We start from the raw sequence: 68,535 nt of genomic DNA, 5'->3' as shown, positions 1-68,535 counted from the left end.
AATTTATCTTTTATGAATACAACATTAGAGCATTTTCAATGCTTAGTTTTAATTTCATTTCATTTTAGGTCCTATATAATATCAAATAAGCATTTGTGGGACCATATATTATAAAAATTGATTTGAAATTCAACATTAAAATTTGTCATTCCAATGCTTGGTTTCATTTCAATTTAACAATGCTACATAAAAAGGTTACAATGTTCATTTAACGAGTTTAATGAATATACAAATGGCAGCATTTTACTAGTCTTTCTTTAAAGGATAAACCACAAAAAATGCACCCGAATAATTTTGTCGCTGACAAAAATGCACTTGAATTTTGTTATCGACAAAAATGCCTTCAAATAATTTAAAACGCAACAAAAAATGGCCAACATTAAATATATATTTTCAAAAAATATTTTAAAAATTGAATTTTAATGCAGTGCTTTACAAGCATGATTAGAAAAATGAGATATTTTTATCTTTAAAATTTAATAATTTTTTACTAAATATATTTTTTTGTGATTTTTTTCCCACAACCAATAATATCAATATCATTTCAAAGATTATATTTAATGCGAATTTTAATTTTAAATCAGTTCAATTACTGTAAAAATCAAAACTGACATCCAAAAAATATCTCATTAAAATTACTCTTAGTTTCTTTGTTTGTTGAAGATTTTTATCAACATTCACAAAAATATTTATAGGTATAAATAATTATTTTTTTATTAATAAACTTATAAATCTATATCATATAATCAGGTACACTACGACCTACGCTACTATTCACTATAGTTGGGGCATGCATTACACAAAATACTCAAAATAATTCCACAAAAACTTGTTAGAAAAAGCCCTATTTTGGAGTGTTATTATAGAATTTATTGATTGATCATCGTAAAATGTTTGTGCGATTATTTATGAGGGTTGAAGAGAATAGGCAACACAGGTGGGGATAGTCAAATATGTGGGACCTTTATTATTTCAATATCCATTTTTTAATTTATCTATCACATGTTTTAAGGATATATTTAAAATTGTCAATTATTACTTTTATAAAAAATAAAATTGTAATTAATAATTTTAAAACATTTATTAATTAAAAGATTAGTTAACATATACCTCATAAGAGCGGAACTAGAATAAACTTTAGAGAAAAACAAAGATTAATTTTATAATATAACATAAACTAAACTAAATATTTTAAAGAGACTAAACTAAAATTTTTATGTAATTTACAAAAAAATTGAGATTTAAGGAGCCATTGCTCCTCTTTTTTATACTAGGCTCTGCCTCTGCTGACGAATATATGATAATATTACTGTTAATAAAAAATTTTAAATTTTTTTTAATAAATAAAAAATAAATATATTAAAATTTTAAAATTTTATATTTTTAATAAAAAAATTTAAATTTATAATTTTAATATATGTCTTTATCACATAAGTTAGCTAAACCTTTAGTTAAAATAATTTTTTTTAGGGTCCCTTCCCTACAGAAAAGAGCACTTTCAAGCAGCAGAAGAAGCATTAATGTGTTAGAAGTGACTCTACTTTGGGAGTTATAAATGGTCCAACATAAATGCAATCAAGCATACCATATTATATATACATAACGTACACACATCCATATATGTGCATGTATATACATACATAATCTATATATAATAAGAAAGTTTTCAAATGTATTTAGAATAATGGTATTTCAATAATCTTAAATTCATAACCGTTAATTTTAATTAATATATATTATATATTTTTATAATTAAAATTAACAGTAAAAATTATTAAAATATCAATATATTTAATATATTTAAATTTTTTTTATACAATATATCTATATAATAATTTAATAATTATATAAAATTTATATGCGTATAATAAACATAATTATTAGAATTGAATTGACTAGTCAAATCAATCCAATTGATCATAAATTAACTGAATCGATCGATTAACTAAAAATCGGCTATTAGATCGGTTTGATTTTTAAAAAAAATAAAAAATAAAAAATTAATAAAAAATAAAAAATAAATTGAATTAATGTATGTTTTAATGTTTAATTAATTTAAAATAATAAAATATAAAAAATCTCTTTTTAAAAAAATATAATTTTTTATTATATTTCATTTAATTTTAATTGAATATCAATAAATTTTTAAATTTTTTATTTTATGAGTTCAAAAACCGGTTTGGTGTATAGATAGAACCATGGGAAAGAGGTAGTGAAGAGTGAAGAGAGATATATGTTAACGGAGATTTTTGTTGCAAATAAAGAGCAAAGCCAAAAAGAGAAGAGAGACAGAGAGGCTAATGTCACAATGTCACATGGCAATGCCAAAATGGAAAGGGCAAAGGCACATGCGCATCATCTCATGCCATCTGTGGACCTCCTTCCCTTCAACATATATTTAACTTTATAAATTAATTAATTAATTAAATAATTTCATACTGCATTGCTGCGCGACAGAAGATGGTTGCTTTGCATGAGCTGGCATGGCAGCTCTTCTTTTTTTTTTTTCTCTTTTAATTTCGTTTTGTTTGTTAGTGTTATGAATAAATTTATAATTTTTCTTTTTTAGTTTTTACTTTGTTTTGGTGGTCCTTTTTATTTTTTAACTTTTTGCTCGTATTAAATTATGCAACGATCACATTATTCTAATTGTGAATACAGAGAATTCTGTGCTTGCTTCTTTCATGCTTTGAGATGAAAAGTGGCCCCTCCTTTCAACTCTTTATTCATATCTTTACATTTATTTACGGAAGAAATTCAGAATTAATCAATAATTACTTCATACTTAATAAGAACAACTCAGTTTTTTTTTTTTTTTACTCTTTTACTCAGGGACGGAGCTAAAATTTGTTAATCGGTTATAATAAGCACATCATGACATAAAAAAAGAAAGTATATTTATGATATTAACTAAATATTTAACAATATTACAAACTTTTATTAACTAAATATTTAGCTCGTGTTGAATGTAACTAGTAAACTTAGATCTACGATTTAAAAGGACTGCTCTTAGAGCCGCTTTAAAGTAATACTATTACAATAGTGATTTATGGAATGCAATTTGTTCAATGATATGGATCAAATAAAATGTAAGTAATTAAAGTGAAAAAACATTATTTTAATAAATCACTCACTAAATTAGTATTTCTTTCTACAAAAATTTTAAAGGTTAACAAATCTACTTATAAAAAAATAAAATTGATTTTATATTTATAAAAGATAGACTTTTACTGATAAAACTATCAAAACCTTAAAAAGTTATTTAAAATTTTTAAAATATTCTCTAATCTAAAGTAATCTTAAATTCAAATTTTACTCCATAATTTCACCACTTTAATCCCAAATTTCAATCATCCAAATTCTTTCTCATCACCACTCGTCCCCAACTACCATTATCATCGCCGCCATCACCACCACGCCATTGCCATCACAAACTCTTTCTCTTTACCCCCACAATCATACTATTTCATCATGCCAACAAGTTCATCCTCTTTTTCATATGGGCACAAATCACAAATCTCCTTTATCTCATCTGGAAGCAAATTAAAAACCTCTTCTCTAACAGCTTTGTGAATGCGATACTGTAGCCTACCTAATTTTTCTTTCTCACGAAAACAACCATTACCGAAAGTTCATCGTGAAAGAAGACGACGAAATAGAAATAGTGAGAAAAAAATAAATTGAGATAGAGAAAAGAGAAGAGGGACACAATTGATGGAATCACAGCCATCGCTGCCACTGTTGAAAGATTCGAAAGAGAGAAAGAAAGAAACACCAAATAGAGAAAGATGGAGAGAAAGAGACAAAGTGTGATGGTGAGGAGTAAGGATAGAGATGACGGAGGGAGTCACTACCGTCGCTGCTGAGGTAAAGAGAGAGAACACTATGCAGTGAAAAGGAGAAAACACAAAGGGATGAGCTATTGCCAAGAGTGAGATGAGCCACCACCATTTGAATGTTGCTGTTTTTTTTTCTTCTCTCTGCTTTGGTTTTTAAGTAGGGCTTTAGAAAATTTTTTAGTTTTGAAATATGAAAATAATATAATCATGGAAGATTTTGAGGAGTTAAATTTCTGGTAATGGTGATGATGGATTTAGAGAGAGAAAGAGAAATGTTGGTTCTAAGAATTTTGAAACTACCTGATGGTTATCAGTGGCTAAGAGAAGGGGGTTGAATCTTAGTCTCATTTTGATTGTGTTTTCAACCTTGAGTTCAGTTAAGATACTTTGAGTAGAAAACAGGAGATACTATGGTTTTGTCTCTTAACGTGGTAGGAGCCAGAACAGAGTTACATGCAAGGTGTGTTATGAAGAAGTGTTGCTGAATACTTGAATCATGAGATACTTTAATTTTGTCTCTTATAATGCAGAACCAAAAACAGAGAAGAGAAAGGATAATGACCACAGATATATCCTGGTTCAGCTACTTAGTGCAATGTAGCCTATATTCAGTCTTCATCACAACAGTGACAGAATTTCACTATCTTTCAACAGAATTATATTCACCAATTCTCTATAGGATTCTAACCAATCCTATCTAGGACAAATTTAGTTTTTAACCCAAACTAGACTTGACTAGGAACTCACCCTAACTTTTCAACTGCAAAGTACTAATCCAACTTGTAAGAGAATCCCCTCAATATCATGACAACAAAACAGATAAACTTACAAAAAATTTCTGGAATAAATATGACTTTTTCTTCAATTCTAACTCTACATTTTTTCACTCAATGGCTTTTACTTATAAATCTCATTATTTTGCTTTTTACCATTGAAACACACAAAGACTAAACCGAGAAAAAGAAATACTCAATGAAAACCATGAAGGAGAAGAATAAACAGCTCAGTGAGCTATGGAAACCCAAACGATTGTACTCTCACTCCTTACTCAAATCCTTAGCTATTCATCCCTTTAATAGAGAAATAAAGTTTTCAGGGTTTGAAACCTTACTTCAGCACTTGTTGGTCTTCTTTTCCCAAAAATTAGACATAGTAGTAGCGTGACAGAGGAGAGAGATGATAGAAGCAATGACTGAATCAAACATGCAATCATACCTTCAATCTTCTCTTTTAACCTTTTTCATCTTGCCTCTTGAATCTGAATCGTGTATTCGTGCTTTGATTCCAAGTCAGATTCTTGAGCGTTGATTCACAGCATAGCTTCATCATTTTTTATTTCTTTAGTTTTCCACTTCTATGCTTGTAAAGAGGGGATTTTTTCATCGAGCTTCACTAAAGCACAATTTTGGAAATGCTTTTTGTGATTTATCCTTCTGATTTGATTTTGCCTTTTTGCTATAGCCTCTTTGACCTTCTCTTCTTTCTTGAAATTGGAAATTTCTTTTTTTTTATCTTTGATTTTGCCTTAGCTTCAAAATTTTGTTTTTCTTTCTTCTTATTTCAGAGAGTTCACGTGATGTGATATGAAAAAAAAAAGAGAGAAAAGAGAGAGATTTGGTTTCAATGGTGTGATGTGAATTGATTCAAATGGAATGAAATTCAATTTTAGTTATCGCCAAGTTGAGTGAATGAATTTGATATTGTCCTTGTATATTCTATCTATTTTTATATTGTCCTTGTATATTCTTTCACATGGTTTGTAGAAACCGCTGGTTCGTAGAGAATATGATAGATGCGTCTCCATTCTCTTCGTTAGACAACGCAACATCCTATGCAAGACAGGTGTGGTTTAAAGATTCCCGTATACAATCATGGCTGGATGCCTTTTCTAGACACAAACACCTCACTCAAGCCATCGGTCATGCACCGACTTCAATGATGAAGGTTTGATTGCTGCTAACCATACAAATTTTAAAGTTCTTTTCATATTTTTGGAAGAAACCCAACAGATATTTCAGTTGATTATGTTAAAATTTTAGAAATTGCTTCAATGGGACCGAAGGTACATCGCTAAAATTTGGATTTGAATTTACAACGAGTACAGACACGTGGGAGTCATAGAAAATACTTGATGAGGTGAAGGATAAATATTCATGTGTTTATTCTTGTATTTATCTATGTCTAACGTATATAACTATTCTTTATTAGCAATAAGGATCATATAATAGTCCATACATATATATAAGTAAATCACTTTTCAGGATAATGTGTACATAGGCCATTTACGAAGTTGTTTGTTTTCATCTCTTAAGAATTGTGACTTCAGGCTTTTAAAATTGTGATAGGTGGTAATGGGTTTTAGCTAAATTATTTGGTAGTGATTTTAAGTTGAATAAAAAAATAAAATAAATATGTAACTAAACAATTCTTGTACCCTAAATTTAGTTATTATACCTCTTGGTCTCTAACTTTGTTGTTGTTATATACAATGTGGTCCTGAATTGCTAATATTCAGTGCATAGAGAGTTTTTACATGAAATTAGTATGAACAAGAATTTTGAAGTACTAATATTAGTCATGGTTAATAGAATATGGTTTTATGGTTGGTTTGATAATGTGTGTTTAGAGGGTGGTGTGGTGTCACTGTTTAGATAAATCATGTGGTGATATTGAGTATCGACATAACTAGACATTTATTGGTGTTCTCTTTCTTTAGTGCCATAATCTTCTTACATTCTAATCTACTTGCTATCTCAAAAAAATGTAATTCTTCTACTAACGAGTCACCTGCTTTCTAATTCTTAGGTCTTGAACCATTTGAATAATTTGTGCATTTCATATATTATAAAGGATTACATTGTCTCAGGTTATTTACAAAAATTATTTCTACATTATTTTTGGTATTTTGTGCAGGCACGCTATGAAAATACTCTTGTCGTTGAGCTTGATATTGCAGCACGAGAGGAATTCAAACTCATAGAACATGGACTTGAACGACTATGGGGACATAAGAAAGACAACTTTTTAGCTGTTGATGTAATAAGATTATGTTCATCCACTAATTCTTCATATTCTGCGCTTATTTGGCTATGATGTACCTCTCAGGGTTGTCTCGATCCCAGACTCAAGAGGCATCCGAAGAAATAGAGGAGGTGGTTCCGGATTCAATAGAGGAAGAGGATGTTGTCTCCTCCGATGGCTCTGAAGAGGCTGATTCTCAAGGACGAAAGGCCTCGATGCTGTCATATGACCTCAATAAAACGTCAGAAGAGAATGAATATCCTTATAGTGAAATGTCCCCTGATAAGAAGAATGCGTGGCACCTGGCTATGTGGGCGACACGATACTTGAAACCTTGAGGATAGTGCAATAGTTTAATTGAAGTCCTACTCGATTCAGATTTATAGGATAGCCAAGGCTTGTTTGTTGAATTTGTCGTAAATTTATAGCTGTTCATATTGTTATTATGGAATGTTAGTATGCTACATTGCAAGCCCTTGGTCTACCGTTTTACCCATTTCTGTAATTGGTTGAAAGATCATCGCAAGATGTGGATTAATATAAATTTAGTTGGCACAATGAGTGAGACTTCTTTTTTATGATTTCTACTCTGTCACCCATTGATATTTTTCAAACAAACTAAAAAATAACAATCTATTTGTATTTTCTTAATGACGCCTAAAACAAGTACTAAGAAATATACTTAATAGTATTTTAATGCTTGATATTCCTGCTACAATAAACATTCCTGTTACTGTACTATTATTATGGCAACATAAACTCACTATATTACAAATTATTATGATTACTTTATTATTGATAGTAATATCTTGTCATTTATTTTTTCTCCAAGCAGATAGAAATTCTTTTATTGGCTGTGAAAAAATTTGATCCTCGTAGTAGTGATTCTGCATATACCATGGGCATTGTTGATTTGTTACGTGCATGTGTGGCATTGTCGTATAGACCTAAAAATTTACTGTTTATATTTTTTATTTTTCATTTTAATGTGTTTCACAAAAAAAAAAAAAAACAAAGGAAAAAAAGAAGAAAAAAAGAGAATGACCAGGATTTTCATAGATGTATTAGTAGCAATTATCATAGTCTAAAATCGGGTATAAATTGGCATGACTTTATATTTAATTGGTTAGCCACCCACTATGAATTGCGCGTGCCTAGTTCTGATACCTTATACTTTATTTGCAGAGGCTGATAGTGTCAGACTACAGAAAGATATTTATAATGTCCATAGATATCAGTTCCTTGTTCAATTTTTACTAACTATTTCGAACATATTATTAAGCTTATAATAATAATAATAATAATAATATTATTATTATTATTATTATTATTATTATTATTATTATTATTATTATTATTATTATTATTATTATCTACTCCTATACCTTATTATTATGATAACTATTATTATCATTTATTATTATTACTATTTTAAAATTAAAAAAATTAATAATAAATTTAGATTCTTTAATATTTTTATGTTTCAGTTTTCTCCTGTTATATAATCATTTCCGCATCTCTAATATTTTTCTTTGGACAATATTTACTCATTATAATAAATAGTATTATACTTACTATTATTTAATGTTCACAATTTTATTATCAAAATTAATATTGTTAATTCAGAATAAAAGACAAATATAGAATTTGGTTTTTCACAATTTCAAACACCCGCCTTAAAAGTATTTCTTTTATGAAATATCCCAACTTTCGCGCCCTACCTCTTCTCCTCAATCCTTATACACTGTATATTGGATCCAGCCCTAGTTCACAACTCTGACTACATTGAACCAACCCCCCAGGAGAAGCTCTCATCTCTCGCGCTCTGGAATTTTTTTACTGTCGCCGACGAGAACTGCTCATCTCGCATCACATTTTCAAGTTCTAAAAGTTGCCGGTCACGTCGCTATCTCTACCCGCGTGATCGTCATCGGTTTGGGACTGCTGCTAGGAACGTCCTCTCTATTCCGGTAACCACCCCTGGCCTCTTTCTTCCAATAAAATGTGTGATGTTCTAATATGATTACGGTAGGTGTTCTTACTGTCACCTGGCTATGTGTGTGTCGTTAATTGGACATTGCTTCTCTGTCTTCTTATCAAATTAGGATTTATTTAAAGTGATGCAAAATTTGATCAAAGTCCTATCATAATAACCAATGCTCTGAACCTTCCAATTAATCATGTCTCATTTTTTATTGAAATCCTACTCCAATTAATCATCTCATTTGTTATCAAGCGCACTTCGTCTATCTATTAAATTGATTTGTGTATTTGATCAATTTGTGAATACTTGTCCTGCTTTTATTTAGAACCTGCATTTAATTGGGTAGATTAGTGTGATTTTTAATTATTAATTGTTGATGAATTCTATAAAAAATTGTTCATGGGTTGTTAGGTAATTTTGTTAGGCAAATATATTATGATTATTGTATTCATGATGGGACTTATAAGATGAATTGGATATTCAAGATAGCTTGCTATCTCTCAAACAATGTTGAAAAACAGGTGGTGTGATAAATGTGTTTTCAGACATTGGATTGTCTTGATTTTTCTTTTCTTTCAAATTCTGAGGGTGGATGTAAATTGTGTAGGAAGCTATTATCTTCTTGCTAGATGTTCCTTTTTTGGGCTTGTTGTAGCATGATGAATGAGCATGGGAAGACTCACTAATATCATTCAATTTGAGAAGATATTCTACATCTGTTTGTTTGAGTTTTGATTAGTGCTGCAATGTATATCCAGCCTTAGTTGTATCACTGTACAATTTTTTTCTCTCCCTTGTTAAATTTGTATGGAACTTATTTGAAATTGGATTTTTACTTTCACAATTTAGGATAATAGGTAGAATATAGGTTCATTACTACTACTGTTATTACTTTGCAGATCTGTTGTCAAGAAGCTTTAAATTTTAATATGTTTTGATGTTTGTGTGATCATAATAAACTTGTATTTGAATCTTTGACTGTCTATTGTCCATGCCCTTTTTTTTATGAATGAATTTCTGTTGATCTTATTTAATCATTTTACAATCTATTACCATGATTTGGATTCTAGTTTGAAACATGACTCTAGAATTTTTTTTTGGGCAGTACTAGAGGTATGATTTTTGAAGATCTCATATTTTTATTTGTATATTTTCTTCTAAATCTAATTAGTTTTTTGAAATTAGTCCTTTTATGCTATATGTATTTACTGTGCAGATACACTCATAGATGCATCAATCATTTAGTTTTGGACATCGCTGATTCTTTTGAAGTATCGGGCACTATTCAAATGCATCTTTTAAATTAGTACCAAATCATTATTACTATTGACTACTAAAGACCTAGATTCTGAAACCTGTATTTACCTTATGCTTGGTAGATTTTTTCTCTTATCATTGTTGATGACTGCAATTCAAACTTGCTCATGGTTACTAACAAATCATCTTAATTAGATTTTAATGTGACTTAATTTTTTTTCTGTATCCTGGTGTTAGGACATTAAGATGGCTAGGAAAGGTCGGTATATGAAAAAATTAAAATTAGGACCAGGATGTCAGTAACCTCAAATGGCTCTGCCTCCAGCTTTGGGTTCCCACTATGATGACTCTCAAATCCTTCCGTTCGGTGGTAATGGTGTCCCTGTAACTCCCCCTCCCATTTTGTCCACCGCGCAGTGAACCAAGGCCTGCTCCACAGATGAGCACAAATAGCATTTATAACTCGGAGCTAGGCCACAAAAACTTTTTGGATGGGAATGCAAATGAGGTAGATTCTCTTGATCATGAAGTTGACGACCACTTTGTTGCTGGAGCTCAGAGTTGAAAAAGACATAAGACTATAGAGTTTTGAATGATTAAGATCATTGGTAACGTATTTAATAATTTTTTTGTATTCAATTTGAGCCCGACTCTATGTTATATATTGTTTTTCGTGCATAATGTCAACAACGGATGCACACATAAGATTAAGTGTGAGGGAGGCTATTGAACGGCCTAACAGTAGAAGGATCATGCTCAGGTTCAACAACGAAAAGCAGCCAATTGGAGACAAAGCTGGACTGTTGAGTGGGATGCTTGGTCTGCTGAGATCTGACTATGAAAAATTTTCTATCAGTAAAGAAAGTTGGCATAAGATTACCACTAAATACAAGGTTTATAAGGAATGTGTCAAGGTAAATGTTTATATCCCCTTTGAATTAAATCTGCTTATTTTTACAATTATTGACAAATTGTATTATATGTGTAGCAAATTTTTCGCTTTAATGAAAATAATGAAGGAACTATCAAGAAATATATTTTGAAAAGTATGAGAAGGTCTTGAAAGGAAACAAGGCTAAGGTTGTATGATACCTTTTACGAGCCAACATTCACATTTGAACAAAATATTAAGCACCGTCTGCCGGGAATTGATCGAGAGCATTGGAGAAAGTTCCTGGAATATCGCGTCAAAGCTGAGACGAAGGTAATCTAGTATATCATTGGTAGACAACACAACAATTTATGTTGCATTGGGTCTTTTTAAATCAGTATCTAATCGCCCTTTGTCTCTGATGGACCAATAGAAGAAGTGCAGAAAAACGCGATTAATCGATCAAAACAACTATATACCCACACTGGCGGTTCGAAAAGCTTCGCATGGCAGATGGAAGAAGAGGTACTCCACTTTTTTATTCACTGTTTGGACTATCTCTATGAATTAAGTTTTCTTGATTGTGTGGAATATGGTAATGACATAAACTTTATTGTTACAGTCTGAACAATAAGGAATGAGAGTCGGTAGAGGAGAGTTATGGATCACAGTACATAAAAAAATGATGGCTCCTATATCAATGATTAAGCAAGAGCAATTGGTGTAAGTACTACTTGTTAGAATTTATTGATAAAATTATGATCTCCAATACGTTAATAGTTTACTTCTCTATTTTATTTGTTCTTTATTTCTTTCCTGAATGGTTTGGACATGGATTGGAAACAGCAATAAAATATTCAAAGATGAGTTTCTATTAATCCTAATTCAAAATGGACCAAAAGAATTTTTTTTCAATTTCCAATTCTGCATACTTTTAATTATTTTGCTAATTTACCTTAAATGTTTCTAAATAGTTTAAACTTCAATGTAATTTAGAGACAGTTGGATTAAAATTAAAATAATTCAATTTCACTTATCCCTTATTTCTTTTTATAGTGTTTGGAATCCTATGTAACAATTGTTATTTTGGTTGTTTTACGTAAATAATTTTTGAATATAATTTTTTTTCTCATATTTGACTGATTTTTTATCAAGATAGATCTATCAACAAAATTATTGTATTTGCTAATTTGTGTCTGTGGAAAAGAATTTAGGAGATTAAGCAACAGGATGAGTCTTCTAGAGTGTTGTCTCAAAATAATTCCATTACTCATGTTTTCAGAAAAGAGAAACCGGGTAGAGTACGTGGTGCGGGTTTCGGTCCGACTCCTACTCAACTCTTCGGTTCAAATTCACATGTGCCAGGCAACGGAGTCGAAGTAGAAGAGACCCAGAGGAAGCTACTTGCACTGCAGGCAGAGCTGGAAGGTGAGAAGTTGAAGAGAAAGAAGATGGAGGATGAGGCAGCAGCAGAGAAGAAAAAAATGCAAGCGATGGAGAGAGATCTGATTTATCTATTTCAAAGGCAGAGTGAGGAGCTGCCATGAGACATCGTTGTAGAGACGAGTTCCGTGGACTGATAGAGTGAAAAATAATGGTGTATTCAGGGTGGAGATATTTTGAATTGAAGCAAACACTTTTTTTGAATTAGACTATGCAACTATTTCTGCGAGATTTGTTTTCTTCATTTATATGAATATATTATTTTGTTTTGTAGATAATTTATTTGTTTTTGCTACAAGTTTACATTCTAAGGTTGAAAATATGAACTCTTAAGATATTAAAAAAATTCTAAAAAGCAAAAAATAGTTCTATAATATTTAAAAAAATTATATGATATTTTTTATAAAAACCCAAATTTCCTTATTTTTAATTCTTCTTAATTTAGTGGTGGTTTAAAACCGCCGAAAAGTCTCTCAAAGCTACTGAAAATTTGTTTGAGATTGCGGTGGTTTGCAACCGCCGGTAACTGTTTCCAAAAGCTTAATTCCGTTTTGTGGCAGTATTAAAACAACAGCAAAGCACGCGGCAGCATGAAAACATCAAGGTGAATAGCGGCGGTTTTAGAACCGCCGGTGAACATGCTGTAAATTGTGTCACTAGCGTTTGGCGGCGGTTTTCTGAATGATTGCCGCAAAATATTGATTTAGCGGCGGTTATACCAGTGGTTATTGAAAACCGCCGCCAAATCTAATCCCCGCACCCATAACTGTGGCGGTCCGGAGAGCCCCCAGCCTTTGATTTTTGCCGCTAATCATTAAAAAAAAGCGCTAGTATTTTGCGCCTCCCTTGTAGTGCATGTTGACTGCCTTAGCATTGATTTCAACCTTTTTCTTGTCATCTTCATTCTACTCTGCTTTGGTTTAAGGAGTAACAACACTATTAGCAGCAGTTTTAGTAGGGATTTGAGAACCATTCATGATTATCTTCCAGACGTTGTAATCCACCAATTGAACAAAGATCTTCATTCATTCTTTCTAGTAGTTGTAGTTTTTTCCATTGAAGAATGGAGATCTATTGTTGAATTGTCTTTCTGTCAGTGTGTAAGCCACCGTGTTGGAACCAGCGTTGTTCGCCACCAAGATCATTCCTCCAAGCTGCAAAGCTTTATCTTTTTGAGACCAAGCTCTGGTACCAATTGATAGTTATCAATGGCTAAGAGAAGGAGGTTGATTATTGGCTTCCTTTTGATTTTGGTTTCAACCTTGAGTTCAGTTAAGATACTTTGAGTAGAAAATTGGAGAGACTATGGTTTTGTCTTTTAACGCGGTAGGAGACAGAACAGAGTTACGTGCAAGCTGTGTTATGAAGAAGTGTTGCTGAATAGTTAAATCAGGAGATACTTCAGTTTTGTCTCCTATAATACAGAACCAGAAACAGAGAAGAGAAAGGATAATGACAGACAAATGTATCCTGGTTCAGCTATTCACTATCTTTCAACAGAATTACATTCACCAATTCTTCCTAGGATTCTAACCAATCCTATCTGTGACAAATCCAGTTTCTAACCTAAACTAGACTTGACTAAAAACTCACCCTAACTTTTCAACTACAAAGTGCTAACCTAACTTGTAAGGGAATCCCCTCAGGATCATGACAACAAAACAGAAAAACTTACAAAGAATTTCTAGAATAAATATGGCTTTTTCTCCAAGTCTAACTCTCTGCCTTTTTTCACTCAATGACTTTTACTTACAAATCTCATCGTTTTTCTTTTTACCATTGAAACACAGAAAGACTAAATTGAGAAAAAAAGTACTCAATGAAAACCATGAAGGAGAAGAATAAACAACTCAGTGAGCTATGGAAACCCAAACGGTTGTGCTCTCACTCCTTACTCCAATCTTTGGCCGTTCATCCCTGTAATAGAGGAATGATGCTTCCAGGGTTTGAAACCTTGCTTCAGCACTTGTTGGTCTTCTTCTCCCAAAAATCAAACATAGCAGCAGTGTGACAGTGGCGAGAGATGGTAGACGCAGTGATTGAATTAAACATGCAATCATACCTTCAATCTTTTCTTTCAATCTTTTTCATCTTGCCTCTTGAATCTGAACGGTGTATTCTTGCTTTGCCTCCAAGTCAGATTCTTGAGCGTTGATTCACAACAGAGCTTCACCATTTTTTATTTCTTTAGTTTTCCACTTCTGTGTTTGTAAAGAGGAGATTTCTTCATCGAGCTTCACTAAAGCACAATTGTGAAAATATTTTTTGTGATTTGTCCTTCTGATTTGATTTTGCCTTTTTGCTATAGTCTCTTTGACCTTCTCTTCTTGATTGAAATTGAAAACTTTGTTTTTGATATTCGATTTTGCTCTAGCTAAAAATTTTTTTCTTTCTTCTTGTTTCAAAGAGTTCACGTGATGTGATGTGAAAGAAAAGAGAAGAGAGAAAAGAAAGATATTTGGTTTCGGTGGTGTGATGTGAATTGATTCAAATGGAATGACATTCAATTTCAGTTATCACCAAGTTGAGTGAATGGATTTGGGTGTGACGACCATTTGGGCTTGTGATGATCTCGGGCCAATAGCTTTCTTTCTTTTATATGCTAGAGGCTAATTTTTGTTTTAGATGGTGAATACTTGTGAAGTAGCAATTAAGTCATGGACCATGATTGTGTGTGAGTGTAGGTCAGATTCTATTTGTGTCATTGCTTCTTGAGCCTGTTTCAATTCTATTTGTTTTCTACACACTAAACAAGACAAATCACACAAACAATTGGTTAATAATCCAATAATTTTTATTCATTATCTTAACAATACTTTAGATCTTTAAACTCAACACTGTCTAAGTCTGAGTTATTGGTGGTGGCGGAGGTGTAGTGGTAGCAACTATAGTGGTGATGGTGGTGGGACGATACCAGTAGTGGTAGTTAGGGATGAGATTTTGATGATGATAGATTTGGATGATGGTGATGGTAAAGAGTTGGGAATTTAGGAGGTAGGGCTGCACACAAATCTGATCAGATTGGATACGGCAAAAAATTCGATCCGATCCGCATTCTTCCCATTAGATCTGATACGATATCCGCAATTTTTAGCGTAGGATCCAATCCACACTTATGCAGACCGGATATCGAATATATCAAAGCCTTTTTTCTATAAAAAATTGTCAATAAAATCTATTTTCCCCTTTTTAAACCTATTTACTCCTAAAATATTGTCAATCAAAGTTCTCTTGAATAACAAAAGAAAAATAATAACACAAGATCTGAGTATAACTATAAGTTGAATTTTAAAAACAGCCAAAAATAATTTTTAACATTCCACTAAAATTTATAAAATAGCACACTAAAACCACATACTAAATGAATAAACTAAAATAGCAAGCTCTAATTTGACATATCTCTTTGTCAATTTCCAAATAATCCTATAATTAAATAAACCATATCAGTTTACGCACTAATAATATTTTTCATTCTTAATATATCACCCTCTGCTCTTCTACAACTCGGTTCATCATTCTGCATCATTGATCTCAAAATATTACCTAATGAAGGATTAAAGTAAAAATAACTCATTGATATCAAATTGTTAAACTTAAATACCTAATTAGTGATGTAGATAATGGAGACGTGGTCTGATAGAGCTGATGGAGTAGACATGGTCTGACGGAGTCGATGGAGAGGATGACGAATACGCGATGAGGAGATGAACGCGATGAGAAGACAATGGGGGAGACGACAAACTTGCCGATGGAGGAGATAACGAATGGTCGAATGCGCTGACGGAGGAGACGAAGAACCCACTGCGGAGGAGACTACGACGCAACAATGGAGGAGGCGAAGAACCCACCTACGGAGGAGACGATGACGCGACGATGGAGACGGTGAACAACGCCAGTGACGAAAGTGAGCTCTGAGTTTGAGAGAAGAAGAGCGGCGAGCCTAGGAGAGGGAGAGGAGAACATTATTTATAAAATAAAGTTAACTATAATGTTAATACGTAAAAATATTCTTAATTAATCTACTAATTTTTGGATACATTATTTATAACCTAAAAGATTGCTGGTTGAAAAATTGTACAGGCAAGATTGATGATGTTAGTGTTTTGCATGTAGAAGAATTTTATATTATTTGAAAGGGCTTAATTTTTAATTAGGAGTGCATTTTTCAAAAAGTTAGCGATAAAACAAATTATTTTTATGCTTTCTTAATAGAATATGAAGAATCTTAGCTATGCTAATTGGGAGCGTAATTTGGAGATAAAGATTCAAAAGAACTTGAATTGGAATTACAAGGTCAATGTCATGTTACTTCCAAAACAACCAACAATGCAGCTAATCTTATGGCCAAAACTACAACTTCAGGGTAAGAATCTCTATGTAGAATGCATGGCTTGAGTCGTGGAATGACCTTAGTCATGTTATAAACTTAAATAGAAATCTGGTTATCTACGTGAGTCGTGGCTTGATTCAATTTTTTCATATAATTATATATTTACCCCTTAAGACTTCTATATTCATAATTTTTTATCCTGATTCTTGTGAATTATATTTTTAACCCTCTTAGTTTTCTAAATCTTTTAAGTGCTATTTTTAGTGTATCAAACTTTTTTTCTAGAGCTATAATTTATGTTTTTAACCTCTTTTGACCATTTTTTTTTCTAAATATTTTACTCTTTCTCATAATTATCTTTCTTAAGACTTTATCTTATGACTTGTATGATTTGTTGGTGTCTTTTATAAAATGAAACCTTAACCCCAAGTGCATTACATATTCCGCCATCATTCATACATTAGGCATAATTTTCACATAAATTAAAGAATATATTGCATTCATAAAAAGACAATTCATTATTTAATCAAAATTTCATACAAACATACACATCATAGCTCTTTTAAGAGAAAGGTACACTATCCAGAATATCCGGAATAAACATCTCATGTCATAAAATCACTCATCCCAAAAAATCTTTGATCTTTCGGATTTAAAATTCTAATACCATGTCATGAACCCACTCATCCCAAAAGCGTAACCTGACAGGACAATGTAACACTAATTGTCATATCTCTAATACTTCCTAAACCTCCATTGTACACATTGTACAGCTCTCTATACTTTTCCTAAGAGAAAATATGAGCATTACTTTTCAACATAGAGATCAAACAACTATTTCTAACCTTATCTTTTTCTTGATTTACTCTTTGAACACGTTAATCACTAAGAATTTCCTAAGCAAGGACAATTTTCTAATTAATAAAATTAGAGTGATTATAGCCGAAACATAGAGGAAAAAAATGGGATGTCTTGTATCCTCTTGAGCTTGATTTTGAGACCTCTTATGCGTGTTTCTTGTAGCTCTTAGTGATGGCTAGCTAAATTAAAAAGAGAGCAATATGGTCTCTTATATATTGAGAGCTTCTCAAAATCGAAAAAGAAGATGATAAAGTAGAGATGTTCTTATACTTACCTTGCTGAATTTTGAAAGAGTGAAGGTATGAGATAGAATGCTTGATTTTTGAAGAAATGATCCTTGAATTAGTGATGTAGAATTGTATGAAATAAGGCTAATTCTCTCTCTTTTTCCTCACTAAGGCTTCAGCCTCTATGTCTCTCTTTTCTTTTTATCTTCTTTCTTTTCTCACTTATTAATTTTATTTAGATGATATGAGATGAAAATTAAGAAAGTAGTGAACAAAGAGATCATATAGTTTGCTGGAATTGAAAAAGAGATATGTTAAAATTTAATTATCCTAATTATTTTTTAGTGAATAATCTTATCTCTAATTAACCTTGGTTAACTTTTAAGGTAAAAATTAATTAATGAAAGCGCTAGAGAGAGTGTGTTCAGCAATGAAGAGAGAGAGAGAGAAAAAATTACGAGGTTCAGAAATTGTGTATTAGGTTCAGGTTGTTCTTAAAGTAATTTTATCATATGGTAAAATAATGGATAGATAAGATTTATTCATGAAAATACTAAGTAGTGAATAAGATCGAGGGGCTGAAAATTGTCTTTAGAAAAAAATTACCAAAATAATAACTTTCTACTCACAAATTTTACGATTTTTTGTAAAATTAATAAGGATAAACTATTAAATTAGTCTCTTACATTTGAATATAATTTTATTTTAAAAATTAAAATAACAATACATTTAAATATAAAAGACCAATTTAATATTTTATCTAACTGATAATTAATCCAATTTAATTAAGATCGACATTAATTATGATCTGGTTCTAGAATATTTGTACGATGTTTTAAAGAAAGTAACATATAAAAATATTTGTAAATTGAAATTGCTATTTTATTTAATAATTTTGAATTTTTTTTTGACCGAGCAACAGATTTTTACAGTTGGTGTGTCTGTTATTATGTCACATGTCAAGTTCGGGATAAATAGATCCCTCCTTACAAGGAAGAATTTCATTTCAAGACAAATATAAAAAAAAAATGATTACATAAAATTCATGTAAACTCAATAAGAGAAGCTATTGATTGAATGACATGTTAGATATAAACATTCATATGTATTTATTTATTAGTTTAAATTTTTTGAATAAATAATTTTATGACAATGATTTTCATTATCATTATGCTATAAGATATTTTAATAGGATAGTATTGTCCAAAAATTAATATTTTTTTAATAAAAAGACCATTTTAAAAATTTTATGTAACATTAGGAATGATTTTGATTTCAATAAAATATTGAGAATTACGATGATATTTTACCCTTTTGTTAATTTATTAATTTTTAAAAAATAAATTTAAACAAATTTTTAGTTTCTATTAAATGTGTTTTTGGAATTCGAAAGGAATGTTCTTTTAATCAATTATATAACTTTTTTTATGAAAATAACGTAGTTATGTATATATTATAAAATTTATTAATATTAAATTATTATAAAATAAATTTATATCAAAATTAAAATATTAAAATATTTGTATTTAAAAATAAGTAAAAATAAAAAATTAGTTGTTTTTTAAATTTTTTGAGAATTTTAAACTTTTAAAAGCAAAAATAAGTGAGATTGGTGCATGGATTGATTTAATTTATGACATTTTATTTTAGAGACTAAAAATAAGTCACTTAATCTATTTTAGAAATTAATTTAATTCTCTTTCAATAATAATAATAATAATAATAATAATAATAATAATAATAATAATAATAATAATAATAATGTGTGAGTAAATAGTATTGTAGTACGTGATGCATGCCAGTGACTAACTGATCATCACTTCATTCAATAGTCAAATCATATTATATCAAGTAACACTAACTATTTACATTATTAGGTGGAGTTAATCCTCAGATTCGTGGCTGAAATTAAAGATAATTCACTTTTTAAATTAATCTTTGAAAATTTTGTTAATCATATTAGTATTTGAAAAGTATAATTATAAGATAAATTAATAATTCTGTAAGTTAAATAATGATATACCATATTAATTATTACGTGATATGATCATATGACAAGTTAATATCATATACCACAAAATAATTTATCAACCAATTATAACTATAAAACAAGTTAATTGATCATTTTATGATACATAACATTAATCTAATATATTTTTTTCTAAAGTTAAGAGTGAGACTTGAATCTATAACTTTTAAATGAGTATAAAAAAATTATACTATTTAAATTATAGCTTGTTGGTAGTATTAATGTAATATGAGTAACAAAATTTTTCGAAAATCAATTTAAAAAACGGAATATCTTTCAAAAGTGAATTTGAATATTAACCCTTAGTAAGGCACATTAGTATATGAGTCATGTAAGTCAATTTTAAAAATATATTGAGAAAATTTTATTCCTCTTTTCTGCGAGATGCTAAAATGACATTCTTTTTTCTTATATTTTATAAATGTACATTCTCCTCCCTTCTAACTTTTAAAAAATCTCATCTTTAATCCATTTTAAATTTTTTGTGTTAACTAATATTAACTTTATCCATTTTTTAAGAAAAAATAAATTATTTTTTGAAAAAATATTCATTAGCAAAAATTTTATTTTTTATTATTGAATTTTGCTTATCAAAATATCCTTTAATAAATTATTTTTTTATTGATTAAATTGTATTTTTTCTAAAATACTTTTAAAAAATTAATAATTAAATTATTTTTCCAAAGATACCTACCCTTCAATAATTTTTTAATTATTAAATTGTGATTTTACTAAAATTTTTGTTAGCAATTATTTTATATTTTACTATTAATTTTTCGATATCAATATATATTATTTTAACATTAAATTAAAAATTTTTATCACTGTTAATATGTATAACAATTAATATATATTGATATTGAAAAATAATCTTACTAAAATTTTTTATTTATTGTTAAAATAATATATATAGATGTCAAAAAATTAATAGTAAAATATAAAAAAATTGTTAAAGAAAATTTTGGTAAAATTATAATTTAATAATTAAAAAATTATTGAAGGATATTTTAGAAAAAATAATATAATTATTAAATTTTTTAAAAATACAATTTAATCAATAAAAGAATAATTTATTTAAAAGTATTTTGGTAAGCAAAATTTAATGATAAAAAATAAAATTTTTGCTTATGAGTATTTTTTAAAAAAATAATTTATTTTTTCTTAAAAAATGGATAAAGTTAACATTAGTTAACACAAAAGGTTTAAAATGGACTAAAGAAGAGATTTTTAAAGGCTAGAAGGGAGGGGAATATACATTTATAAAATAGAGGGAAAAAAAGTGTTATTTTAGCATCTCGTAGAGGAGGGGAGTGAAATTTTCTCAAATATATATATAATTTTTATTTAATCACTATTAGTTAATTTTTAAACTATAAATTTTTTTTAAGGACTTAAGAATTAAGTTTATAATTTAAAATTTAAGATTAAAAATATATAATTTAATATTTCTATGGTAAAATAAACAAAATAAATTAAAAAAATAGTAAAAAAAAATTGACTGCCTCACATGACTCTTTAAAAAGAAACAATAGTTGAGGACTTTAGTCTACAACTCTAACTCCCAGGTTCATGACATTGAAGCTCAATTGGATTTGATTTGCTACCTACCAGCATCCTTCATAATCACATTATTATTCATAGTTTTCCAACCCAATTTATTAGTACGTATTAAGGTAGTACCGGAGTAGCACAAGAACAGCGACACATACATCTTTTTAGTTTCACTTTATAGTATACTAGTTTTGACTTTTATGTACAGTTCCGGTACAGGATTCGGTGGTCCAGAAACCTTTTGATCACTTAGTGATTCAAGTAGAAAACATGTTTTTAGAGTTTTTTTATCAATTACTACGTAGTTTTTGAACTAATTTTAATTACAAATTAACCCCATATATTTTATTTAATTATAAAAATAATTTTTTATTTTATAAATTATTATTTTATCAATTATCAATTATATTTATTAACAATCAAATACAAAAATAACAACCAATTATATCCTCCATTCATCCTAATAATTCCAATTGATTAAAAAATTAACTTTGATCTCGTTACGTTCGTCCATGGCTTCCAAATCGTGTTTCCTTGAAATTCAATCGATTGGTTTTTCAAAACAATCGATTGAATGATAACTCAATCGATTGGTTTACACTATATCACAAAACAATCGATTGAAAGTTGTAAGGTAGAATGGTAAAAAGTTTATACCAATCGATTGTTTATACTTTCCAATCGAATGAATGCCTCAAAACAATCGATTGTTGTTGTTACTCAATCGATTGAATTCACGAAAACAACATGGATTTGCCAAATACAATCGATTGCAAAGTGATGACATTGAAGTTTTAGCCAAATTCAATCGATTGGTAATGTAATCCAATCGATTGGAAGGTGATGAAGTTGAATGTTTTGCCAATTTCAATCGATTGGTAATGGTACATAAAATTTATAAAACGTCAATGATATTTTCTTTTAAATTAATTTATAAAATTTTTTAGATTTGTGTCTTATGAAAAGTAAAAAAAAAAATTATAGTAGAGTAAAACTTAGCTGAAACCAAATAACATAGTGTAACACACATCTTTGATCAATATTAAAAAAAATTAGCCTAATTATGTACATAAAATCCTAAAAAATACAGTTCTATCTTTTTTAATTAAGTTAACTTTAAAATACCAATAATGCTTTTTCATGTGCTGCTTTTAATCTAAAATTCTAAAAAAAATTGATTTAAAATATTATAATGTTATTATATTGGCACAACACTTTATTTTTGTATGATAAATATAGGGTAAAAAACCATATTAAGCCAAATGAGTCAAAAAATAACGTAAATACGCCAAAGCAAAAATCGTTTCAGCAATAAGCCAGACCGTATTTTTATATAATTCGAACCAGGTTGGTTCGAACTCTAATTGGTAGTAAATCGAACCAGGTTAGTTCGAATTAGGTTATTTTTTTTGGTAATAAATCGAACCAGCCTGGTTCGAATTAAGAATGAACGTAATTCGAACCAAGGTGGTTCGAATTATAGAGAGAGAAGGTTTCCGTTTAATTCGAACCGGGCTGGTTCGAATTACACCAATCATAGTTCGAACCAGACCGGTTTGAATTAGTGTGAGACTGACTGAGCTGTGTATCTATGGACGAGGCAGATCCGAATTGGCCAAAGAGGTGCGGCCTATGTCGCCAACCCGGCCTATGTCACCAATCATAGTTCGAACCAGACCGGTTTGATTGTTTATGAATAATGCAACACTTTCCGTAGATGCACAATTTAATAAGAAAAAAATAAACACTAAACTGTTTCAAGATTCATTGATCATACAAAGTGAATGTCCCACAAGACAAATAATAAAAAAAACATAGGTGAACAGACTATAACATAATAAAAAAAGTACAAACCACTGTCATACATGATTGAACTTTAAAGAAAAAAATACATGAAACGTGAATCATCTAAACAGATGCGACCCAGTACCACAGCGACGGACTACCCGTGCCCTCTGACCTCGGCGGATAAACGGCTCCTCATCCTCGATGTCATCCCCGTCATCCGGTGGGGCAGGCTGTGCTGGTGGCGCAACATGCAGGGGCATAACGGCGCACAGTCTCATCATCTGCATCCTCAGGGCACTCCCCGAAGGTCTCCTGAAACCAGCTGCAGTTCACTGCGTACTTCTGAACCTGGCTGGGAGGAGGTATAACTCCGAGCAACTCCTGGAACCAGACCCAGGCTGGACGGCCACCCTCGATTTATATATGGAACTCGGACAAGCACCCGCTCACGTAACGGCCGTCCACTGGCAAACCCAGCTGGTATGCCACGTCCTGGAGTGTGATGGTGCACTCTCCGAACGGCATATGGAACGTGTGCGTCTCGAGACGCCATCGCTCTACGAATGCACTGACAAGGGCCTCGTCTAGCCGGAACCATCGGTCGTTCAGCCTTGCAAGATGGTATAGACCTGCTATCTGCAAGTACGGAACGTATCTGTCATCAAGTCGCATGCCCTGCTGCCGCCGCATGCTCCTAATGCATCGCTGGGGCTGCTCACAAAATGAAACGCTCAGTTAGAACCGGCTTAACATCCAACCACAGCCATAAGCAGCACGATAAATCATCAACATACCGTTCTGCTAAATAAGACCGCATAACATTACATGAAAGATAAGCAACTGGAAAACAAATCACCAACATAAAACCACTAACGGAAATCACCTACCCTAAACCACTAACATAAATCGTTTGCATAAACCACTCGCAAAAACCGCTAACACAAACCACCAACATAAACCACTAACGTAAACCACTAGCATAAACCACTAACTTAAACCGCTAACTTAAACCACTAACATAAACCACTAACATAAACCATCTACATAAACCACCAACAAAAACCACTAGCATAAACCACTAACTTAAACCACTAACTTAAACCGCTAACTTAAACCACTAACATAAACCACTAACATAAACCACCTACATAAACCACTAACATAAACCACTAACATAAACAACTAACATTAACCACTAACATAAACCACCATCTAACCCACATGCAAAGCCACTAAGCCACAAATACCGCTAGAATAAAAATTATTTCCATACTAACCTCCTCGTTGATGACCCCGGCTATATGAGCGACTCCGTCCAAGCGATATAACCGTGCCGGATCGTCCCCCATGAGCAGAGTATTCCGTTCAGCTATTATTCGGAGAGAATCTCGGTCGTTTTCTCTGAGATTTTGTGGGGTAGGGGGGAGGAATAATAGTTCGAATGAGGGTGATTCGAACTCTTTATATAGCCGAATCAATGGTAATTCGAACCACCTTGGTTCGATTTATGAAGAATCTCTCCAAGGGTAATTCGAACCAACTTGGTTCGAATTATATGCAACGCACACTTGGCCGTAGTTCGAACTAGCCTAGTTCGAATTACGTTGGATTTGAAGTTCGAACCACCTTGGTTCGAATTACGTTGAAATCTCCACTCCTAATTCGAACCACCCTGGTTCGATTTATTCTAATATCTAGTTCGAACCATCTTGGTTCGAATTACATAAAAATCGAGTCTGGCTTATTGCTGAAACAATTTTCAGTTTGGCGTAATTAGGTTACACCATTCTTATTGTGGCTTAATAAGTTTTTTACCCATAAATATAAGTACATTTTTATATAAAGTATTTAAAGTATATAATAATGTACTCCTATTATAAAAAAAATATTTAAAAAGTCATTAAATTTTTATATGTTATTAAAATTTAATAAATACAAATACATTTTTATATGTTATTTTTAATTCAATATACTAATAGGAGTTAAAATTAATTTATATTTAATAATTTTATACTAAAATTAATTTACTATAATTTTGTTTTATACTTCTTTTAGTATATTTTTTTTATATTATATAATATTTTTTCTAGTATCTTATTATACAATGTGTAATTCGAATTACCATTTGATTCGAAATGTGAGTAATTCGAATCAATTTGATTCGAACTTCCTCCTACTCACGTGTTCCTACTAATTCGAATTGATACAATTCGAATTATGCTTTTATAATTCGTTCTAAGTTGATTCGAATTACTTGTATGCAATGGTTGGGAATAATTGGAGCTGTATTGATTCGAATTATTAAGGAATGTAATTCGAATAAAGTTGTTTCGAATTACATTAAAGTGTGCTTTGGTGAATTCTTGTATCAGATTCTTATTTGGCTTATATGCGTAATAAACTTCTCTCCTTGGCTTAAATACGTTTTTTACCCTCAGTTTTATATTAACTCTAAATATATTAAAAGAATTTACTCAATATATTCTAACATTTAACTAATTGGAAACACTTATCCCAAAACATATTTACAAAAATTAGAGCACTGGTTACTAATATTTTAATGAAACTAAATTTGTGCATAACACAAATAAATAAATTAAGTATACTTACTACTTGATACGCTGCTACCTTATCAATATCATATACTTTTTGTATTTTTTACTCTGCCTTACTTGAATAAAAGCAAAAAGTACTATTGATCGGCAAAATTAATTTTATAAATTACCAATCTATAAATTAATTTTATGTACCATTACCAATCGATTGAAATTGGCAAAACATTCAACTTCATCACCTTCCAATCGATTGGATTACATTACCAATCGATTGAATTTGGCTAAAACTTCAATGTCATCACTTTACAATCGATTGTATTTGGCAAATCCATGTTATTTTCGTGAATTCAATCGATTGTTTTGAGGCATTCATTCGATTGGAAAGTATAAACAATCGATTGGTATAAGCTTTTTACCATTCTACCTTACAACTTTCAATCGATTGTTTTGTGATATAGTGTAAACCAATCGATTGAGTTATCATTCAATCGATTGTTTTGAAAAACCAATCGATTGAATTTCAAGGAAACACGATTTGGAAGCCATGGACTAACGTAACGAGATCAAAGTTAATTTTTTTAATCAATTGGAATTATTAGGATGAATGGAGGATATAATTGATTGTTATTTTTGTATTTGATTGTTAATAAATATAATAGATAATTGATAAAATAATAATTTATAAAATAAAAAACTATTTTTATAATTAAATAAAATATATGGAGTTGATTTGTAATTAAAATTAGTTCAAGGACTACGTAGCAATTGATAAAAAAAATTCTAAAAACATGTTTTCTATTTGGACCACTAAATAATCCAAAGGTTCTGGACTACCGAATCCTGTGCCTACAGTTCCATATTCAAATTGTCACCTAGCTTTGTTTCTCTCGTAATTAAGTCTTTAATTAATTAACTGCTTGAGAGAAAAGAAGCATCGCCAAAATCTTTTGTTTGCTAATGTTTAAATGTTTTGTTTGAAATAGATATAAGAGGGAAAAAAAGCAAGAAGAGAATAGTAACGATAATTTCTAACTGTATTTGAAGATGTAAATTTTAACTATTTTGTGGTTAGTTAGAAATTATCAGTATGATTTTTTTTAGAAATTACAAATTCTTATCAATATGATTTTTTTTTTTAATGCAAATTCTTAAATAAAATTTAGATAGATGAATAATCTTTAGTTTAATTAATAAGAAATAAAATAAAATAGAACATTTCCTCGCGCTATGTTTGTTAGCCGATTAAATTTCAGGCGATTGAGGCGTCTAAGTATATTTCGAATCAAATTTTTAATTAAGTTCTCCTGTGATCTTTTTTTTTAATACAGTTAAGTGTATTTTCTCTTTTCTTTTTTTTTTAAATACAGTTAAGTATATTTTCTCTTTTCTTTCGGACATAAGTGGATACGTTTTCTCTTTTTTTTTAATTAATAAAATACTCACAACACCCAAATAATAATATATATTTACAATAAAAATTTATGTTAAATACAAAAATTTATATACCGTACTAATAAAATATCATAACACATAATTTTGTTATATAGTATAAAAATCTTAATGTATAGTATAAAAATTTTGATATGCAGCACATAAATTTTTGTAAGATTACATATTTAAAATATTGACTTACCCAATTAACAAAATACATTTGTAACAAAAAATTGTATGCTATATGCGAAAATCTGTATTTTATACCAATAAAATATACACAACACATAAATTTGGTGCATAGCATAAAAATTTTAATGGATAGTATAGAAATTTTTTAAAGACTACATACATAAAATATTAAGGAATAAGTATTGTTTTGGTCCTTACGTTGAGGGTCGGAATCGAACCCGTCCCTGATGTATCTTTTGATTTAAAATCATTCTTAACGTATTTTTTCGTATTAAAATCGTGTTTTTAATTTTTTTGGATAAAAATGCCCTCCACTACCACCAGCACCTTTTCTTCAACCTTTCTCTTCTCCTTTCACTACCACGAGCATCATGATCTTCAATCATCTTCGAAAGTAAACCCAGTTACACAAACACCTAATTCCACTTGAAATCCCTAATTCCACAAACACCTAACAGTTACACTTGCAGTACACTGAAAGCAAACCCAGTTAACACACCAAAAACCCATTCAAATCAAAACCCACACAAAAACAAAGGTCTCATAGTGGAGAAGGTAACCAATTCCCCTGCAAGAATCACAATGTATTTTCACAAATTCAACAAATCAAAAAATCAATTCAACAAATCTAGAAATAAAAAATTTAACAAATCAACCCAAATTCAACAACCAAATAAAAAAAACAAATCAAAATCAGAAGTAGAGGCAATCACAAATGCAGAAACAGAGGCAGTCATAAAATCCGAAGAAGAAGTAGAAAAAGCAAATGCAGCAGAAGAAGAAGAAGAAAAAGCAAAGGCAAAATCACCGGCGCGTGGCCACCCATCCCCAGCGGTGGCGACGGAGCGTCCGAGGACCGGCGACGCACTCCACCCTCGGATCCCTCTCTCTCCTCGGCCACCCATCACCCGCGGACCGGCAACGGAGCATTCACAGACTAGCTCAGCCTCGGATCCCTCTCTCTCTCCTTCGTGCGCCGCCCTCCTCGCGTCGTGCTCCTCTTTCCGGCGACGCACTCCACGACGGCAGAAGCATGCATGAACGGTCCTCCTTTCCACCGGCGCTCCCTCTCTCTTTCCCCTCTTCTCTTCACCCCTGTCACAGCCCCTCTTTTTTCTTCTTTCTTCCGGCGACGGCGATGGCAACTTCAAACTTCACCGGCGCCGTCCCCTCTCCCCCTCCCTTCCCCTCCCCTCTCCTTCCCCTCCCCTCCCCCCTTCGCATTTCCTTTCAGCCCCCACCCCCCAAAAATGCGTTTCCTCCCTCCCCTCCAAAACGTGTTCTTTTCTTTCTTTTTTTTTATAATTTTTTATTAAAGTAGGGGTATTTTAGGAATAAAATTAATTTTTTTTTACAAAGGACAATTTTAATACAAAAAAAACACGTTAAGGATGATTTTAAATCAAAGGATACATCAGGGACGGGTTCGATTCCGACCCTCAACGTGAGGGACTGAATATTAACTCACATAACTAACAAAATATATTTACAGAAAAAATTTGTGTATTATGTACAAAAATTTGTTTGCTATATCGACAAATTTGTGTTATGTGAAAAATTTTGTGTTATGTTTTAAAAATTTTTGTGATATATTAATAATTTTTTGTGCTTTTCAACAAAAATTTGTATGATGTGAAAAGTACAAAAAAAGAGTAATAATGTATGTACACCTTTTTTTTGCTAAACTTTGCACCAATTTGATTAGATTTAGTTATAAAAATACTTGTACATATTAGGGGTGTACATGGTCCGGTTCGCTCCGATTCGAAGACCCAACCTGGATCCGAACACTTTGGGAACTAATTTAGCGTGATTTCATCGGGTTTAGGATCAGATAAGGGCCTCAAAAATAGATCCATATGTTTTAAATTTAGCGTGATTTCACCCGGCCCATATGCAACCTAAGGGGACTAAAAAAAGTATATATGTTTTAAATTAATCTCAATGTTATGTTATATTAATTATAAGTTGAATTAAAAATTAGATTAAAAAAACATGAAATTAGAATTTATAGACAAATTCAAGGTGAAATATGGATATCAACTTATCGATAACAAGTACTTTTTTTCTTTATAAATAAGTACATCATAATATTTTGACATAAAGTTGATCAAGATTTGGATTTTACCGATTTAGATCCGGTTTTAGCATGACCCAAAAGTACTAAGATTTCATGGGGCTAAGGACCGGTAAGGGTCTCAAAAATAGACTCGCTCATTATTTAGGACCAAATTCGGATCTAAGCAAACTCAATTTCATCTAACCCGTGTACACCCCTAGGACATATAGTGTCACTTGTTAAATTTATAATGGTAAAGTACTAAATTGGTCCCCTACTCTTGGGCGTAATCTTATTTTGGTTCTTAACATTTAAAGTGTCCTATTTGAATCTAAAAAGTTTTATTTAGCTTCAATGTAGTCCCACCGTGAAGTCAAAGTTAAATAATTAACGGAATGTCCTATATAACAGCAGTACAAGAACAAGATCGATAATTTGGAGAACAAGTACAAGTTCCAGAGATACAAAATCAACTGTGGATACATCAATACATTTATTTATCATTCTCTTTAGTTCTATAGAAAATATTTCATTTAAATTGTAAGAAGAATGATAAATAAATATATTGATGCATTTACAATTGATTTTATATCTTTGAAATTTGTACTTATTCTCTAGATTATTGATGTTATTCTTCTACTGCTGTGATGTAAGATATTCTGTTAATTATTTAACTTTAACTTTTCAATGAGACTACATTAAAGTTAAATAAAAACTTTTTTAGATTCAAGTAGAATACTTTAATCTTTAAAAACCAAAACAAAATTACGCCTAAACTTAAATGATAAATTTAGTACTTTACTCCCATTTATAAAGTAGTTTAGAAAAGGAAAAAAGTTTTGAATAAACTTGCTCCATTTGAGTAAGAGATGAGAATTTTTTTTTAATATTGGGCCAAAGTTGGTGTTACCCACCAAAATGACCAAACAGGAGAATTTAACGTCGCTATGGGAGCCGTCAAATACTGCAAGCAAGACGTCAACGCCGTTATGTGGAAAACGTTACCGGCGTTTTGACCAAAACATCACCGACGTTTTGTTGTGCATGATCAACACGTGGCAATCGTCTCTCTCTTTCCACACGTTAGTGAAAACGCCAACTCTATTTTTCTTTCATTCTTTCTTCTTCAGTCCATAGTCTCTATTATCCATTTTGTTTGAAGAAGCTGAAAGTTACCATTTACTTACCCCAAATCTCCACAAAAAAAAAAAAAACGACAACCCCACATTTCCGTAATAAGAAAAACGGCAACAGTCAAAGATAGAAAAAGGTTAGTAATTTAAACGTATTATTAGTAGTTAGTTAGGGTTAATTTTATTGTTTTGAACTAAAAAAATAATATATAATATTTTTAAAATAATTTTTTGGTTAGTAGATGAATAAATTAATTATTAGTTCTTGATTAGGAGTAGTAAAAAAAATATATTATCTTTGTTATAGTTATAATAATAGTATTAATTGTTAACATATCGTTAGTGTATATATTATTCGTTGAATGTTAGTATATATTTTTTTAATTTTAATTTTGTTTAATTAATTTTTTTAAAAAAAATAGAATTTTTATTAATTTTAGTTTGATTTTATATAATTTATGTGAGAAAAAGGCCGCTTTACAATTTTCGTTTAGTTTTGTTTTAATTTTTACTTTTTTGAGAAACAGAGGTTTTTAGTAATTTTAGTTATATTTTAAATAATTTATTCAAAAAAATTTAATAATTTTAGTTTTATTTAAAATAATTGATTTCAAAATAGAATTATTTATTTAATTCGGATATAATTTTTTAGTGATTTAGGTTTATGTTAAAATTTAACTAAAATATATAGTCTTAATTATTATCTAATGAGCATGGATTATTTTTTAAATTTTTTTATATAAAATATTAGGTGTTTCAGTTTTTATTAGTTTAAATTTTTAGTTAATTTATATGTGTAGTGCGTGAAGTTTTTAATAATAAAATTGAATTATTATTAATTATTAATATATATATATATATATATATATATATATATATATATATATACCATTACGTTTTTTATTTTATTTAATTATTGGAAAACAAAATCATTGTTATTAAATTTTAGTATGTTTAGTAATTTTAGACATTTTTGTAATATATATTGAAAAATAATAGAAACATATTTAGATTGGATAATTAGTAATTCTTAGGATATGTGTTTAGTAAATAGATTAAGAGTTATTATTATTATTGTTTTCGGTAAAAAAGAAAAAAATATATAAGTAATTTCTTTCTATTTTATTTTAGTGTAGCGTTAAAGACAAAAATGAGAAAACGTGATATTACACGTGCTGACGAGCATATATCAGAATATCTTCAACATCCTATATATGTAAGTAATTTTTGTGTTTACTGTTATGCTTAATAATTAATAATTCAATTAGTAATTATAAATTATTTAGATTTTTAGTAATTATTAATTATATTTGTTACTAAACCAAGTATTAGTTTAGTAATATTGACTAGTTCTGGTTATTGACGGTTAGTTATTATTTTTGTTATCAGGGTTCAAGAAATTTGCACACTAGACGCTTACACCAAATAGACTCATACGATGCTAGGGTGAAAGAACAACTCAGAGAGAGCGGATTCTATCATATATCTCAGATTGGAAGGATCATGTCTCATGGTCCAATTATAGACGCACTAGTTGGAAGGTGGCGGCCTGAGACGCACACATTCCATCTTCCACATGGCGAGTGCACGATTACGTTGGAGGACGTCGCCATGATTTTTGGACTCCGAACTCACGGCTTGCCAGTTACTGGATCAACTGACCACAGCACAAGTGGGTTAGAGAATTAGTGCATGACCCAATTTGGTATTGCTCTTGGCCCGAATGACCATAGAGGAAGCGGAGTCAAGCTAGCATGGTTCCGCATCCTAAAGCGGCGCCAACATTTGACTGACGCAGTAAGTAGGAAAATTTATGTAAAATGTCACATAATGTGTCTATTTGGAACAACCTTATTTAGTGGCAAGTCTGGAATCAGTATGCACTGAAAGTATTTGCCGTTGCTTCGTGACTTTTCTCAGATTCACAAGTTTAGGTGGGGTTCAGCTTGCCTTGCACACATGTATCGATCCTTATGTCGGGCATCTAGGTATGATTGCAAGGACATTGATGGTCCTATGCCATTGCTCCTTGTATGGGCATAGTTACGAATGCCGTCAATAGGACCACTGCCGATGGATACTAGATTTCCACTTGCTCGCAGGTAAAATTTAGCTAAGATGTGGATTTAGTGATTTTTACTGTAGTAACTGATATTATGAATGACTTATGATTTAATTTAATGTGGTGAGTGGTTGATGGTTGAAATGATTTATGAATTGAGGGAACCCTTAAAGGTGGTTAAGTCCAGTTTTAGGCGAGGTTATGTCCAAATTTTTATAAAAATATGAGTTGTTGCAATATGCTAGGTGGTATGATTATCAATCAGCTATCGAGTAGTATAAAAATTGGACAACTGCTGATGTTAGGAGAAGGTTGGACAATCTTTCTCCGGACGGGGTATGTGTTTCATCATTTAGATTTGATGTTAAAAATTGATTGTTAAAAATTGATTGCTCATTTATAACTTTGAGATTTAATGTGTTTTTACAGTTTGTGTGGGATGCATACAGTCCCAACCGGATTGCGCCACATCTTATTCCATTTGAGATCAACGATGGTGCAGAACTCTGGAGTGCGAATGTGCCTTTAATATGCTTTGAGACTGTGGAGTGGCATCCCACTGATAGGGTCAGAAGACAATTTGGCTTTCATCAAGACTCGCCAGTTGAACCAAGAAAATTCTGGAACATGCATGGCATCAAGATTCAAAGTATGCATAAACGATGGCTCTCCCGATGGATGTTGATCCACTAGTGCATTAGCAACATCTGCTACATCTCCCTCAACTGATATATCATCTTCTTCCACATCTTCAGTTGGACCAACAACTTCATAATTACCTTCAAATTCTTCATCACTTCTGGTATTATAACCCATCCAGTTTATATTGGGTTCCGAAAAATCAATATCTTCAATTTCTTCAAACTCAACATATAACTCGATAAGTGAGGCTCGTGTTCTAGTTTGATGGTAGATCAAAAACATTCCTTGTATACTAGCTTCATCCGCCACGTGCATTACTTGAAATTGAATGAAACCACCAAATACTAACACATGCTGCCTACATAAAATATTGGTCACTCTCTTCCGGCCTTGCTGACCTACACTCTGACAGAGTACACTCTTAAATCCTTCATATGTTATTGAAAGAGGAACAATAATAACACATGGATTCTCACACAAAAAACTCACACCTTCATGTGTATCATACAAAATCTGACCATTGAAATATATTCTTAAACTAACATAACTCTCCATTTTATACATTTATTACATTTACCCACAACTTATTTCACTTAACATGCAGAACAACTTCAACTGCTAAAGAATGAAAAACAGCTAAAGAAGTAAGAACAAATTCAACTGCTAAAGAAGAAAGAGCTCTAAGCTCTCTGGAAATTTGAAGGCAAATAATTTTGTGTTGTTCACTTTCTACTCTATTCAAGGTGTCTCGCACAACACTAGCATGCCTTATATAGCTAATTTTAAAATTTTTTATTCATACTTGTACTAAACGTCACCACTGTTTTGACCATTTTCAACCGTAAAATTTGTTTCAATACAAAACGACACCACCGTTTTCTATTTTTAAATTAAAAAATTTTTGCCTCCTAGACAAAACGGCAACGCCATTTTCAGCTATGCTTATTTTTTTTAATTATTTATTTTTAACAAAACAGGAGTGCCGTTTTGGTTTTATTTATTAAAAAAATTTAAATCCTGTACAAAACATCTCCAACGTTTTGTATCTTTTGACAAAAAAATCTTTTCTCTCCCATAACAGTGTTAAACTCACAAAAAAAAATATCAAAGAGAAACACACACTTTTTCACAATATTTAAAAAACTCAGCCTAAGAGATGACCCTTTTCTGGTCATCACGGTTAAATTTTTTATACTAAAAGATGATGATAAAGTCTTTATACTCATTCATGAGAAAATATTTACAAGAGAAGTATTGGTATTCTTATAAAGTATATTTCATTTTTCTCTTGGATTGAGATAGGACTTTAAATTCAGTCCTTTACTTACTAAAACGTAGTGAATTTCGATAAAGTTGAGTTTATAATGACTCAAAATAGAAAAAAAAAAAAGAAGGGATAAACTAAAAAAAGATATATCTGAATTATTTTATCGTTATAAAAAATATCCTCAAAATTTGTTATTGATAAAAAGTATTCTTAAATTATTTAAAAAGTAACAAAAATCATACATTCTCAAATTAACTTACTTTTTTTTCTTAATTTCTTTAATCATCGCTAATCATTTTTTACATATTTTTAAATTATTTAAAAAAATTGTGGATAATAAAATTTAAAGATACTTTTATTATTGACAAAATAATTTAAAGATATTTTTAGTATTTTATCCCAAAAAAATTAATAATCAGTCAATCTGATTTATTTTTGTTGTTGAATTATATATTTATTAGCAGTCTAAAATCCAAACATATTAAATCGGATAAATTTTAATAAATTATAAATGAATATATCATATTAGAATTGAATGGTTTAATTTAATATTAAAAAGCTATCTCATCAGTGAGGATTATTGAAATCCACGAAACCATAAAAGACCATATCCGTAATTGATAATATAAGATTTCATAATACGTTCCTCTAACCGGATACTTGTATACATCTCATTTTTATTAATTTTTTTTTTTATCTTTTGGTATATAACTATATATAGCTAAGAAACAAATAAAAAGACATAATTTAATTTTGATACATTATTAATATAAAATAATTATATATATATACTTAATTATATAATATTATATTAATAAAAATAATTATTTTTTATATTAATTATATAAATCATCATCTAAAACAAATATAATTAATTAATTATATAAAATATTTCACAATATCAAAACATCAAAATAAAACTCAAAAACTATATCGAGCACCATCATATATTTACATTCATCAACCTCCTCCATGCGATGTCTTCATTTTTATTAACTCGAATGGTAAAATGACTTTTACTACCAATAAATTTTGATCCAGTCGGTAGATAGCAAGGTAGATCTCTTATTTTATTAGGGTTAAATTTATAATAATTCTATAAAACAATAAATTGTATTAATGGGAAATAATATACTCAGTTCAATAATATGAAGCTTTTACAACTACCACCACTAACAAATTCAAAGAGACCATACTCACTGAACCTAAAATGATTACCACCAATTATTATTTTAATGGCCCAAAACCCAGTGATGAGAAAATCATTAGGGAAAAAGAAAATAATATGGCAGCATATATTTAATTAAATGATTTACTAATAATACCAGTGTGACTTTTTTTGAACTTCTTTTTCATTAATAATCATATTGGATGAAATTAACATTAGAGTAATTGAAAGATTCTGATTTTAATAAATGAATTCTAATTTTTATTTTTAACAAAATAAACTCTTAAATATCAGCTTCATTTGATAAAATTAACTAATTATTATCTAAATATTTAGACCATTTTGTCAAATATTTAGAAATTTATTTTATAAAAAAAACTAAAATTTATTTTATCAATATCAAAATTTTTCGAATGCCAAAATAATTATTTATTTTTAATATTAATAATTAATTTTCTAATTATCTCTCTGATCTCTAAATCATACTATGATCGATTAAATATGAAGATTCTAAATTAAAGTTTATTTTCTGGCCGAATTAAATAGATATTATTAATTAAAAATATGGACGGCTAGGACGGGTCTAATTAGTATTCGTATAGAAATTAAATTAGTAAAAAAAATTAAAATATAATAAACTTTTAACTGTTTTAAGTACTATATCTAATATATTCAAAAATCAACCAAAAAAATTAGAATAAAAATATTTTTAATAAAAATTTTATTATACATCTAATAAGTATTTTTGTTAATCAAAATAGTCCAATTTTAACAAAAATCACCCACCCAAAGTACGCATAAATCACGCATTTTTTTACGTTCTTTTTTCTTTGTTTGTTTTCTCTTTTTTGTCGTTTTTTCTATTTCTATTGCGACGTTTTTTTATTTCTTCTCCTCTTCTTTCTTCTTTTGGTGTTGTTGTAGCATTTTTTATTTTTTTATTTTTTGTATAATTCTTTTATCTTTTATCTTTTGTTTTTATTCTTTGTAAGAAGATGAAAACAAAAAATATAATAAAAAGTGAAACAAAAAAAAGACAAAAAAAAACGATGATAATGAAAAATAAAAAGAAATGGACTTTAAATTGTATAGAATTTATAAAAAAAATAACACTGAAATTTTTTAAATTTAACATAAAATTTTTTTAATTTTAACACAAAATTTTTTTAACAATGTCAAAAAAAATTTTAACTAATTAAAAATTATCAAAAATAAAATAACACCTAAAATTTTTAACTATGATATATACTAAAATTTCTCATAATATATCGTCTTCTTCTACTGTTTTTTTTTTCATATTTTATTTTCTTTTTCTTTCGCTGAACATATTCTAATTCTTCTTTTTAATATTTTGTTATTGATACAAATTTTTTCGTATCTTCTTATGTTTTAAATTTTAAAAATAGATAATTTTATCTAAATAAATTTATTTTATAATTGAGTTATATATTCATGACTCTTACACAATAAACTATCTTTTAATGTAACGTGAAAAATAATTTAAATTATGTATTTATCATAGTAAGATTTTCGTGTTTTATATAATAAATTTTGATAATATTTCTATTTCACTTCTATGTTTTATCTAAAATATTTTGGCATTATTTTTTTCTTTATTATTATCATTTTTTGTTATGCTTTTTTTTATTAAATTTTTAAAAATATAGAAATAAATAAATAAATAAAGAAGATAAATAAAAAAAAATGTATAAGAAAAAGGAAAAAATGAAGCCAATGATGTTAATAAGACGAGGAAGTAGAGGAGGAGAAGAAAAAAAATTAAAAAAATAAAAAAAGGGAGAAAAAAGATAGAAAGAAAGAAAATAAATAAAAAAATAAAAAAAATCGTGCATATCCTGATTTAATTGGACTTGATTACGTATAAAATTTGGTGGTCTAAAATTATTGTTTCAATAATTAAGGATATAAATGTGACGACAAGCCCATTAAATTTATTTAAGGAATATAAATTTTCTTAGAGATTATCCTAATTTATTGGGATATTGTTGAACATTCCTACCCATGGTTTAACAAAACCAGAATTTGTCAAATATGCAACTCTAAATTGATTCTATTTTTGGTAGGTTCATCACTTGATATTGATATTGCCATTATCCTTTTGTTGCTTCTTACCTTGTTAGTATTTTTTTCCAAATCCTTCATAACTAGTGTTTGAAAAGGAAATTAAAAAACAATCTTTAAACCAAAAAATATATATATATAAAAATTAACAGATATAATTTATTTAAAAATGTATGGAGCCACCAGGAGCGGGGTTTTGAGAAATAAGAAAGTAGTAAATCAACAAATGAAATATGGGATTTATTTTGTTTTATTTTATTTTCGTCAAAAGACTCAAAGGAATAATCATGTGTTTTTTGGGTTCACAGATATTTTAGGTTTTGTTTTTTGTTTGTACACTGAAAAAGAAAATGCTTTCTATGTATCAGAAAAATACATTACCCTACCTTTTAAAACATATGTGGCAGTAGTATCACATAGTAAATGCAAATAAATAAATAATTTATTTTATTTTATTTAACTAATTAAAAAAAATTCCTTTTTATTGTTGCAAAACACAAAAGTTAGGTGGCATTTCCAAGTTTATTTTTTCAGCAGAAAAAAAAATCTTAACACCATTTTAAGAAATCAAAATTATGTTATACCCTAATTTACAAGAAGAATTACATAACACTAAAAAAGAAACAATATATATTTAAATATTATTAAAGATACAATTATTTACCTGTCTCATTTTATTGATTTAAAATTTTTACACAAATAATTATATAATATAATATCAGAATTTCATCTTTACTGATCTCAAATATTATAAAATCAATTTTTTTCTTTAGGAAAAAATTGATTGCTACTCATATCATGATACTGTAATAGCTTGCATGTGAGTTATACTTTTGCTTATTTGGATAAAAAAGATAATTATTAAGTTTAATATGTTTACAAATAAAAATAAAAAAAGACATAAACACATAAAAAAAATATGTTTCAAATATATATATATATATATATATATATATATATATAATATGATTAAATATCTGGATACTATATATGTAAACAGAATTTTGATAAATCTAAAAGGATATTTTAATTCCTTAACTGAAGCAGATTTTTCTTTTTTACCTTAACTTTTAGCCTTATGTGTTAGTTAATTGTAGATAATTTCTTTTTTCTATTTTACAAATAAGAACATGCACCCATTTTCCCATTCTCTCTCTCTCTAGAAAAGTCACAACTTGCACTTCTTCATCACAGTTCACACACACTTCACAGTTCACACCCTTCCTCCTTGTCCTCTTTTCTTTCTCTTTCTCTTTCATCATTCATAGAAAAAAAGGAAAAAAAAAAAGTCTCAGTTGCTGTATAACCAGCAACCATTCACATTCTCATTCACTGTACATAGAACTAATTAGAAAGAAAAAAAGTAAAAGAAGTGAATCACTGAATCTACCATCATCATCAGCAGCATCTACTACTACTACTACTACTACTATGGAGGAGGATCATTAACATGTGTCTCTGAGTCATTATCCCCAAGATTCACCACAATGGGGACTCTAGTTCATCTTCAACTTTGGATTCTAGTGCCTCTTAAGGTGCATGTTGTTTCTTCACTTTTCAGCTTCAACAACTAGTTCCTCAGTGATGTTGGAACCCCCCAGGAAAAAAAGCTCAATTTTTTTCAGGTAATTAGTGTTAGTTTGCCTTCAATCTTCACAGTACCATTGCCAAATCCAAAAGGGTGTGTGTGCCTTGGATCTCAATTTCAACAATATAAGCATTGAATGGTTTTTCAGTTCAGGTTCTTTATTGTGATTTTCTCTGGTAATTTCTCCCTTGAGCCTTGCACAGCAATTGTTTGCTTAATTGCCACCCTTTATTGAAAGTTTTGATTTTTGGGGGTTGACAAGAGGAAATAAAATGAAATGAAATGCCCTGAAACTGAAGAAGATTCCAAAGCATTAAGTAGCTTTTTGAGGGGAAAGTGTTGCATTGTAACGGCTGAAACGGTCATTGCTGCCTTTATTCTCCAACCCCAGAAGCATATTTCCCTTTATTGCAGCAAAATTTGGCTACAAGTTTCCATTTTCAAGAATTGGTCTCTGAGATTTTGAAATAAGAAAATTCATTGCTCTTTTTCTAGGTTACAATCTTCTCAGTACATAATAGTGTTCCTACAATTAGTCCAAGGGGGTAAATTTTCATATTATGGGGCTTCTTCATACAAATCTAGTTATGTTTTTTCTTCTTCTATGCTTTGAACCACTTCACACTACTGCTGCTGATTCTTCTTTACCAAGTGGAGCAAAGGCCCTTGATGCAACTCTTCAGCATTATGCACACAATGCTTTGGTGAAGCCAAAAACAGGTACAATTTACAATGCTCAGCTTCCTTCAAATTTGAATGGGATTAAGGTTTCAGCATTGAGATTAAGGAGTGGAAGTTTAAGGAGAAAAGGGTATCCTAATTACAATGAGTTTGAGATCCCCAAAGGAATCATTGAGAGGCCTTATGTAGAAAGGTTGGTTTTGGTGTACCAAAATTTGGGGAATTTAGATTTGTCCAGAAAGTATTATCCATTGGAAAATTACACATATCTGGCTCCAATTTTGGGACTTTTAGCTTATAATGGTTCAGATTTATCAACCAGGAATCTACCAGAACTAGATGATGTCAAAGCATATGGTGACCCTGTATTGATCAAGTTCCGAAATGTGAAGCCGGTTCCTAGTGGCGCCGTTGCGAAATGTGTGTGGTTTGATTTAAAGGGTACTTCCAATTTCACCAATGTAACAGGAGAAGGCAACACATGTTCTACTTCCCAACAAGGGCATTTTGCCATTGTGGTTGAATCACCTTCGGCTCCATCGCCAGCTCCTGCGCCAGCAGGAGGAGGAGGAGGAGGAGGGAAGAAGAGTCACAAGAAGGTGTGGATCATTGTTGGTTCTGTGTTGGGAGGTCTTGCATTGTTGGTGGTGTTGTTATTGTTAGTTTTGTGGATTCAAAAGTACAAAGAAAAGAAGAAAATGCAACAAATGGAAAGGGCTGCAGAGGTAGGAGAAGCTCTTAACATGACTTCCATTGGAGATACAATGGCACCTTCTGCAACAGTTACAAGAACACAACCATCCCTTGAACATGAATATGCACCCTGACACCAATAATTCTTTTTTGGCCACAAAATCTTCTTCAGTTGCTCTTTTTCCCACTCATTATTCAAGTTCATTCACTGTAATCAGGAAAATTCTTCTAATCACACCTTTTGTCCTTTTTTGTTTGCTTATATAGCCTGTTTGGTTCTCTTGTTTTTAACACCAAAACCATGGCTTTTGGTGAAAACTTTTGGAGTAGTTACTGTCAAAACCATGGCTTTTTGAGGTTTATAAATGAGAAACCAAACATACCATTAGGCTCTCTTTGGTTTATTGTACTGGTGGTAGTAACATAGAATTTTTGTGTAAATCTGTCATTTCTTTTTTCCTTTCTTTTTCTTTCTTTTTTGTGATTCATTGTGGTGTGAAATTTTAGCAGCCAAAAAATTGATTATATATGTGATCTGAATTCAAGTTGTTCCATTGACAAAGAATAAAATGTTACACCTACTTTTGTGGGTTGTTTTCAACTTGTTTTTCTTAGTTCGTACTAACATTTGCACATTGTTGAAAGTGTTCCTTTGATATTGTTAGAGAATATAACTATTAATGTGTCTCTTATCAATTTAAATTTTTGGGAGAAGTGATTTCATGACATGGTATCAGAGCACAACTCTAGAGTTCGATCCTTATTGATTCTAAAAGAAAGAATTTAGCATAAGGTCAGTAATAAAAGAGAAAAAATGCTTATGCAAAATTTACGCAAAATTCAAAAGTGACTCTTTTGTGAAGAGACATGTTAGAGAATATAATTATTTATCTATCTTTTTCTATCCATTTAAATTTTTGGAAGAATTGATTTTATGATATATATCAATATAGTACCTAAATATTAACAATTGAATTGAAAAAAAAAAAGAAATAAGAGCTTGGTATAAATGTTTGTGGGCACAGATTGGTTACTTGCAGAGCCACCACCCCATTATTCCCTTTGATTCATTTAATTGAATCGGAGACCAAGATCTCTTTGTTGTTAACCTTTGTTCCTCAATGTGTGCTGCAACCATGTTCCTATTAAATTTGGTTTTTGATGCTGCACTTTAATGTTATCATTTGTACCATGTCATTAAAAATATTAATAAAAAATATTAATTAAATGGAATGTACGTATGATTAGGAATTGAAATAATCAGGTTCTTGAACATTGGTGATTAAGTTTGTTGATGTGTCTGCGTCATCATTGCCAATTAAAACTTTATTATGATTCTTTGAACTGGGGCTTCAAAGATACAACTGTGCAAAAACAAAATAACAAGATGGTTTAATAATTTTATTGGTTATTATAGTTTTATTCAATTTGTAATTAGATTTTTATATTTTTTTCAATTAAATTTTTATGCTTCTTTTAATTTTATAATCAAATTTTTTTATGTTAAAAATATTAAAATTAATAAAAAAGAGTAATATACTCAAATAGGTTTTAAGAAATTTTGCATTGAACATTTTTGTCTCTTAAAAAATTTCATTATGTCGAAGTTTCTGAACTTTATAAAAACAAGACATATAAGTTTTTATTTTAGTAAATTCCATAATTTTCATTTGAACAAATAAATTCTAAAAAATGTGACAGAATGACCTATATGTCTTACTTTTATAAAATTTAGGAACTTCAACGATAAAAATTTTTTGGAGACAAAAATATTTGATTCGATATTTTTTTAAGACCTATTTAAATATATACTCATAAAATAACTTTTTCAAAAAATATATAATCAAAGATCTAGTTGAATTTTTAATTGCAAATATCTTTAATTCACAAAAAAATATTTAGTTAATTTTAATATTTTTTATACTAAAAAAATTAACTATAAAATTAAAAATAATATAAAAATTTAATTAAAAAATTATAAAATCTAATTACAAATTTAATAAAACAGAAGTACCAACTGAATAATTACGTTACTAAAAATAAAAACTAAGACATGGTGGTGAGTGACGGCATCTACACCCAAAAAGGGTCAATGTAACGCAAGTAATCAAGTCAAGACAGAAAGTCGTCATAATTTTGACTGCAATAAATTCTTCTCCCAACCCCCATTGATCAAAATAATCAATTCCCTCATATCCGTTTTATTTTGTGTCATTGTGTTTTTGGTATGTTTATTTAATAATATGTAATGTAAAAAAAAAAATCTTTCTTCGGTTATAACTTATATCTCTATGATTATGGTGTTTATAGTACCTAAGATTACACCATTTTATTATTTTATTTTAAGTATATAACAACATTTTTTTTTTTAATTTGATCAACCTTCCTCCCCTCCCCCCAAATTCATCATTTGGCTCCTATACCAAAATTACAATGTTTTTAAATAATTGTTCAATTTTATTTATTAGATGTGGCAAAAAAATTATTAATAATTTATTTTTTAAGAATTAAAATTGAGATAAATAACACAAATAAAATATTTAAAATTTATATTTACACAAATATAACCATCTGAAACAAATTATGTTTGTATCCTAATTGAAATTTGTGTAAATTGTAACTGCTTATCACGTTTAAGCATTTACATGTAAATCGCAATTTACATAAAGTCAATTAGAACATAAATATAACATGTTTCAGATTATTATATTTGTGTAAATATAAATTTTAAATATTTTATTTGTATCATTTGTCCTTAAAATTATGTCTATTTTTAAATTGTAAAAAATTATTAACATGATAATAATTTTTAAAAGTTTTATGATAAATATATTTTTCTTTAGGATTTTGAGTTCTTAAATAAAACTTATTTTAGAATCAAGATTTTGTATTGATTCTAAAAATTTGTGCTATTAGAACTAGCCTTCATTAAAATCATATTTAATAAATTATTTGCGATAATTTAATATTTTTTTTCTTTTAACTCTTCAAATCTACTAAGTGATTTTATAATATTATTTTTATTATAATTTTTAAGTATGGTTAAAATTTTATAGATGTCATAATCATTTTAATCATGATAGATAAAACAAAACTAAGTTAAATTTTAATACATTAATAGTATAAAATGTTTTGCATGTTCGTAATCGTATTCATTCTTTAGCATTACTATTGACAATGTTAATATAATTATTTTGCTCACGTGACGTTACATAATTAGATGCAATGATATTGTATTAAAATTAAATTCTAAAACTAAATCAAAAACAAAAAAAATAATAAAAACTTGTTTTTGGCCTGTGACATTTCATTGTCCAATGTAAAGAGTCACAGATTATAGACACAAGAATAGCACATGGTGGCATCAAGGAATCAAGTTCTTGTGCCATGGATTTGAGCTGTGAATCAGTCAAAGCAGCAGCCACATTTATTAGTACCTTTTCAGTTGAAGTGCTCTTCTTACCAAATAAATGAATTTAATGTTGATACACGGTCACTGTAAAACCATTTTACACGTGCATTTAATTACATAATTTTATATTAGAAAAAATAATTATCTTTTATATTAATCGCGTGAATGGTTATTAAAGAGAACAGTTGTAATTGCACGACTGTTGTAATGAATTAAAATTAAACTCTTAAATAATACATTCAAAATATATAAAATAAATTTAATTGTTTCTAGTTTCTACACTAACAAACCCTAGCAAGAGTGTTTGAAAGCAACATGAAAAGCATATGAATTATTTGTGGCTTGCATGATCTTAAATAATTCTTATGTATCCTTCTGTAAAGCTACCATTATATTATTCTCTGTTTAAATAAATTTAAGTTTGGTCACTATTTTCAATATTTTGTGTGAGTGAAGCACTCAATCTATGCACATTGAACAACCAAAACCAAAATCAAAGAAGAACAATGTCTCAGGCTTCACGCATGAGATGATAAATTGAGTGATGAAGCAAAGTATATCAATTTCACAGCTCAGCACCACCAACCCCTCACAATCATTTCGGTTTCTCAAAAATAATAATTCTCACTTTTTAAGTTGTTTTTAGTAGGTATCTTTAAGATAAAAATAAATATAGACATATTAAGGATTAAAGAGAAAACTTTTTGTTTGTATCATTGTCCTAACTTATTCCAATTTTTAGGTAAATGAAAAATGGACAAATTTTAATGCAAAACATATAGCGCATTTTTTTAGTGTAGCTATATTTATGCACTAACACAATTATTAATTGGAATATTATTGTAAGGATAAAATATTTTAGGGAATTATAAATCCAATATTTTAATTCTTTAGAAATTTTAGTATTTTTGTCTTAAAAACTTACTTGATACTTTATTTAAAAAAAAAACTATAAATCTATTACCAAAATTTTCGATTGAGTTAGTTATTCTGTTACCCTTATTCTTATATATATAAGAATGAATTTTCAGGCCTAAACTCATATAAAAGCTGGCAACCGGAACTCTCCTGAGGCATATATAATGGAGCCACACTCAACAGTCAATACACACAGCAACAACAATCAAAATACTTGAATAGTATTTATTATTTAATAATATTTTGTAAAATAAACCTAGGTCCTATGTGTGCGATAGTGGTCACTATAAAATAGTGTCTTGCTCTCCCTAGTGGGGTCCCAAAAAGAAGAAAAATAAGGGAAGTGGACCTAAAGTTGCATAGATCAACCATTCAATCCTATGCACCTCATCCGTATATGTGACACTAACTTGCTATGACAAGGAACTCTTATTTTACATGACAAGATTTTGGCTAGGAATTTTTCACCATGTTTAGTATGGGATAAAAAGTAGCGGAAAAAGTTTTATGCAATTTTACCCTCCATAAGAAACACATAATATGAACGTGGTAAAGTTGTTAGGAAAATACTTTTTGGTATAAAAAATAATTTACTAATATCTAGAAGTAGAAACTACACCACATGTATTCTCCAATTCATGGTAATTCTATTTGAGTATTTAAGATGTTCGTTTGTTCATGTTATTGTCGCACTAAAGAGCATTGCTATCACGGGGAAGGTAAAATGTCGCTAGCTACGATTGATGCCAAATACCATACATGCAATCACCACAGATATTTGCTTTCTTTTTCTAAACGCCTTCCCGTTGATTGTCCATAATGTAAAATAATCGAGAATTACAACTGCATGAAGATAATAATAGTACAGAGTCATCTACTAACATTCATTTTACAAATTCTTTTTTTTTTGGGTTACGAGTAAAAATATGCTAGCCTTCATTTTCACACCTACCCCAGTTTTCCGTCTCTTTAGAGAGAACATATCCAATAATATTAACACCAGATTACCTGACACCTGTTGAAGATCACGTTTGTCTTCAGCTCAAGATTTTTTTCTTTTCATGCCAACCACCTATGCTAGGCAGTAGGCTCTTATTTTAATTCAATTTATATGCAAAATAATTCTCCCAACAATAATGACCACCTTTTCATAAGAAATGGTAGCAGATTGGATTTTTCAGAAAAGGAAGCCGTCGCATGAAACTTCATTATTGAAGCATGCACGCTAAACCACATTATAATTCACACTAATAGCACAAATGATTTACATTGCAAAACTCTTATTTACCTCGTGATGCTTAACTCAGGAGTCTAACTTAGATTGCTGTAGCATGTTTATATTGAATTGTGTAGGCAGAAACAGCTGATTGGGAGGGTATTTGATTGCTTGAGGCTTGAAAGGAAAGGATTACCGTTTTGGTTTGAGAAACGTTTTATATATTCATTTTGTCTTTATACGTATTTAAGTTAAATAAATAAATCCCTTGAAAATTTTTATGTATGATCCCTTGTTAAACACATATTAACTACAATGATAGCCTTTTCTGTTTCCAACTTTCTCTTCAAGCTTGGTGGCGCTATGGGATTGGGAATGAAGACTTTGCATTATTATTCATCAGCCAAAGATTTCAACTTAGAGAGATTTGCAAGATAAGCGAGAAAAAAAAACTTCTAAAGCTTAAAAGGGAACAAATATCTCAAACTAGCTTTCAAATGCCTATTGCTTTGAGAAAGTAACTTGATGGTATCTTTATAAAGCTTCCATTGAATAGCATACAAGAAAAGTGAGAGAAATTTTGTAGTAGTGATTCACCTCGCTTCCTCAGAACACAACTGGAACTCCAGGTAAGCAATTTATTCCCCTCGCAATCACATTGATTAAACAAACTGCAGTTAGCAGAACAAAGTGTCATGATTTCTATCATATATCCAGATCATAAAGTTTTACACACAAACCAACCGAATTCTCAAATCCCTACACTGCAATTCAAGTTAAACTGTTAGGGCACTACAGACAACCGGAAAAAAGAAAATTACTTGCAGTTGGAAGAATGTTAAAAGCTTTTATGCACATTCAAATATTTCATGAGCGTGAAAATGCGCCAATTACATCATATTAATTATCAACATGGCCATTTGTCCATCTTCTTCATTAAGGAAAGACATATTGTCAACAAAGAAATAAAGTATTAAAAAAAAAGAAGAAAAAAAAGAAAAGAGGATATTATACTTAACATCTAAGTGTAAAATAAACACATCAATACCAATAGATTGTGATTCAAGTTGCAAGCAAGCTGATGATTAGAATTAGTTGTATCACTTATACTAGAAATATCATAACCAAGGGTTAACGATGGGAGGGAGGAAAAGTGTACTTGTGCTTGTACAGAATACTTGCTGCTAATGTTTTATTCAACTGCTATAAGACCAACAATCTCATGGGCTTGGGCTCGGGCTAGGGCTAAAAAATCTCGATTTGTACACATAGGAATGAACTGAATGTGACTAGTCAAAAAATGAAAACACACGTTATGGATCTCACCAATCACTGCATGAAATGTTTGACAAAGTCATGAAGAAAGCCAGGTGCGATACTATTTCATCACCAAAAAGGGGCTAGGAAGACAATACTCAAGTAAACAGTAATCATGTTTCCAAGCATAGACACTACACTACTACATTTTGCCTTCATTTCTTGACTTACACACCCGAAATTCCTCTATCTCCATTTCTATGATAATCTGTTTCACTAAATTTTAAAACAGACAAACTTCCTCAGGGTAAAAAACAAAAATGCTATGTACACACCAATATAAGAAAAACGTGAATTTTATATGTTCAGCTAATTTAGTGACTGATTTTTTGAGTATAAATGATTAGTAAAAACATTAGACAAATAATTTCAATCCACTTCACTCTCTCCTACCGAAAAGGAAAGAAAAAGAAAAAAGATTCCAGCTTTTCCCAATTTCTCAATTAACTAAAGCCTCTCGACATAAAATTTCTCTAATCGACAAGCTCTAACACATGATTAATCAATAACTAATCACTATCCATCAACTCGACAGAGCAATTGGTGTAAACTGCAAACCCTAGATTGATTAATAAATTACCCGATGGCGATCAATTGGAAGAAGCGGAGGCTTGTTCCATGAGCTTCTTGTCCCTCCGTTCCATGGCGACGTCCCACATATCGTTCCCAATGTGCTTAGGCTGAGAAAATCAAGAACAAGACAAACCCTACGTTAGATCATTTAAGAAGCACGATCTGAGAAATCGATTAACTCCATAATTAACGAAGATTAACGTAAAGAGAGTGTGTAATTACTCTGCCGTGAGCGGCTTTGTGAATGGTGTACTGAATGCCACCCATGGCGCAGAGCATTCCCGCTATGATCCCCAGTGGCAGCATCGCTTCCATCCATCGCAAATTCATTTTCACACTTCTCTCTTCTCTCTCCCTCTCTCTTCTCTTCTCTTTCTTGCTTGCTTGCTTCTTTTTTTTTTTTCCTTCTTTCCTTTTAAGCATGTTACCACTTTTTAAAATCATCACCTAATGTGGGATTTTTGTTTCAATATTGGGCCTAACCCAACGTTTTTTGGGCCAACAAAAACATAAAATGTCTATTCGCTTTAGAGTCGACTATGAGACCAATTAAAACTGTATAAAGAAGTATAGGGAGCCAATGGAAATTTTGTACAATGTGTACAATGGAGGTTTAGAGAAGTTCGATTCAATATTAGAGATATAATCATTAGTGTTATCTTTTCCTATTAGGTTAAGCTTTTGGGATGAGTGGTTTCATAACATGGTATTAGAGCTCTAGATCCGAAAGATTAAGAATTTGATCTTGGGATGAGTGATTTCATGACATGAGATGTTTATTATTCCGAATATTTGGATGGTTATTCTGGATAGTATGGGTGATGTTCATTTTATTCATATTGGGCTAAAGATTTAGTCCATTGTACACATTGTACACTTAGACTATTGACTCTCTAATAGTACTCAAACTGTATAAATGATAACCAACTTGGTTGGTCTTGTAATCAGTTAACTCATCTATTTTGGGAGTTGAATTTTATTCTAAAATTCAAATTTGCAATAAATTAGTATTTATTTGTCGAATTAAAAGATACTGTATGTAGAAAAAAACTATTCATATGAATTTCATTAGCAAAGGAAAATTTTTGCAACTACTTTTATTTATTATTAATTTTTTTATTTTTGAAAAAAAAAACTTTACTACTTGCTAGTTACATTTAATCTAGTTGGATTAATGCTTGTGTACTAGTAGTAAAGATATTTGCCTCCTAGTCCTAGATAATAATACCAGGCTCGATCTCCAGCATCATTTAGGTTGTGGTTGAAAAAAAAAGGAAAAAAATTTATAAACAATTACTATTCACCTCCAAAAAAATTCTTGCTACTTTTTTAACGGAAATATTGTATTCTATTAATAATATTAAAGATATGTAAATTAAATTGATTACAAATTTTTGATAGGATTTTTTTCTGTCACAAAGCATTTGATCTTGTAAGAAGCAAGTTTGCTAGAATATGTGCCATTAAATTGCCATCTCTCTTTGACATGGGAGATATAGTAAGACCTAAACATGTACAAAAAGGCTTTAGTGTTGAAAATTAGAAGTCCAAAATTATCATTTGGTGTGGTAGCCGAAAGAGTGAGTATTTACAACCATAAAAAAAATTATCTTTACTGGTTGTCCAAATATAATATTAATATAAAAAAAATATTGCATTCATAAATTAAGTATATTTTATACTCAATCTTGAACCAGCTTTATTGAATTCAAAAAGAGAACAACACAAGAAAATACACTTAATGAAAACCACCAATGGAGAGAACAACTTTTTTAGCTGCTTCTGATTGCGTATGGTTGTATCGTAGAAGGCAGCAAAAAAATGGTCATGTTGCGATTCACGGCGGCCGCCACTGCACCTACCAGAAATGTAGACAAGTTTTCACCTTCAAACAAGTTGTTCTATGGGAGGCTTAGTGTTGCCACTATACCCTGCATACACCATACATACATATATCTTGTTGACTAATTCAGTTATTCCAAATAAAATTTTTTAGGGGTAGTTCTAAAAATATTTTAGTATGTTTGTCCTGATAGATTAATTATCTCTTATATCAATATTAAAGATATTATCAAATAGATAACATAAATGACACAAAGTAAGGATATTTACTTAATCTAATTAATATATAAGCTAAACATTTAATAAATATATTTCTAACCTTTGAAACCCTAGTTGCAAGATTGAGGGGTAAACCTGAAAATTTTCAATATGAAAAATGCTTGAGTATGTGAGACAGGGTAAGCAAGAATTTCTCTTGTCAGGTTTCTGATGTTCTTGAGAGCATCCTCTCTGGTAGGACTAAAATAGTACAATAACATAAGATCAAAACTATACAATGTAAACATTCTTGTTTAAAAAATAAATTAAAGGCAATAAATAAAACAAACAAACAATCTTGTTTTACTTAAAAATGTCTAGTATCAGAATAGTGGTGTTAAGCCAGAGTTTCGACCAACAAAAAAATAAACATAATTTTATACTTATAGCACGTTTCAAAATGCTAAGAAGGGTAAAACAAATGTTGTGAAAGGATTACATAAACAAATGTTAGTTTTAGAAAGTGAGATTATAAATTTATATTTTGGTATCTTCTTAATTACCTTTATTGATTATCCAAATATAATATTAATATAAAAAAATATAGCATCCATAAATTAGGTACATTCTAAACTCAATCCTAAACCAGTTTCATTGAATCCAAATAAGAGAATAACACAAGAAAATATACCAAATAGAAACCACCGATGGAGAGAGCATCTTTTTTAGCCGCTTCTGATAGCGTATGGTTGCGTCGTAGATTGCAGGAAAAAAGGTCATTCAGTCGCTCATGGCGGCCGCCACTGCCCCTATCAAGAAGGCGGGAAGGTTTCCACCTCCAAACACGTTGTTCCATGATAGGCTTAGTTTTTCCACTATAATCTGCATACATTATACATACATATATCTTGTTGGCTAATTCAGTTATTCAAAATAAAAAATTTTTAGGGGTGATTTTGGAAATAGTTTAGTATATTTGTCCTAATAGATTAATTAGCTTTTATATCAATACTAAAGATATTTTGAAATAGATAACATACATGACACAAAGTAAAAATTTTTAATTGCTCTAATTAATATATAAGTTATACATTTAAAAAATATATTCTGATCTTCGAAATTCCACTTGCAAGATTGAGAGATGTTCATACACTGGTCTAAGCTATAAGGTCGGGCTGGCCAAAGACAAGGGAACCGACCTCATGAAAGGTTGGCCTGCTACCGACCTAGTTGTTTAAAAGCTCGGACCATCTCCCCAGAGGCCCAAAATAAAGGACCACTGCCTACTAGAAGGCGGTTAGCAAAAGTTGCGATCTCACTCGCTAAAGATAAGATAAGATAACAAACTTATCTCAAAGAAAGATCACCAAGCACCATTATAAATATATTGGAGCACCCAGGTATAACTCATACTCCAATTACATAGAAAACCTACCTAAAGTCCGTACTGACTTAAGCATCGGAGTCTCTTGCAGGTACCATCACCCCCCGGTGAACGGAGATCAGCTACATCCCACACTCCAACAAGTCGGACACGGCAGATTCGATCAAGCCAGAAGATCTCGTCCGAGATCGACCTCAACATTTCAGGTAACCCTCGGAACATTGGCACCGTTGCCGGGGACCTTGGAAGTCATCCCAAGATCATGGCAAACAACCCTCCTAACAACGACTACCCCGACCTCACCCAAAGGAACCAACCACCCTAAAGGGGATAAACAACCTCAAAACACAGAAATTTTAGGCGCCATCCGAGAGCAGCAAGATCGCCTAAAACAGCTCGAGCGAGAAGCTGAACGACAACGGGAGGCCGAGCGAGTCTTACAAAGAGAAACAAGACGACGACGAGAGCTGGAAGAGAAACTTCAAAAGCTCGAAGCCGACCTCAAGCAAAGGACTACTCGATCCAATCGTGAAGCTAGCCCTCACAGAGAATAGGACCCATTTACGGAAGAAATCATGAAGGCAAAAGTCCCAAAGGACCTCAAAGTCCCCGATATGACCCCATACGACGGAACATCCGACCCAAGCCACCATCTCAGCAACTTTAGAAGTCGGATGTACTTCACGGACGCCTCGAACGCAACTCGCTGTAAGGCCTTCCCGACCACCCTCACCAAGATGGCTATAAAGTGGTTCGACAGCCTGCCCCCAAGGTCGATTGCCAGCTTTGATGATCTCGCCTAAAAGTTCCTAGCCAGGTTCTCCATCCAGAAAGACAAAGTCAAACATGCTCCAAGTCTACTAGGGATTAAACAGGGAGACAAAGAAAGCATCCGGAACTACATGGAAAGATTCAACAAAACATGCCTCGACATACAAAATCTCCCCACCGAAGCAGCTATCATGGGACTGATCAATGGCCTGCGAGAAGGGCCCTTCAGCCAATCCATATCCAAAAAAACACCCCATGACCCTGAACAAAGTACAAGAACGGGATGAAAAATACATCAACATGGAAGAAAACTCCCGGCTAAGGGAAACCTCCAAGATCGGATTCTCCTATCCCTCCTAAGACAAAGACAAATATCCAAGGAAAAAGGAGGACCCACCCGCAGAGAAGCCCAAAAAATACCATAACTATACCCCTCTCCGGATATCTTTACTGGATGTCTACAGGGAAATATGCAACACGGAGAAGATCCCATCCCCCTGACCAATCAAGCACAAAAGGGGAGAAAGTCGTAACGAATACTGCGAATACCACAAGATCTACGGGAACACCACTAACGAATGCTACGACTTAAAGAATGTCATCGAAGAAGTTGGCCCGAGAAGGAAGGCTCGATCGATTTCTAGCCAGCAGATTGAACGAGCCCAAGAAGAGAAGGAGGGATGAAGAGGGAGGACGGGCCGATCGCCCCCCTCACACCCCAGAAAGACATGTCCACATGATCAATGGAGGGTTTGCTGGAGGAGGGATCTAAAATTCATCCCGCAAAAGACACTTCAAGAAAGTATACCACGTTAGAGAAGGGAGCAAGTCGCCCGACCTCCCCACCATCTCCTTCACCAAGGAAGACGCCGCTGGCATCATGACCGAGCAAAACGATCCTGTGGTCATTACCATCATACTAGCCAACGCAAACCTCCACCGAACACTGGTCGATTAGGGAAGCTCGGCAGATATCCTATTCAAGTCTGCCTTCGACAAACTCAGACTAAAAGAGAAAGAGTTAAGAGTATATCCCAACAACCTATTCAGGTTAGGAGACGCTCCGATCCAACCCCTAGGGTACATCCCACTACACACTACCTTCGGGAAGGGAGCCTAGTCCAGGACACTAAGAATAGACTATGGCAAATAAAAACAAAAACTAATGAAAGAAGCAAATATTTACAATAACCAATCACTAGACACACGTTTGCAATTCTCCGGCAATGGCGCCAAAAATTGATGGGAGAAAAATCGTCGGTAAAGAATTCACAGAAATAACTTCGTTGCTAGTATAGATCTAAACCGACAATTAAACCTTAATCAAATTTAATTTGTTTGTCACTTAAGCAAGCCCAATAAAAATTAACCGAAATATTTAAACCTCGGGTCGTCTCTCAAGGAATTGCAGGGAAGTGTATTTATTATTGGTTATGGAAAAATATATTTTTGGGTTTTTGAAATAAGGAACAAGAAAATATAAATTGCAAGAAGAATAAACTAATAATTAAGTAAGCTCTTAGCAAGGAACGATAATTAGAAGTCTTATCCTTATTATCATCGTCAATTATGATGGTAATTGCCTTTTGCTTTCACTTAGTAAACCTCTAACAATGAAGGAAAGTCAAGTGAGCAAAATCAACTTAAGTTCACAAGCCCTAATCAAAGACTAGATTTAGTGAAGTTTAAGCCAACTAGCAATTCTCAATTACCAATCAACAAAAGAGTTTGATAACTCAAGAGTCTCTAAATAATCAACCCAAGTTAAGAGTATAAGAATTTAAAATCCTCCCAAGCATTTCATCAAATACTTGGAAGGAACAAAATAAAAACATAGAAAACTAACAAGGAAAAATAAATCCAAACAACCAGTTGTAAACATCAATGACTAACAAATAAAAATAGAAGAATTAACAAAATAAAAATAAAGGAACATAAACTGCATTAATGAAAATTGAGAGTAACATATGAACTCATAAACTAAATTAGCAAAATAAAGGAATCAATGAAAGAAGTAGATAAACTAAAGTAATAAAACAATTAAAGTGGAAGAAACTTAAATTAAAGCAATGTAGAAATATGAAATTGGAAAGAAATAAACCTAAAACCCTAAAACCTAGAGAGACTCTCTAGAAAACTACATTTAAACATAAAATTATGAAAAGTGAATGAATGATTGAATGATTCCCATTCTGCTCCACTCTGCAGCCTCTAATATGTGTTTTGGACTTGAATCTGGGCAAAAAACAGCCCAGAAATCGCCCCCAGCAATTTTTGATACATGCAGCACGTGGCTCTGCCACGCGTACGCGTCACCCACGTGTACGGGTCGATGAACTTTCGCAAGGTCAAACGTGCGCGTCGCCTAACTGCATGGCAACTATGGCAAATTGCATATCATTTTGAAGCCCCGGATGTTAGCTTTCCAACGCAACTGAAACCACATCATTTGGACCTCTGTAGCTCAAGTTATGATCGATTAAGCGCGAAGAGATCGGGCTTTACAGCTTAGCGATTCCTTTAATCTCTTTGTATTCCTTCCACTTTTGCATGTTTCCTTTCTATCCTCTAAGTCATTTCTGCCCTATAACCCTGAAAACACTCAGCAAACATATCACGGCATCGAATGGTAATAATAGAGGATTAAAATTAGTAAAATTATGGCCAAAGAAGCATTTTTTCAATCATAGCATAAAATCAGGAAGAAAATGTAAAGCTAAGGTTCTGAAAACCGAACCGGTCATCGAACCGCTCTGGCTACTGGTTTACTGGTTCATAGGTTCAACCGATTCAACCGTGGTTGAACTGAAAAAACCGTTTTATAATAAAATAATAAATAAAATATAAATAAACATATAAAAATATAATTATAGTCTAATGTAAACTTTAAAATATCATTCAAATTAAAAATACTATATAAACCAGAATGTTATAATCTCATTCAAATACAATTCAAAAGTCAAAAAATAAAACAACCAATCAAACATAACATTGCAGCATCAAAATGATCCAAGTTTGTCATCAATCATCAAAATTCTCCATAACTTGCTGCAGATTTGCGTCATTGATATCATCACCTTCATTTCCACTACTTGGACTAGAAAAAGCAAGTGGTGCAACATAAAATGTACTACTATTACCACTACCACCACCTTGATCTAAATCAGCATCAATCTCATCTAACAAAATATAACACATTATCAATAAGTTAAAGATCAAAGCTATTGTAATTTATTGTCTGATCAATAAACTATAATACTCAGCAGGACATGAATTGACCATCTTTTGCTTCTGCAAAGACACAAGCAAAACAATTTTTATTGAATCAATTCATGTTTTTATTCTTCTCAAAACATAAAGTTCAATAAAAAAATCTAGCAAGAGAAATGGATTGAAAAAATATTACCCAACCTAGCAAGAGAAATAATATAAATAACCTTCAGCATCCAATTAAATACCATAACATACATTTAGCTTTATAGAATGTAGAAGTAAGGACTAGATCCACTATTTACCGCAAATTTATGCTTGTGATTAGAAAGAATGGACTTCAAACTTCCAACATGCACATCAGGGACAAAATCCACAATAAGTCTCCCTGGAATCAAATGATACCAATGTCTCTGTAAATGGATAAATGGAAATGTATTTTATTCCTAAACACTTTAGAATTGACTACAACTCATAGGAAATGAATAGATTCAGAAAAATTATGTATTATGCGATAGTGAGATATTACACAATATGATTTGTAAATGAATTGTATTTGTAAATTATTATCATTCCAAGCTCTCAGCTCCATACAATAATTCACTTCAATTCTATCATATTCTAAGGATTCCAAATTCAGTAAAGAACAAACATCAAAATTATTCAAAATTATTCACAATTAAAGAACAAACAACTCTTGGTATTGTTACATTCAACAAATTCCCACTAAGATCAAGAGAATAAAGAGCTCCGAATAACTTGAAGTCAGAGGGGATGCTTCCTTCTAGTTTGTTGTTTCTCCAGTTCAATTCCAACAAGTTAGGTAACAGCACAACTTCAGCAAGGTTCAAATCAAGAATTATAAGAACCAAATCAATCAATTCATAGAACCAGAGCATATCATAATCAATATTCAAGATCATTAAAAATCCTAAATCACAGTAATAACTAATGATAACAACAATTGAAGAAGCAAGATGAAAAATTATAGATTAACTAACCAATTAAAAGTTTAAAACAACAATTACAGTTAAAAAAAAACTTTTAAAGAGAGCAGAGATTGTAGTATCGTTGTGAAAAATCCAACTCGACCGGGGTTAGTCAAGGGGGAAGATGGGGAAGATGAACGTACTTACCTGCTCAATCAATTAAGGAACGAACTAGATCCTTCAAGACAGAGCACAGAGCGGGACAAGGAGCACGACGGTGGGGCTGACGCGGTGGACAGAGGCGGCGTGGGGGGACAGTGGCTGCGCAATGGAGGAACGAGGCTAGACCCGTTGCAGCGACGATGGTGGCTTCGAAGTTCGAACAGCGGCGGAGACGACCGGCAAGCAAGGCGGTGGCTGGATGGAGCAGGTGTGGGAGTGAGGGAGGAGCTCGAGTTGGAGAGGAAGGAGGAGGAGGGTCGCGTGAGTGAGAGAGTGGCAGAGTGCTTCGTTTGGATTTTGGGGAGAGGTTCACGTAGTTAGGGTTTGCCATTTCCCACAATCATCGAAACGGCGCCGTTTGGTGAACTTTCTTAAAAACCGGCCGGGTACCGGTTCGGTTCGACCGACCGGTTCTTGGCCGGTTCGACGGTTCAATAGCGATTTTTGAATTTAGCGGTTATGACTTCTAACCGAACCGTCTTACTCACCGGTTCACCGTTCAACCGGTTCGACAGGCCGGTTCGAACCGGTTTTCAGAACCTTGTGTAAAACATGCAATTTCTATGAATAAGTGTGAGAATAATGGATAAAATTCACTAAATTAAGCACACGATAAACCGTAAAATAGCGGTTTATCAATCTCCCCATATTTCATGCTAAGTTCAAGAGAACTAAAAGAGTGAAGAAGAATGGTAGGATTTATGAAATGCAACCTATTTATATGAATGCAGTTAAATGCAAAATGCTTTTACTTACTTGGTTAAAAGTAAATCAAGTTCTCCAAGAGCAAATATGAACTGGATTCCACTAATTCAAATCATACAATAAAGTACAAGTAAACTTGCAAGAAGAAAGCTCGTGAAAGCCGGGAACAAAGAATCGAGCATCGAACCCTCACCGGAAGTGTATACACTCTAATCGCTCAGGTGTTTAAGGTTTGATTCTCTCAATTCTCTACTAAGCTTGATTTCTAAGACTTCCTCTTCATCTAACAATCAACAAAAATTTAATGCATAAATACACATATCAAGAGGTCTTTTAAGGGTTGTAATGGAGTTAGGGTCAATGTAGGATTGTATTTGGTTAAGTGGACTAAAATCTGAATCCTTGATTAACCTAAACTTCTCACCTAACCTAAGACATTTCAAGTCATTACAATGCAAAACCTACTACCCATTGAATATTTTTATTTGTCAGAAATTCATGCACTTTAATGTCTTTTGAATACCAATCATATGCATTAATTTAATTATTTCACTTGGGGTATTTTTCCCCTTTTTATTGCTCTCGTTTTTTTCTTTGTTTTGATATGCATAAAGGAGGCATATGATTAAAATGTTAGATGCATGAACAAGTGCCTAACTATATTCACATTTTCAGATAAGAATATACAATACCCAATTTCCTAAACATGCATTCCACAATTCAATTTCCCCACACTTAGTTTATGTACACCTCACTAGTCTAAGCTAATCAAGGATTCAAATTAGAGACATTTATTATTTTATACTTAGAGTTAATGATGTGCTTTTATAAAGAATAAATGGGGTAAAACAGGCTCAACGTTGGTTTGCAAAGGATAATGAAAGATTAAGGCCATATGTGTATGTAAGCTTAGTGAAACAAGGCCTCAATCATATAAGTGTATGCATACATCAAACAATGGAAATATAGAATCAAGCAAGACAAAGATCACAATTTTAGAGAGAACAACACACACCAAAATAAAACATTGGTTGATAAGATGCAACCAATCAAATAGGTTCAAAATCTCACTGGTTTTGTGTGTTCGAGCTCTAAAACTATGTTCCAAAATAAATTTCTTCAAACAAGTTTAAAAAAAGTTTTAATTCAAATTAGTAAATTGCTCTAAAAAGTTTCTTTGGAAAGGAATTTATCACGTCAACCAAGTAGTGGTAAAGTATGCACGAAATCTAACAAACATACAATCAAATATACAAAAGCAATAACTAACTAATTAAACATTGGTGTTAGAAAAAGAAGTAACTAACCTGCGGAAGTCAGTATGAACTTCCCCACACTTAAAGATTGCACCGTCCTCGGTGCATGTAAAGATGTGCAAGTGGACGGGGGTTGTGAGCTACAACTGCTGCGTTTTCTCCAAAGAATGTGCGGAGAACTTGTTTGTTGCCCCAATTAGAAGTTTTTCATTTCCCTTCTTGGTGGCCATCCTGAAAGAAGAGGAAAAAGGAAGAAGAATAACCCACGAACAAAGATATGAAACGAAATAAAATATATGTGGGCTATTGCCAAACAATAAGGTTCTCAACTACATGGTAGCTACAACATGCAAGTGAGAAAATAGTAGAAGAAAATAACATATCAATAGTGCAAAAATTGCACAATGGGGGAGAGAGAGTGGGTAATGAAAGACAATATAACTTCATATAGATGCAAAAGGAAAATAATTGTCATAAAAGATTAGCATTGACTTATAAATAACATCACCCAACAATATAAAACAAGTCACTAAGCACCAAAATATTGCAAGAAAAAATACAACAGATGAGGAAGAAAGTTTAACACCAATGGAAAAATAGTAAACTTATAAAAGAAAATAAAAGCATGCACAAAGTTAAATTGCAATGAATTAAGGTATACAAATGCAATAAGTAAAAGGGAATAAGGATGAGAGGCTAAAGAAATGAAGAAGAAGAAAGTAAGAAAGGAGGAAGAAGAAAGGAGATAGGAGAGAAGAAAGGAGGAAAAATGAAAAATAGGAAGTGACGGCGCGCGCAGGTTACGCGTGCGCATGAAGACAGAAATAGGAAGTGACGCATACGCGTCGTCCACGCGTACGCGTGGATGGCCAAAAGTGAGCACTGACGCATGAGCGTCGGTCACGCGTACGCGTGACTACTCGCGTGCGAAATGCACAATTCCAGCACAGTGGCAGCCCAACTTTCTGTTCGATTCACCAAAAATGCCATTTTTCATTCCACGCGTACGCGTCGTTGACGCTTACGCGTGGGTTGACGAAAATGCATGGGACGTGTACGCGTGGAGTGGCTTGTGCGCCAGGCACCCCTCCCGCGTGTTTCCAACGTAACTCTCTGCCCATTTTCAATATAGATCAAACCTCCCATCGATGCGTACGCGTGAAGCACGCGTACGCGTCACATCCGCTCTTTTTTTTTTAAAGCTGATTGAAAATCTAACAAGCTACCAAAATAAATCCAAATATTATTAAATAAGATAAATCACAAATTCAACTAAATAATCTTCATTAAAAATGAAAATTTAACTTATTACCAATAGAAATAAAAGAGATAATAGAAAGAATTTACCATGGTGGGGTGTCTCCCACCTAACACTTTTAGTTAAAGTCCTTAAGTTGGACATTTGGTGAGCTCCTTGTCATGGTGTCTTGTGCTTGAACTCATCTTGAAACTTCCACCAATGTTTGGACTTCCAATAAGCTTCAACATCTTCAGGTGAATTCACCAAGCCTTGATGGAGTTCCTCACAAGCTTTGAGCTCCCAAAGTTCATCCTCTTGTATGCCGGGATCCCAAATCTTGTTCCTACACCCATCTTGAAGTGGATCATTGTTGTTCCAACCGGGTGGCAAGCAATTCGAATTCTCAAGGATGTACCAAACTCTTCTTTTAGATATAACCAATCGATCACTAGTCCAACTCTTGCATCTAGCTCTTGAAATATTAACCTGTATGAGACTTGATTTACAATTCCAACTACTAAACATCCTTCTCTTGCGCTTCATTCCAAAAAGTCTCCTGAGTTAGCCATCTGTTTCAAGTATACCATACTCAAGTGAGACAATAAGGTTAATGGAGATAAGTTTTACCCACTCAAATAAAGGAGTAGATGGCAAACTAGGTAGAGAAGTTTCCAACGATCTTAATAGAGCATATTCAACTCCCGTCCAACCTCGCCGAAGGACTTCCACCTTTTGAAGAGATTCTTCAACTTCAAGTTCTTCCTCACCGGATTCATCCAACTCTTCTCCGTCGCTCGAATTATGAGGTGGAGAGAAGTCTACTTCAATGTTTCTTTCAATCTCATCAGAAGAAGGTTGGTTTGATTCATGATCATCATCACCAAGGGAGCTTGCTTCTTGATCTATCTCGTCCAATTCTTCATAAGGAACATGCCTTGGAGGTTGTGCACTATCCTCTTCAACATCATTCTCAAGCTTCTTGGAGGAATACTCTACAACTCTAGATTCCCATGGAGGTTCAGCATCTCCTAAGTCTTCAACCACTTCTTTCTCTTCAACAATTACGGCTTCCTCCAACTGTTCCAATACAAAGTCGCATTCCTCACTTTCCACCAGAGTTTCTAACTTCTCATTCATGCTACGTTATTCATTAGATTCTTCACATGCGGCCATAGGAGTACTTTGAGTGTTGAAATGCAGTGAAGCTAAATTACCTACTACCTCAGTCAAGGTAGCTACGAACTCTTGTGTCGTCATCTGCATCTCTCTTTGCTCTTGAAGAAAAATACCAAAAGTGCCATCCATTGGAGATGGGAGTGGATATGAGGGTTCATTACTTAGGAAGAAGGGTTCATGATAAGAGACTGGTTCATCATGATAAGGATGTAGAGGTTCAACACTCTCCGTCTTTTCCACTTGTTGCACAATACAATTCAATCCCTTGTTCTTATATGGGTCAAAATTTTGACGGATAGTTGCTTGAAGTCGATCCATTGCTTCCTTGAAATGATCCTGTGGCTCTTGTTCCACTTGGCTATCATAAGTAGGATCATAATGCTCTTGGATTGATGGATATGGGCATTCTCCTATAGAGGGTTGTGGTGGAAAAGAAAATTCATCTTGTGGTTGAAAATTTTCATACATTAGAGGTGGTTCATCTTAGTCATAGTATGGAGGAGGTGGTTTTTGGATGTATTGAGGTTGGAATGGTGGTGGTTTTGTGTGTGGCTCATATGGCTCAAAGGGTGGTTGGTATAGTGGATATGGATTAGGGTCACATGAGGGTGTTTGGTGAAATGGGGTTTGTGAGTATGGTTGTGGGCTATATTGAGGAGGGAGTTCATAAGTATATGGTGGAGCTTGTTGGTAACTACAAGGGGGTCCACCATAGGTATTGGATTGATATGCACCTTGGAATGGCTCTTGCTCATAGTAAGTTGGTGGGGGTTGTTGCCAAGAAGGTTGATCAAATTCTTGTGGCTCTTCCCATCTTTGATTGTCCCATCCTTGATGCATATTCTCATTGTAGCTTTCATTTCCTACAACATAATCTGAACCAAACTCAGCCAAAGGGGTAAGAATTCATAGTAGCAAATAAAAACAAAAACTAATAAAATAAGCAAATATTGACAATAACCAATCACTAGACATACGTTTGCAATTCCCCGGCAACGGCGCCAAAAATTGATGGGAAAAAATCATCGGTAAAGAATTCACAGAAATAACTTCGTTGCAAGTATAGATCTAAACCGATAATTAAACGTCAATCAAATTTAATTTATTTTTACTTAAGCAAACCCAGTAAAAATTAACCGAAGAATTTAAATCTCGGGTCGTCTCTCAAGGAATTGCAGGGAAGTGTATTTATTATTGGTTATGGAAAACTATATTTTTGGATTTTTGAAATAAGGAACAAGAAAATATAAATTGCAAGAAAAATAAACTAATAATTAAGTAAGCTCTTAGCAAGGAAAGATAATTAGAAGTCCTATCCTTATTATCATCGTCAATTACGATGGTAATTGCCTTTTGCTTTCACTTAATTAACCTCTAACAATGAAGGAAAGTCAAGTGAGCAAAATCAACTTAAGTTCACAAGCCCTAATCAAATACTAGATTTAGTGAAGCTTAAGCCAACTAGTAATTCTCAATTACCAATTAACAAAAGAGTTTGATAACTCAAGAGTCTCTAAATAATCAACCCAAGTTAAGAGTATAAGAATCTAATTTAAAATCCTCCCAAGCATTTCATCAAATACTTGGAATGCAGAAAATAAAAATGTAGAAAACTAACAAGGAAAAATAAATCCAAACAACCAGTTGTAAACATCAATGACTAATAAATAAAAAATAGAGGAATTAACAAAATAAAAATAAAGGAGCATAAATTGCATTAATGAAAATTGAGAGTAACATATGAACTCATAAACTAAATTAGCAAAATAAAGGAATCAATGAGAGAAGTAGATAAACTAAAGTAATAGAATAATTAAAGTAGAAGAAACCTAAATTAAATCAATGTAGAAATCTGAAATTGGGAAGAAATAAACCTAAAAATCCTAAAACCTAGAGAGAGGAGAGAGCCTCTCTCTCTAGAAAACTACATCTAAACCTAAAATTATGAAAAGTGAATGAATGATTGAATGATTCCCATTCTGCTCCACTCTGCAGCCTCTAATATGTGTTTTTGGGCTTGAATCTGGGCCAAAAATAGTCCAGAAATCGCCCCCAGTAATTTCTGATATGTGCAGCACGTGGCTCTGTGACGCGTACGCGTCGCCCATGCGTACGTGTCGATGAACTTTTGCAAGGTCATGCGTACGCTTGATCCACGTGTGCACATCGCCTAACTGCATGGCAACTATGGTAAATTGCATTTTTTTAAAGCACCGGATGTTAGCTTTCCAACGCAACTAAAACCGCCTCATTTGGACCTTTGTAGTTCAAGTTATGATCAATTAAGCACGAAGATATCGGGCTTGACAGCTTAGCAATTCCTTCAATCTCTTTGTATTCCTTCCACTTTTGCATGCTTCCTTTCTATCATCTAAGCCATTCCTGCCCTATAAACCCTGAAAACACTCAGCAAACATATCACGGCATCGAATGGTAATAAAAGAGGATTAAAATTAGCAAATTTAAGGCCAAAGGAGCATGTTTTCAATCATAGCATAAAATCAGGAAGAAAATGTAAAACAAGCGATTTTTATGAATAAGTGTGAGAATAATGGATAAAATCCACTAAATTAAGCACAAGATAAACCGTAAAATAGCGGTTTATTATCGACACGTCGTCGGGATACAAATACCTTTCCTTTATGGACGCCTACTCAACCTTGTTCCTAACCCCGAAAGAAAACTATTGTTACGTAGTAATACCGTTCGGACTAAATAACGCGGGGGCCACATATCAGAAGTTAATGATTAAAGTATTTGCCGACCACATCAGAAATCTGATGGAAGTCTACATGGACAATATGCTGGTAAAAACCAAAAGAGGAAATACTGCTGCCTGACCTCGCCGAAGTATTCGACACCATAAGAAAGCACGGGATGAGGCTAAACCCCACAAAGTGTACCTTTGCGGTAGAAGCTGGCAAGTTTCTAGGGTTCATACTTACCCAGAGAGGCATTGAGGCAAACCCTGACAAATGCCAAGCCATACTCGACATGAAAAGCCCGACCTGCGTGAAAGTGGTACATCAGCTAAATGGAAGACTAGCAGCCCTGTCCAGGTTTCTAGCTGGATCGGCTATAAGATCTCTCTCTTTCTATACAATACTAAGGAAAGGAAAGAAGTTTGAATGGACCCCAGAGTGCGAAAAAGCCTTCCAAGACTTCAAAACATTCATGGAGCAACCACCCATCCTAACACGACCTTAACAAGGAGAAGAACTGATACTATACCTTGCCGTAGGAAGTCGGGTTATAGCATCAACGCTAGTCAGAGAAGGTAACAATGGACAATAACCCATCCACTTCATCAGCAAAGCTTTACAGGGGGCCGAATTGAACTACCAAAAGATAGAAAAGTTCGCTTACACCCTCATACTCACCTCCCAGCGACTTCAACCATATTTTCAAGCCCACAACATCAGGGTATGGATTAATCAACCCATGAAAAGCATCCTACAGAAAACAGACTTGGCTGAAAGAATCCTACAATGGGCAGTCGAGTTGTCCGAGTTCGACCTGAAGTATGAAGCCCGCACTGCTATCAAATCCCAGTACCTGGCCGACTATGTCGCAGAGTACACGAATACCCCGGGGACCCCCCAAAGAATGGAGCCTCTACGTTGACGACTCATCAAATAAAACCAGAAGTGGGGCGGGAGTTATTCTAGAAAGTGACCAAGGGACCTAACTTGAACTCTCATTAAGATTCGAGTTCCCTGCCTCAAATAATCAAGCGGAGTATGAAGCCCTATTGGCTGGCTTGAAGCTAGCTAGGGAGGTTGGAGCACAAAAGCTTACCATCTTCAACGACTCACAAGTAATCACCTCGTAAATAGGAGGACGCTACCAGGCAAAGGATCCCACTATGAAAAAGTACCTAGACAAGACCAAATAACAGCTCAGGAACTTCAGAGAATATGAGATCTGACATATACTTCGGGCGTAAAATGCCCAAGCTGACACATTTTCAAAACTAGCCAACACCAAACCAGGGGTAACAATAGAAGCCTCATACAAGAAACCCTACAGAACCCATCAATCTCAAAGGAAGAAAAGGTCTTAAGTATATCAGACCAGGACCAAGGGTGGATGACCCCTATAATCAACTACTTCAAGTCCGAAACACTTCCCGCAAAAAAGAAGGACGCAAAGAGGCTCATACGGAAGGCACAATACTACACTCTAGTACACGATGTCCTGTACAGGAGAGGAGTTTCAACACCTCTCCTAAAATGTGTCCCGACTTCTGCCTCAAAGGAGGTCCTGGATGAAGTCCACAACAGAATGTGCGGCAACCACCTCGGAGCACGAGCACTATCCAAAAAGATACTCCAAGCCTGCTTCTACTGGCCGACCTTACAGAAGAAAGCGGCCGAGTTCATCAAAACATGCCCTCCATGCCAAAAGCATGTCAACTTCCACATCGTGCCGCCTGAAGAGCTTATTTGCATCACCTCACCCAGGCCGTTCGCAAAGTGAGGGCTCGACCTCCTCGGACCGTTCCCCCAGAGTCAGGGCAAGTCAAATTCCTTATTGTAGGAATAGATTACTTCACAAAGTTGATCGAGGTAGAGCCATTGGTTGCCGCCACTGCCCAGAAAAGTCAGAAGTTCCTATACAGAAATATTGTCGCAAGATTTGGGGTTCTCCACTCTATCACCACGGACAATGAGACTCAGTTCACCGACATTGGCTTCAGGAATCTGGTAGCTGATCTAAAAATTAAGCACTAGTTCACTTCAGTAGAATACCCACAAGCCAACGGACAGGCGGAGGCCGCCAACAAAGTCATATTGGCCGGGTTAAAGCGTCGATTACAGGACGCAAAAGGAGCTTGGGCTGAAGAGCTTCCGCAAGTCCTATGGGCGTACCGGACAACACCACCCTCCACCACGGGAGAATCACCCTTCCGACTCGCTTACGGAATGGAGGCAATGATCCCTGTAGAAGTAGAAAAAATATTCTCTAGGGTTATCTTCTACAATGAGGATACCAACTCCCGAGCACAAAAGGAAGAACTCGACCTGCTTCCAGATGTTCGAGAAAGAGCTCGGATCAGAGAGGAAGCCCTGAAGTGTTGAATGGCCTCAAGGTACAACCGAAAGGTAATCCAACGAAGCTTCGCTACCAACGACCTCATCCTAATCCGAAATGATATCAAAGCAAGTCAGTCAGGAGAAGGGAAGCTAGCAGCTAACTGGAAAGGACCATACCGGGTTACGAAAATACTAGAAAAAGGTTACTATAGGGTAGCCGACCTCCAAGGCAGGGAGCTCCGGAGGTCATGACACGCTTGTAACCTAAGAAGGTACTACAGCTAGAGAAAGGTCTTGAGCCAAGGTGTGCTCTTTTTCCCACTAAAAGGGTTTTTTAATGAGGCACCAGGCCAAGACCTGAAGGCGGCCCGACTTGTAGGGTAACCCCACACATGTATGTACTCTTATTTACATTTTTTAATTCATTGCATTTTATTCCAATAAAAATAGAGATTCCCTAAAAAAGTTTCCTACCAAGGCGCATTAATTTATGCTCGACAAAAGGCAAACCCGACCAGGAAAAGTCGGCAAGGTGAAGCGACAAAGCTCAAATTAATGTGAGAAGTTATAAAAACAACCTGTATAAAGTGACCTGACGAGGTCGAATAAAAAATAGGGTTGTGAAAAATAACTTGAAAAGGTCTGACTAAAGGATTACTAAAAAGGGAACAATGCCTTCCCAATCATGCGAAGGTAAAAAAAAGGTTGAAAACCCTAGTGTCAAAGTTGCTAAGCTAAAAGGTAGGAGCCCAAAAAGGATGCTACTTAAAAAGCAAAGGTAATCACAAACACAAACAAGGCTCAAAAGTTGTCCAAATTAACTAAAAAGAAATGGTTCTGAATAAGAACACTACCTAGAAAGTTATTGGAAACCGACTAAAAGCCCAAACTGCAAGGAAAAAATCACCAAAAGCAGAATAAAGTAATTCAGAAAAGTTGCCAAACGCAACTAGAAGAAGCGCAGACCAGCAAGCAAAGGTAGAAGTTCATGAAAGAACACTACCTCAAGATCATCAGAAAGGGTGTTGATCAAAAAAGCCCGAAACCTAATCCTAAAACATGGCTGGAAAATCCACAAAGGGACGTTATCCTAAGACAAAAAGGCCAGAAAAGGTTGAAACAACAAAAAGCTAGAAGCATTCCTCAGAAATCGGCCAGCACACTACCAATCCAAACAAGGAGTTTCAAAAAGTTAAAGCAATAAAAACTCAAAGGTTACCTAAACAGCAACCCAAAAGTGAAGGTGCTTTGATTAAAAACCAAAAAGTTGCTAGAGAGCAACTACAAGTGTTAGAGAACTACTCAAAAAGTTACAAAATAAAGAGTTTAAAGGTCCACAAGTCAGACTAAACCAACAAATAATCAAAAGATCAGTAAAAAGAAAAGTCACAAGGGATCCAACTTTGCCCTCGTCGCCACATCATTAGGAGTTGGAGGAATGACTAAAATCGGGACAGCTCCGACGACACCATCCGGGCCATTTAAGATCTCTACCTCGGGGTCTGCTTTAGATCGGGATGTCTCAGCGGAAGGGGCTGTAAAAGCCTTGGCCGTTGAATCAGAAGGAGGAATCTCATCATCATCAGGGGTAGGCATAATCTTGCCGTCCTCCACAATGTTGTCCATACTAAATAAGGCGAGGTCGGCATCAGGAGCAAAAAGTCGGACCTGAGCTTTCAAATTCTCGTACAGAGCGGTCATGCCATTCACTACATGACCCTGTAACTCAGCATAATCATTGTAGGAGGACTGCAGCTTTTCCTTACCTCAAGTAGCTCGCCATAAGTCCGAGTGTAACTCTCCTTTGCCTTCTTGGCCATCTCCTCTGCCAAATTAGCCACCACCTCCGCCGCAGTAGCCCGGGCCTTCTCCTTCTCCAAAGACAGCTCCAACCCAACATTCTTCACCTCCAGCTCAAGCCTCAATCCCTTTACCTTATCATAATCAGCCTTAGCCCTCCCAAGAAAGGCACTGGTAGCGTTAATAGGGGATTTCTTGAACTCCCTTGACAGCGCGGCGCTGAGGTTGGTCATTCGGACACTGCTGCTAGATATAAAAGATGCTTAATGATGGACACATCATCGGTTGGAACAAACCCATAAGGAGCGATATGCTCCACTGAAAAAGCCACGCCATCAAAATCTTTATCATCAAGGTTGTAAGCACCAGCAGTTCTTTGCCTCTTGAGAGAAGGCCCAGATGAAGAAGGGGAAGAGGCAACACCAGAAGTCGTCAGAGGCAGATCAGTAGAGGCCACACGAACTTGAGGGGTCGGGATGACCTTCATCGGTCCCTGAGGACCCGAGTCCGGCTTCTTCGGTGGAACTTGGGAAAGACCTTCCCCCAACGTCTTTCTCTGCAGATTCTGGGAAGCCA

The 68,535-nt window shown here is 32.5% G+C and overlaps 2 protein-coding genes and 1 long non-coding RNA gene across 3 annotated transcripts; 2 read left to right on the top strand and 1 right to left on the bottom strand.

The window, feature by feature from the left end:
- The first annotated feature begins 8,629 nt into the window (after positions 1-8,629).
- Positions 8,630-12,693, top strand: LOC112797262 (uncharacterized). The gene is made up of 7 exons (XR_011881376.1): positions 8,630-8,830; positions 10,348-10,709; positions 10,862-11,015; positions 11,090-11,305; positions 11,406-11,497; positions 11,595-11,695; positions 12,255-12,693. It is a non-coding gene; the product is annotated as an uncharacterized lncRNA (long non-coding RNA).
- A 26,218-nt stretch (positions 12,694-38,911) lies between these two features.
- LOC112797261 (uncharacterized) lies at positions 38,912-41,355 on the top strand. The gene has a single exon (XM_025840109.3). The coding sequence runs from the start codon at positions 39,941-39,943 to the stop codon at positions 40,886-40,888; it is 948 nt and encodes a 315-aa protein (XP_025695894.1). The 5' UTR covers positions 38,912-39,940; the 3' UTR covers positions 40,889-41,355.
- A 5,314-nt stretch (positions 41,356-46,669) lies between these two features.
- On the bottom strand, positions 46,670-48,608 carry LOC112797260 (NADH dehydrogenase [ubiquinone] 1 alpha subcomplex subunit 1). The gene is made up of 3 exons (XM_025840107.2): positions 48,413-48,608; positions 48,198-48,297; positions 46,670-46,971 (listed from the first exon to the last, which is right to left on the bottom strand). The coding sequence occupies exons 1-2, from the start codon at positions 48,518-48,520 to the stop codon at positions 48,208-48,210; spliced, it is 198 nt and encodes a 65-aa protein (XP_025695892.2). The 5' UTR covers positions 48,521-48,608; the 3' UTR covers positions 46,670-46,971; positions 48,198-48,207.
- Positions 48,609-68,535: the final 19,927 nt, after the last annotated feature.

Source organism: Arachis hypogaea, chromosome 4, assembly GCF_003086295.3.
Source record: "Arachis hypogaea cultivar Tifrunner chromosome 4, arahy.Tifrunner.gnm2.J5K5, whole genome shotgun sequence".
NCBI classification, from domain to species: Eukaryota; Viridiplantae; Streptophyta; class Magnoliopsida; order Fabales; family Fabaceae; genus Arachis; species Arachis hypogaea.
Note: the sequence above shows the minus strand (reverse complement) of the source record. Positions and strands in the feature narration are given on the sequence as shown.

Coding starts and splice junctions, on each gene's coding strand:
- LOC112797261 (XM_025840109.3), top strand. CDS start 39,941: ATGGGGCTTCTTCATACAAATCTAGTTATGTTTTTTCTTCTTCTATGC.
- LOC112797260 (XM_025840107.2), bottom strand. CDS start 48,520: ATGAATTTGCGATGGATGGAAGCGATGCTGCCACTGGGGATCATAGCG. Junction 48,298..48,412: donor ACAAAGCCGCTCACGGCAGA/GTAATTACACAC, acceptor TGATTTTCTCAG/CCTAAGCACATTGGGAACGA.